The following is a 72,089-nucleotide window of genomic DNA, read 5'->3' as shown; positions in this document are numbered from 1 at the left end:
GTAGTGGAGTGGGGATCATAGGTGGTAGGGCAGGAGCCGCAGGTGGTGGTGCCAGAGTCTCAGGTGGTAGTTTGGGAGTCGATCGGGTCACTCTCCTGCGCGGCATGTCCTAAAGGAAAGAGCGAAGGCGCATATCAACTTAAAGGCTCGAGAAGGCACGCACGTTAAGGGTCTGTAAAAAAAGATTAATAGGCTATCCAAACTTAGGACTTAAATCATTTATGGTAGACATGTAATATTGTTCTTGGTTATTCTCGAATTATGCTCTGATACCAACTTCTGTCACGTCCCAAACTCGAAAACCAGGCTCACAAAATTTTCAATCACCGAATCCGGCATCGACAGCCCCCGTAGAACCCCATTCTCAGCTCTCAGTGCCCATTCGCCAAGTTTCGATCCTGGGATGCTACGAGGAGGATTTTCAACACCAGTTTGATTCGTAATAAGCATAACCAAAGGCATAACCCACAAACAACAACAAAAAATTTCATCACATTTTCACTACAATCAAAAACTTTAAAAGTACAATGAGCATAAAGGGAAATATAATGATAATAAACAAAAAGCTCCAAGATAATCTGCAAAGCGCTCCTGCCTCAGCACTGCTGCGCTCCAACGTCACCAGCACGCAACGGTCGTTCATAAGCGTATGGAAAGCTTAGAGGGCGGTGAAAGTGTGTGCGCAAGGTAGTAGTTATGCAGTATCAGAGTAATGCGGAATATGCTGATGAATCCATGAATGCCATGAGCCATACCAAGGCTATGCGATGCGAGGCATGGATGATGTCGGCCATACCAAGGCCATGCGGTGCGAAATACAACTCAAGCATGTGAATCCTCATCTAAGTCCACATATCAATATAGCTCAACTCTGGAATATCACCAGGGTCTAGTACACTCCAACCAAATTACAGCTCGAGTGGAAGAGACCTCACTATCCGCCTATCAATATAGGGCTCGGCTCGTCAATAGCAGACCCATTTCTCGAGTTGGTCAAACTCAGCCTAGCTTTGCCCCCTCCACTCGGGCGGGTAAGGCCGCACCCCCATCCAACCAACCACGACACAGTGGAAGCTCAACGGTCTGGTAATCGACACTCGGCGCTCATGCACCTCTCGGTCTAGACGTTCGAACAACCTCTTGGTACCATAAGGGTTTAGGGACTTTCACCCAAGGATATTTATAGTACCCCATGTAAAATAAGATTTTCGTTATCCAATCCTACCAACCACGATACTTCTGTGGAGGCTACGGCCCTGATGTCACTAGGGCATACAATAACCATATCACACAATGCGAATACATGAATCACACTATCCAATCATACAACAATCCTGTGCGTATCATGCGCTCATGTATGCAAAACCGTCTATCCGGGAGCCCCTAAACAATCTCCCCGAAGGCATATGCTATGATCAGTCACTTCTCATATCAAGCATACATATGATACGTATGATCATGAATCATGGAACTATACTAAACATGTTATATGGTGATGGACGTTGTTCATAACGAAGATGGGCCTAAATGGCCTACAAGTATGGGCCTAACAATGGGCCCTAGGGAGAATTATAATGCGGACATTTAACCAACATTATTCTTACAATGTGGACGTCAAACCAACATTGCTCCTAAGGTACGACTGCCATAAACATCATTACTCAAACCATGGTAGGGTCACACATTGTAATGGACTTGGGTACATCCAATTGGGCCTCGGTCCATGGGCCTTAGATACAACAAATGGGCCTCATAACATGGGCTTCATATATATCAAGGTGGGCCTCAACGGATGGGCCATAACTACATCAAGATGGGCTTAATCATATGGGCCGAGTCGGATGGGCCGAATCAAATGGGCCTCAGGCATATCTAGTCGGGCCCACCCTCATATATTTTTGAGATCCGACCTATTCACAAGTTAACATAGAGATAGTTGAAATGAAAACAATTATCAACTAAATTGGAAACTACTGCTGCCCTTAGAAGTTGAACAGCAGGTGTCACGGTCCACTATTAAAATGGTGTAAAATACATACATCAATGTGGGGCCTATGGGCTGGCTGCCAACAAAGGAGCAGCTAGATAGCTGCTGCACAGGCAGCTGGCTGCACAAAAAAGGCAGAGGTGGGTCCCACATAGGGCCGACCATCATGAATATTTATATATAATATAACATATAATATATATAATATAATATAATATATATGTATATTATAATATATAATATATATTATAATATATAACACATGAAACAACGTCCAGGCCTGGACAGTCGCATGCAATAGGGGAGGGGGGTATCCCCATACGTGTGATGGGTCCCACCATCCAATGACAGTGGATGGGGCGGGTAAAAGACACGCACTATGGTGGGGTCCATGCAAATGGACGGACGGTGTGGTATACATGCATCAAACGTGGGTCCCACGGACCTTACTGATGCCAACAGCAGTGGGACCCACTACCGCTACAGAAATGGGTGGACGGCATGTATAAAACACATTCAGCATGGTGGGTTCCACCGTCCAGGCAGACGATGTGAATAAAACACATACACCTATGTGGGTCCGATGTGGGGCCCACCATAATGTTTACATACCATCAATCCGTTGATAAGGTCCCATGGACCCAAATGAATAGGAAGAACAAATCTCATACTGGATCCAAAACTTTTGTGACCCAAAAAGAGGGTTTCAAGGGCAGACGTTTAATCCTACTATTTCCTCTGATGTGGGTCACCTGTGCGTTGGATGGGGCTAATATTTGGAGGGGGCCCACTTCAAGTAGGGTCCCACCTAATGAACGGTTTGGATTACATACACACATCATGGTGGGGCCCACGGCTCAGACCATGGGTCCCTGCTCGTCCGCCCGCCAGTCGCACGCAGCAGGCGCTGCCTGCGGCTCTGACAACAGCAGCGTTGGCTGCGTGATGCATATATTTTTTTATATTTCGATTTTCCTACGATTTTCCTCATGTGGGGCCCGCATTAGGTGAATCCACTCCGTCTAATGGCCCCCAATGGCTCAAGACAAGCAAAACAAGCCCAATATTGAACATATTTCGGTGTATAGAAACATTGGAGGGTGTTTCAACGATAAATACGTTGTTTGCTATGCTATGACCCGCCTGGAATCAGATTGGCCCCATTATTCGGCTCAACGCCTACAATGAGCTTGGGAAAGGAATGGATGGCGTGAATTGAATACATACATCAAGGTGGGGCCTACATAGATAGCCCTCTCAAAAGCCTTGAAAATAAGGCTAAAATTTGTGTTTTCCATTGACGTCCAGCGTCCCTGGACACTGGACGGTCTGGGCAACCCACGTACATGAGGTGAGCCCTGTTGAGGTGGGCCATCAAATGGAGGATGGTGTGAACACAACATATATAAAGTGGCCCTACCAATAGATGGCTTGAATAAAATACATGCCCTATGGTGGTGTCCATCGGGGTGGTCCACACGGCCACATCATCACATGAAAAGAGATGAAAAAGAATGGGATAGAGAGAGAGAGAGAAAGAGAGAGTGGGACACGCGTGATGGGGGGCTCCGCCACTATGAGCCCTCCCTTGCACTAAATCATACATCAAGTGGGTCCCATAACACGTGGGCCCAACAAATCAAAGATCAACGGTGGAGATCCCTTCTCCACCAAAATGGAAGGTCTAGATGACATCTAGCCATGCAAAGAAAATAAACATCATACTGGGGTCCATGGAAAATGGCCCCATCATGGAATGATCATGTGGATCAAGGTCGGCCATCGGCCACACCTAGGGTCCAAAGTGAGATCCATACCATCGATCGGTATGCCTCACTTGGCACATCATGCAAACAAGAAAAACTAGCCTATAGAAGCACCCACCGTTTGATCTTCTTGCTCCCTTGGCTTCATTTGCTCCTTAGCTTCGATTTTAACGGAGGAGATGTCGTTTGGATGGTTGAGATGGGAGATGAAAGGGTAGGAAAGGTGGGCCACACTTGTGGCTCTCTTGGAGTGGCTGAGGAGGCTTGGACGTATGGTTTTTTTTTGGTTGCTTGGAAATGAGTTTGAAAAAAGTGAGAGAGTGAGGGTTGTAAAGAGAGATAAATGGGTGATGGATGTGTTGCTGTGGTGAGTGATGGGTGTAAGAGCCCTTTTTTGACTTTTGAGGTAATTTGTGTAAGAAAAGTATGGCTTGTGTAAGAAACTTTTGACTTTGGGGGTTGCTTGGGGATGGGTGAAAGGTGATGTGTACTTGACATGTACTTGAAGTGATAGGATGGATTGATTGATTGATTAAGGTGACATCTCGTAGAGATTCTCTCGTAATTTGCACGCACGGCGTTTTCCTTCCACCGAACGCTAGCCCACATCTCCTGGCCAGAGTATCGGATCAGCGGGCGAGACGCGGTGACGGCACGATCGCTAGGGTACAAGTCTTCAGTTGAGTCGATTCAGGTTAACGGCATGTGACGCAGGGTCGTGCGTAAATACAGGTAAAGGGTCGAAGGTTGCCGGAATTCAGCCGGGAAGATCCCGAAAGTCTACGGAACAGTACGGTCTAAGATATGGGGCTTACAGTTTCTTAAAGAATTATGCACTCAAAAGCGTAAGGTGAATGTTCATAAGAAGGTCTTCCTTGCGGAGCAACTCAACTCCATGATTTAACACAACACCCCTCCTAAATTTAGGGATCGAGGAGCTCCTACCATTTCTTGTGTGATAGGAGATCATAAGGTTGAGAAAGCATTACTTGATTTAGGGGCCAGTGTTAATTTGTTACCATATTCTGTATATGAGCAGGTAGGACTTGGTGAACTGAAACCAACTAAAATAACATTACAACTAGTTGATAGATCTATCAAGGTGCCCCGTGGTGTTATTGAGAATGTGCTAATCCAGGTTGATAAGTTTTATTTTCCAGTGGATTTCATCGTTCTAGATACTCAGCCCGTCTAGAATCCTACTAGTCAAATTCCGGTTATCCTGGGATGCCCATTCTTGACCACATCCAATGCTATCACAAATTGCAGGAATGGAGTTATGAAGTTGTCTTTTTGTAACATGAAGATTAAACTCAATGTTTTCAATGCTTGACAACAACCAACACACTCGGATGATATATTTGAAGTGGACATGATTGAGAGTCTAGTGCATGAATCTTTCCTTCAATCTTCCGAAGACGCACTTGAGACTTGCTTATCATATTTTGGCATGGATTTTGACATAAAAAGTTCCATCCAAGAATTCAATGCATTGCTCGACTCTACGCCTATAATGGAGACTGCAAAAAGGAAAGCGAAAGTGGAACCTCTTCCACCCTCTGAGTATAAACCAGTCCCATCTATTGAGAAACCACATGAACTTGACCTTAAACAATTGCCTGAAAACCTCAAGTATGCATTTTTAGGTCCTTCTGAGACCCTGCCTATCATCCAAACTTCAAACCTTGAGAAAGAACAGGAGAGCAAGTTGCTTAAAGTTCTTAGAGAATATAAGGCAGCAATTGGGTGGACGATATCAGACATAAAGGGAGTATGCCCCACTATGTGTATGCATCGTAATGATCTTGAAGAAAATGCGAAAATGTCTCGTGAAATGCAAAGGAGGCTTAGCCCTAACATGGAAGAAGTTGTTCGAGCGGAAGTGCTTAAATTATTAGACGATGGTATCATTTACCCCATTTCAGATAGCACGGTTCAAGTTGTTCCCACAAAGTCTGGGATTGGTTAATCAAGGTGTTGAGGAAATTTATTCGGAGGACTTAGGTTGTCAAGATTGATTAATTCATGGTCCATGGTTGCCTTCATTGCTTGTCTGGCTAAAGACGTTAAACTTAGCGCTCCTGGGAGGCAACCCAGCTTTTCATTTTCCTAGTTCAATGTTTATGGGTAACATTGCTGCAAACCCTCACGAGACTACAACTCGTCCACTAGGGGCAACCTAGGGGTTTAAAGGTTTGTTGCATACACTAAATGCAATCGAGAGTACCTACGAAAGTATTATAGGTAGGATCTTCTTTTTGTGATTTTATTTTTGTTATTTTGCTTTTGTTGATTTCTCTCTTGTGCTGACTCGCTTCTACGTTGATATTTTTGGGAAAGCCTCTTGATTCTCCGTCTAGGTGCTATCTTTCCATCACTCTTTTATTTTCGTTGTCCCATGTGCATTGCATGTTTATTTCTTTTACATTGAGGACAATGTAGATTTTAGGTTAGAGGTGGGAGATTAGGTTACCTAATCAGTATTTTCTTGGTCTTGAGCAAAAAAAATTGTGAAATTTTTTAATTTTTCTGGATTTTCTTGTGAATTCGAAGTGATTTTAATGGCCATCTTGGATTTAGAATTAAAAGATACGTGATGTTGGTAATTTATGATTCTTGGATTTAGTTGTCTGTTAGATTTCACAATTAAGTTTGAGTTATTAATCCATGATTAGAAGTTATAAACATTGATTGAGTCATGATTTCACATATCACATCTCGCTTACACATTAAAGTTCTAGTTCGATATTGAATGATTAACTAAGTAATCACTTAGCATGAAGGGAACCAACCTGAAAAATATTTTAGCATCAGTTTATAAAGAAGAATTGAAAGGATTAGTCGAATAATCTTCACCATAGGTTTGCTCCCTATAGATGAAAATTCGATTCCCCATGGATGATATGTGAAAAAGGTTGGGTGTACAATCTTTACCATAGGTTTGCTCCCTATAGGTGAGGATTTGATTCCCCTCCTTGGCGTTACTTTCAAAAAAAAATCAACGGCAAGTGTTGGTTTCAGGTTTGCTTGTCAAGAATTCTGTCGTTAATTACCAATGATAATATGAAATTGACAATTGGATCTCTTAATGATTGTAAGCCAAGATTACACTATACACTCATGGAAATCAATGTTTAGAATTGTTCTAATTAATAAATTAATATTTTGAACTTGATTATGAAGTTTACTGTGAGCTTGATTCTAGGAGAAAATTCTACTCACCATTCATGAATCTTAGAATTCTCGCATCTCGATTATTTGTTCACAAGTCACTTAGGTTTACAGGAATTGTCCTTTATTTCTGAAATTATTTTTCACATGTTTTGCTCGGGACTAGCAAAATGTTGGTTGAGGGTTGTGATGAGGGTCGAATATTGCATATCAGACCTCAGTTATTGCATGATTTCACGTACATGATAATGTTTAATGTCATATTTTAATTGTGTTTTTATTGCAGGATGTAATCAGGAGCGTGGACTAAAAAAAAGTACTAAAAGCATGGATTTGACACTCTGAAGTCATCAGAGTAAGGGATGGATTCTAGAGGACCAACATTAATGGATTTACACGCCAGGGATCCGAGGAAATCAAGTCGTTCACATTAAAGAGGCCCAAAATGGTCCACAATGCAAGATCACAGGGTTCCCACCATCCGATTGGCTCGAAACTTCATAAATTTGCTAGGGGCCATAAATAAACCGTACATATTAAATTTCAGCCATTGGATATCTCGAGAAGTGTCCCAACGCATAGATCATCCCCTTAATTCCCTAAGTGGGGCCCACCTGCTATCTGGATATGCCTCAAATTCAGATTCAACGCCTTAAATGGGGAGACCAATTAAATGGATGGATTAGATTTCTTGAGAAACATCGTAGTGGACCCCACACTGCAGCGTGTGCACACTACACATATATACACAGCGGCCGTTTTAGAATCGAGAGACGGGTCAGTGTTACGCTGATCCGCGTCTGCTTCTCAAAATGGCAACTGCCGTTTATGGCGTTCGTAACGAACGGACGGCGTCCGTTTTGCGGATGCTAGTGGGCCCCACAAATTACACGTACGAATGATCCAAGTCGTCCATTGTGTAGAGGGCCTCGAAGAAATAAAACTCATGCTAACTATTTATACCCATGCAAGCACATGTGCGTGATACAGAGGCCATAAGTGGACTGCCCTGCAATGCTCAAATTGATTTTAGCATGATTTCTTCTCTGGTCTGATTCAATGGACATTCAAAACGTTCCATTTTTAACCGAAAGTTTGAGGGAAATCTAATGGATGGGGTGGATTTCCTCGAAAATACTTCTGTGGAGCCCACCGATCACGTCAGCGAAGGACATGCGTAGGCTTACGCACGTCTGTGAAATCCAGAGTTCCAAGCAGTTGTGGCCCACCATCTTTGATCATATGGCAGATCTGAACCGTCCATCATGTAGAGCACTCAAAAACGTCTTAAGATACGGTGTTCCGTTAGAGATTGAGCGAGGAAAGTGGCAAGTTTGAAGGCAACGAAGTTTGCTACAAAAAAGCTTTCACTGCGCGTGTGTAGCTGCTGCGACAGCTTCTCCACCACCCCTAGCACCTATAAAAATGTCCTAGGAGAGCTGGAGAAGGGGGGAGAGCAGATCCAGAGCCAAGGAGAGGAGAAAGAAAGAGAAGAAAGAGAAGAGAGAGAGGGAGGAAGAAAGAAGAGAGAATGATGTTTTTCGTTTATCAATCTTGTTTTTCTCTCTTTCTAGTTGATTTTATGAGTTGCTAATTACTTAGCTAGGGCTGAGATGAAGCCCCTAATTTGAATGACTCTTGTTTATTGTTAATTTCAACTGAATTGATTGATTTGTTTCTATCTCTAGTGTGCTTACATGAAAACTCCGTGCTACTCCATTCTACGAGCTTAACCAAAGTCTAGATGTGGATATTGCTTGGAATCTTATTCTAGGTGCTTGTGTCTGACCATGAACAAGTTTCCTATAGAGAAAGAAATAGAAATTACATCTCTTCATGCCTGACCATGGATGGAAAGATGTGATCCTTATACTTTAAGGGATTATACATTCTGTGTGCCCGACCAAGGACATAGAGTGTGCTTTATTTATTAAATTTATATCAATCTGAATTAGGGTGAATCAACAGGTAAAACAAGGGTCAGGATAATTAGGGGTGGATTCGAAAGTCCTAGTCTTCTCTTTGATTGAATTTTCCTTATTGCTCTCGGTTATTTCCCATAAATTTGTGATAGTTTACTTAATAGTTTACTAAACCATTTGTTGGATTAGTTAAGAAGAGTCGTAAATTTCGAATTGTGACAACCAGTCCTCGTGGGAACAATCTTGTAATATGTACCGTATCTACATCTGATTCATATACTTGCGAGTTTAAAATCATTTAAATCAGATTGGTTTAAATAAAACATCAACTAGCTCTAGTTGTGTTTTCACATTCTTTGTGGTTCAACCTCAGTTTCACCGAGAATATATTACTTCATAACCCTGCACTTGGGGTTGTGTAATCCATGGATTGTTTCAATGATGGGAAATACGTGATGATGGATATAATGTACACGTATGATGGTTGTGATGAATCACATGTATTTTTGAAAAGTCACATCTCAAGGAACCACCCTTCAATTATTAATGGAAGTATGTTGATTATGGTGACCCCATATAGATTGGATTGGTGTTGATTATAGAGTATCCTAGTGGTTAAATTATCATTAGTTATGGATTCATGTGTAGTATCATTACTAAGGTATGATCATCCATCCATGTTAGGTGTCATGTAAAGGTTAATGGCCATATTAGGGCATGGTGGACCATGAGGGTTTAGAATGTGGTGGATTTGTGGTAATATGGAAAGTGTGCGCATCACTAAACCAGTTGGATGTTAATTTGGATTAATTTAAAGGATTGTATTAATCTTATGCATTCACTGGGATCAATGATAACATTTAAATATTGTATATTGATCATCTCAACAGTAGTAGCTTTCTTGACATTTAAATGTTAATTCGATATAATTATATATGTTTTCTTCATGCAATGTGATTCGAAAGCCTAAGATAAGTATGTACTTAAAATATGGATTTAAAGCTTAAAAGACTCATCAATGAATAATTGGATATTTGAATGACATTATTGAAGAATTCATATACCAAAGATCTAAGAAAACAAAAGACAAGGGATGGAGAAAAGACTACAAAATCACAAAGTGCATTAACAGAAATAACAAACTATTCAGTCCCACCTGAGGTTGGTTTGGTCCACTGAATATGCATAGAACAGTCTAATAAGAAACTGTGATTTTTATAGATAATTTGGCTTGATACTTAGGTGCAATAGAAGCCATGTTTGGTGCCACTGAAGGAGAGTTCAGTGCGACTTAAGGTAGATAGAGACTTTAGATGAATATTGAAGAAATTCGACTATAACCGAGAAACTAATTCGGTATGACCGAAGTGATATTCGGTGCGATCAAAGTGTAACAAAAGTGCATAAATTTGAAGTCAATTTCAAATCAATACAGATTTTTCCTATTTAAATAGATGTTTTATGCCTTTCTAGTTATGAATTAGGGTTGGGAGAAAAACATAGGGGTGGCGGAACTTCCATGGAGTCATCCTTCTACTTCTTCCCATCAAATCTAAGGGAGGAAGCTTGTAGATCAATGATAGTATTTACTTTATTTGATTTACTAACAGTAAGTTAAATAATGATAGTAAATTGAAATAGATTTAGATTTTACTTTAAAGCTTTTGTGTTGTTTTATCTTTGATATATTGTCGACTTTGGGCACATTGGATTCTTACAAGTGCAATTACAATGCTTGTTTAGAGAAGGAATCAATCTATAATATTCATTGATCTATTATTGACTCTGGGCACAATAGATACTTTGAATTCCATACGATTGATGTTCAAGTATTTCATAAGAGAATCGTTCAATTGAATCATATTTTTATTGGTATCAATGAATTATTTAACAAAATTATCTTCCGATTGTATAGGATATGTAACGCCCCGAATTTTGAGGGTCGAGCAAAGCTCAACTCCCGAGATCCAACGCATCACTTATGCAACATAGATAATGATGTTTAAATGTTGTCCATATTAGTGCATTGAACATGAGTGGGATTATACTAAAACAGCATATCATACTCGATGTAATTTAATCAAGCAAGCGGAAGACTGAAGCATGTATAATGTAATGATGAGTGTTTCCCAATCTCCAGAGTATGATTATGTAGCCGGGCTAAATATATACAAGTGTTGTTTCAAAACATACAAAATAACAAAATGTAAATGTCCAACTAATCAAGTATCCCAGTGTAATCCCATCGAAGCAGCACGAGGTTACATAGACCTGCCAGAGAGCTGAACATAGGAGAACTCTTCCTCCTCATCTACGAAGTCCAACTCCGCTGCATATACGTCCTCATCACCTGCATCTATAACAAAGTCTGGTTGGTGTTTTAAAACACTGTCCCAGAGTGGGAGTGAGTAATCAACTCAGTGGTACTATAAGGCGAAGGTTAACATGTTATCAATTCAATCAAGCAGTAATGATAAAGCAATACAACAAACATTTCCTAACTACTCTTATTAATGAAGGAATGGAGTGCAGTAATGATGCATGCCCTCGCATAAAGATCCCTTAAGTGACTTCATCAACCATTCGCATATGGAAAACTCCCTAAACGTGCGCTTCCTCGCCAAAGCACATGTAATGCGGTGCATCGTCGTGTTAGCTGAGTACTTAATTAGGCTTATTCATACACCAGATTCGAGAAGCTAAGGTACCTCCCTTTACATCATTAACCCAAACGGGGATCCATATAGGGTCGTCAATCCTAGTTAGTCACATATGATAGGCAAGTTGTAGGGCATCACCCCTAATGAAAGTAGTGGATAGGCAAATTCAAGTGTTTATACTCGAGGTCACTATGGGAGGCTCGTCAGCTGAATGTAAGCCGACAGCTCAAATACAGTGTCTCATTCCACTATATTCAGCTCACGAATTTGGGTTGCTCACTGTTCACTATGGGCAGGCTCGTCACCCCAGCGTAAGACGACAGCTCGACCACGGTCTCTCATACTACCATGTCCGACTCATGAGTCTTAGCCGATCATGGTACCATGGTTGAAACGGGATTTTACATTAGTAAGTGGTACCTTAGATTCAAGTAGTAACGTCCATACAGGATAAACACATAATAAGCTAATCGGTTTATTAGACAAGTTCGATTGGTATGACCGCATGCTGAATTAATCGACATGGAGCGCATAAGCACTCCACATGGCCTAACCACTGTCGACAATCATCGTACGACTCGGCTTCACTGAATGTATCAAATGTGACAAGATTAATTCGGTCATTCAAATGGGAACTGTTACCGATTGCCTGGACCACGTTGTAGTCCCAAACTTACACAAATGTAGCATGTAAATACATGTGTTAATCATATGAGCATTTGACAAACAATTCTAATCAATTCCTCATTTGAGCATTTCATCGAACGCATTGAACATGTTACCAACTGTTCGCATTTCATCCATAAATTGCGTAATTGAAATTAAGATTATATGAAGGAAACTATACATATAGATAAGGTAATTGAGAATCCTATCTCAATACCCTTATTAAACACAATTCATCAACAATTTCTCATTCAAACATTTTATCAAACACTTAAACTACACATTACTAAATACATAGACTAGATAAGTTACGACAAGAACTATAGCAAACCTTTACACAAATTAGGTTATAAAGTATATGACAAATATTAACCATAGTTTAGAAATCATGATAAGCATAAATCACAATTTCACATTCAATCAAACATTTCAACAAATACATGGAATGCACCTTATATTCTACATAGTTCACACATGTATAGTATATCGAAAACGTTGTAACTAAGATCATATGGCAGTAATCAAGTCAGACATAAATCATTGCTGACAATGAAAGCCTTGAAAACTACCCTTTTCCTCGGATTGCTCGTTTCGAACTCGGTTTGAATCCTACGCTCCTTTATACAGAACAACGGTTACCTAAACTTTGAAATAGGTTAGCTATTTCGTTGATTACTCTATTTGAATTCCTAAATCGATATTAGGGTTAGGATTTCTTACCCAAATCATAGTTGAAAACGATGGTGTAGCGAAACGGGAGAGGTGATTCAACTCGTGGAGTACTGGGAGTGAATCCCGGCAATGATCTCCCAAACTCTCTCTCTTCTCCTCACTCTTTTCTCTTCTTTTCTCTCTTCTCTCTCCTAAGGTTAGAGAAATTCGTATGGAATGGAAATGGGGTGGTTTAAGGGCATTATATAAGCCCAAAACTGGTGTAAATGGCCCCAAGGCAATGATATACTTAGGTTATAGCCAAAGGGTGCTTGTTTCGGGAAACGGGACATATCTGGAGGTTCATTACTCACCTACGACATGGAACGAGTTCTCTGACTATGGATCTAAGCCAGGTTATGATTTCGGTACGATCGAGTTTGTGGATTGACCGTAGAGGACCAGTGTCAGATCAACAGTCGTTGTCGCTCGATCAGGACCACAAATATACAGATATGTGCAAAAAAAATTTCCTGATCCATGGGTGAAGTTCGGTTAAAAATTGACGGTTTGAAATCTTTAATTTCGCCCGCATTTACTTAATTTCTGGTTCCTTTTCTAAAGATATTCACGTTTCTCACACACTTTGCTCAGGGCTCAAGTTGTACGTTTTTGGATACTATCTGGGCTCGATTCCTATGATGGTTGTCAAGCCCAATAAGACAGTCATACCCTATAGTTTCGCAGTTATCGAACTTTCGACGTGCGGTCCAGGTCCGATACAGGGTTTCAATGTGCTCCCGAGAGCATCTGGCTTTTGGGATTTCTCCTAGGTTTTTAAGTAGTGTTGAGTTAGTGATTTTGACGGGTTTAGGTCTTGTCATTTGTATAGATAGTGGTTCAAGCTAATCCACCAATTAATTCAGTTTAGTACTTAATTAATTTTTATCTAATTTCCACAGAATACGGTCCTTAGGGATTTCTGCCTGAGGTGGTACTCGGGCCTTTGTATGGATTTTTCCGAGACGTTACAATCTACCCCCCTTAAAGAAAAATCTCGTCCCCAAAATTATTACCTTCTCGTACTCCTCGAGAATCTGATGGTAGTTCTTATGGACTTTGGCTTTCGTTTCCTAACTAGCCTCTTCCTTAGTGTGGTGAGTCCACAATACTTTCACAAGAGGGATAAATTTGTTGCGTAGCACTTGGTCCATCCTATCTAGAATACGTGTTGGTTGAAGTACATAGGTAGCATCTTCACTTAGTTGTACTTGCTCCCATTTGATAATATGAGAAGGGTGAGGAACGTATTTCTTCAGCATCGATACATGAAATACGTTGTGTATGCCTGTGAGTGGTGTGGGCAAGGCGAGACGGTATGCTACCACACTCACTCGATCTAGAATCTGGAATGGGCCAATGAATCTCGGCATAATTTTTACTTTCTTGCCAAAATGAAGGACTCCCTTCGTTGGAAAAACTTTCAGGAATATGTGTTCCCCAACTTCAAATTCCAACTGTCACTGTCGGGTATTGGCGTAACTCTTTTGTCTGCTCTGGGCAGTAAGAAGTCAACGGTTGATAATATCGATCTTCTCTAAGGTTGCCTGAACTAGATCTGGCTAGCCAAGCTCTTCTTACCAACTTCTGCCCAACAATGTGGTGCTCGACATGGCCGCCCATACAAAGCTCCGTTGGAAGCCATGCCAATGCTCGCTTGGAAGCTGTTGTTATAAGAAAACTTGGCATGGGGAAGTGAGTCATCCCAAATGTCCTTAAAATTAAGTACACACACCCGTAACATATCTTCTAATATCTGATTTACCCATTCCGTCTACCCATCGGTCTGTGAGTGGAACGCGGTACTGAACTTTAGTTTCACTCCCATTGCTTCCTGGATTTGAGTCCAAAAAATAGACGTGAATCGTGTGTCCTGATTCGACACAATCTCCATAGGAACTCCATACAGCCATACAATCTCCTTAATGTACAGCTTGGCTAAATCTTCTGATGAGTTTGAAACTCTAATTGGGAGGAAATGAGCCGATTTCGTCAATTGGTCCACAATCACCCAAGTGGAGTCATGCCCCTTTCTCGTCTTTGGCAACCCGAAAATAAAATCTATAGATATGAAATCTCATTTCCATTCAGCTATGGGCATGGGCTGAAGTAAACCAGGAGTTCAGCGATGCTCGGCCTTGACCTACTGGTACGTGAGACAACGGGACACGAAGTCTGCTATCTGGGTCTTCATATTGTCCCACCAGTACGAACGCTTCATATCTCTATACATCTTCGTACTACCTGGATGCATTGTTAACTTTGAATTGTGTGTAACCTCTAAAACTTCTCTCTTCAAATCATGGAGATTCGAAACTCATCGGCAGCCATGATATCGTAAACCTCCATATAAGCCAATCCTCCATTTGAATTCTTCGTTGTCACTTGCATGTTCCTTCATTTTCACTAATAGTTCATCTTCTTTCTGAGTCATAATGATTTGGTCATTAATAAGTGGTTGTATGTAGATGTGTGTGACGCTCTTGAACGGCTCCTCTATTGTAAGTTTTGATTCTAAGTCTCACACAAACTCTACCATATTCCATTCTTCTATCATCAACAGAGCTGCAAATTCTATTGTTTTCTTGCGGCTCAATGCATTAGCCACAAGGTTGCCTTACCAGGACGGTAGGAGACCTTAAACTTGAAGTCTTTCAAGGTCTCCATCCAATGATGCTACCTCATATTTAGTTCTCTCTACGTAAAGATGTATTTGAGGCTCTTGTGGTCGCAAAAGAGCTCGAACTTCTCTCCTTAGAATAATGTCTCCAGAGCTTTAATGCGAAGATGACTGCCGCTAATTCCAGGTCATGCGTGGGGTAGTTGTCTTTGTGTTTCCTCAACTGTCACGATGCATAGGCAATCACTGTCCTTTTGCATAAGAACACAACCCAAACCAACACAAGACACTTCGGTATATATAGTATATCTGACCCCTTGCTCTGGCAATATTAGCACGGGTGCGGACGTCAGCTTGTCTTTTAATTTCTGAAAGGCTGCTTCTGCTTTCTCGTTCCAGGCAAACTTAAGATCTTTTCGAGTGAGTTGAAATAGCAATCGGGCTATCTTGAAAAAGTCCTTAATAAATCGAAGATAGTAGCCAACAAGGCCGAGGAAACTCCTCACTTCAGTAACCGAACAGGGCTGTTCCCAGTCCTGTACCGTGGTCACCTTGGCAAGGTCCACGGAAATTCCTTCCTTAGACACCACGTGTCCCAGAAACTTGACTTCTTCCTTCTAGAAGTCGCATTTTCGGTATTGAGCAAACAACTGATTCTTCCTAAGAGTATCGAAAACTGCTCGCAGGTGCTCTTCGTGATCCTTTCGGCTCTTGGAGTATATCAAAATGTCATCTATAAATACGATGACAAACCGGTACAAATATAGCCGAAAAACCCGGTTTATGAGATCCATGAACACGGCTGGTGCATTTGTAAGTCCAAACGACATCACAAGGAATTCATAGTGCCTAAAACTGGTTCTGAATGCTGTTTTCTACACGTCTTCATCCCTGACGCGTAACTGATGATACCCAGACTGCAGGTCGATCTTTGAGAAATATTGTGCCCCTTTCAACTGGTTAAACAGGTCATCTATCCTGGGCAGAGGATACTTGTTCTTAACTGTGACGTGATTCAGCCTGCGATAGTCAATACACAACCATAGGGATCCGTCTTTTTTTTTCACAAATAATACAGCTGCTCTCCAAGGAGATACACTCAGTCGTATGAAACCCGAGTCTAGCAATTCATCAATCTGTTTCCTCAATTCTTCCATCTCACACAGAGGCATACAGTATGTTGGTAAGGAAATGGGTGTCATACCAGGCACAAGGTCGATAGTAAAGTCGATCTCGTGCCTAGGAGATAGTCGAGGTATCGTTCTTAACATATCCGTGAAATTTTGAACTACAGGCATGTCCCCAAGTGTCGGGTCATCAACATTCTCCAATAAGGAAGCGTAACAACTTATGCGGTAAGGCCAACTGACCTGAATTAGAAAAGTAAAGGTCGTGCCCTTAGGTCCATGGGCTGTCACCAATCTGGTATCATAGTCGATCTCTGCCTTCATTTTGGTGAGCCAATCCATGCCGAGGATGACATCGTAATGATGCAGCGGGGTGATAATCAGGTCAATGCGCACTATTCTACTTCCTAAGTCTATCGAGCAATCTTTACAAAACTTAATAGCGTCGGAGAAAGTCCCTGTCATGGTAAGGACTCTCACACCAACCATAGGGGTAGTGCTCAACCCTAATCGCTTGACTATAGAGAACGATATTACCGAAATAGTGGACCCGGTGTCCACCAATAGAAATACAGGTGTACCTTAAATGTGGGCAGTGACTTCAAAGGCTAAAGGCACTGCAGTTGCTGCCTCAGATGCTTCAACTGCAAGTGCGTGTACACGAGCTTATTGAGGATGATTCGATTGCGCTGCCATAGGTCATTGAGGTGGCCTATTTTGAGGTATGGTTGGTCTGTAAAAAGGTTGTGCTGGTGGTGTTGATCATAGAGGTGGAGCCAAAATAGCTTAGGGTAGCTAGCGGTTGATCTTCTGAGGTGGCATAAAATCGTTGTCCCTCATCTTAGTAAAATAATAAGTGTCTATATGGCCCATCTTCTTACAGTAGGTGCACCAAAGGTCTGTTCGCCTCTACTGGGTCGGTGGAGCCATAATCCTGGGAGGCGAATCTGTACATGGCCTCTTGCTAAGGAACGGTCGGTTCGGCAATTCAGGTCGAGGACTCGGGCCCATGGGCATACGTGTCCTAGACAGTCTCTCGCCATCCTGATCGACTCGTAGGGACATGTTCACTAGCTCAGCATAGTTGGGAATGCTATCGCAACACATCTTTGTGCAGATTTCAAGCCGCAGACCCTCTGAAAATCGTCGCGTTCTCATCAGCTCGTCTGTTAGGATTAGTGGAGTATATCTGGCCAGCTCCATAAAGCGGTTCTCGTATTCAGCAATGATCATCCCTCCCTGGTGGAGGCAGAGAAATTTACCCTCCTTTTTATTACGGTAAGTAAGGGGAAAATACTTTCCATGGAAGCGAGTCTCAAATGCGTCCCACGTCCACACGTGTCCTGTGGGGATGGTCCGTAGGATGTTGTCCCACCAAAGATAGCCTCCTTCTCGAACATATATATAACCAGCTCTACTTGTTCTGCCTCAATATAGTGCAATGGCTTCAGCATCTTGGATATATGATCCAACTAATACTCAGCCTCCTCGGGTCGATGAGTATCCGCAAAGGTAAGAGGGTGAAAACGCAGAAAGCTTTCAAACAAGCCACTAGTGTTCATGGTTCTAGTAGGATGCACAAGTGGTATAGGCGGGACCATGTTCATGGCAGTCCTCACTAGTAGCAGTAGGAGGTCCCCCATCAGAGTCTTGGGCCTCCTCTTCTTTGTCTTGCTCTTCCTCCTCACTACCTTCCTCATTCTCAATGCCTTCTCCCTCTCCACTTCCTTCCTCCTCAATTTCTTCCTCATCTTCCTCTTCACTTTTATCTTCTATTTCATCCCCATACTCATCAAGTCGAGCTTGACGTTGCATGGGACCAATTCCCATGTTGTTGAGTGTAGTATCATTAATGAAGTGGATCAGCGCAAGCTCATCCATATTAAGTCTGAAGTCAAAATTATGGGCAATCTTGCAGATAAGTCGGTCGAATGGGAGTGAGGCATCTCCCCTAGTAGAGCATACAGTCCTGATTATCTATGTCATGACAAAAGTAGGCAGACACAGCTTGTCACCCTGTCCAACTCTGTACAGGAAGTCCACCATCAAACGAGTGCATTCCGTACGGTTGCTCCACCTAGGATACATGTTATATGTGCATATGTGGTGGAGTAGGCAGAAGTATGCCATCATCTTGGTCTATGGGAGGCTATTGCCTCGTCTCCAATGAGCCAGTCGACCACAAAGAAACAGCATGCGGCGATCTCTCTCTCGCACACTAGTGAGACGAGATGCACTAGCATGTACCACCCCACTCTTAATTCTCATAATACGGGCCATCACATTTACATCGACTATGGCTTCCTTCCTCTCCAAGGGAATAGTAAATTGGAGTGGCTCCAGTAGTGGATTCCGTATGTGGGTATAGAAGGCTTAGACAGTGCCTTCACTTGCATGAGACTTGCCTTCAAATATGGGACCTCATTCGGACTCCAACAGGAGGTCCATCACTGAATATAACCCAAATAGCCTTTCATCAACATGTACTTCAAATAGGACTTTGCGGTTATGAAACTTACCAAGTCCGGTTCCCGCCAGTAGAGATCTTTCAAGCGGGATTTGGGGATCGAAGTCCCGTTTTGTTCTTCGCTCTCACTCGACACTTATAGTAGTCATGGTGCTTGTTTGCTTCCTTGGCTCGGCTCGGCCTCATCCGGGGCCACTCTTCTCTTTTCCATAAGAGAAAGGAGCGTTGAGATGGAAAAGATAGCGATGACAAGCTCAAAAAGAGCCATGGAGTTGAAAAACCTTGAGAATGAGGTGGATTTAGGAAGTTTGAGAGTTATGAGACACAAAGATGTAGGCTTTGTGCTTAAATAGGTAGAAATAAGGAAGGTAGGGAGTTGTAAGAGGTGGGTTTGAGGAAATGGTGGAGATGGGTGTGAAATCTAGAAGAAAAAGAAGCTTTTGTGTATATGAAACGGAGATTTGAGAGAGAAAATGGGATTTTGGAGGGGTTTAAAGGGTTTAGAATGGGGTAAAATGAACAAAGGGGAGCAAAGGGGGGTTAAACGGAGTGGTCCCACACGTGGACAGGGCCCACATGAGTGGGTGGAGGGCGGTGGGCCGCCGGAAATGCAGGCTCGCCGCGGCCCACTGTGAAGCCGGGTGGTACGCCGCCGCCTGGGTAGTGCCGCCGCGTCTCCCTGGGCTGTCAGCAGTGCCTCCATCCTGGGGCGATGGCCAACCCCTCCCGAGGTGCCGGAAACATGCGAGGGACCCCCTGGGTCCCACCGAAAATTGTGTTATGGGCCCCTACACCCGCGTGACGTTATTTTTGGGTCTAACTCACACATATTCATGCCTTCTAATTTATTTCAAATTCAGGATTTGCCGAATTTTCATTCTAACTCGTCGATTGACGGCTTAAAAAGGGGTTGAGATCATTTCACATGATCTCGGACGCGTACGGTCAATTTCGCCCATCGGTAAAACCTTGGGATCCTACGATTATTTCTACATTTTATCACCCCCTCCTAAGTCAAAGTGCATCAGTGTGCATCGTGTTACTATAACCCAGGTCCAGTTTAATTCAAATCATGCTCTGATACCAACTTGTAACGCTCTGAATTTCGAGGGTCGAGCAAAGCTCAACTCCCGAGATCCAAACCATCACTTATGCAACATAAATAATGATGTTTAAATGTTGTCCATAGTAGTGCATTAAACATGAGTGAGATTCTACTAAAATAGCATATCATACTCCAGATATAATTTAATTAAGAAAGCGGAAGACTGAAGCATGTATATTGTAACGATGAGAGTTTCCCAATCTCCAGAGTATGATTATGTATCCGGTCTGAATATATAGAAGTGTTGTTTCAAAACACACAAAATATCAAAATGTAAATGTCCAACTAATCAAGTATCCCAGTGTAATCCCATTGAAGCAGTACGAGGTCTACATAGACTTGCTAGAGAGCTGAACATAGGAGAACTCTTCCTCCTCATCTACGAAGTCCAACTCCACTGCATATACATCCTCATCACCTGCATCTATAACAGAGTCTAGTTGGTGTTTTAAAACATCGTCCCAGAGTTGGAATGAGTAATCAACTCAATGGTATTATAAGACAAAGGTTAACATGTTATCAATTCAATCAAGCAGTAATGATAAAGCAATACAACAAACATTTCCTAACTACTTTTATTAATGCAGGAATGGAGTGCAGTAATAATGCATGCCCTCGCACAAAGCTCCCTCAAGTGACTTCATCAACCATTCGCGCATAGCAAACTCCCTAAACGTGCGCTTCCTCGCCAGCACATGCAATGCGGTGCATGGTCGTGTTAGCCGAGTACTTAATTAGGCTTATTCATATAGCAAATTCGGGAAGCTAAGATACCTCCCTTTACATCATTAAATCAAACGTGGATCCATCTAGGGTCGTCAATCCTAGTTAGTCACATACGATAGGCAAGTTGTAGGGCATCACCCCTAATGAAAGCAGTGGATAGGAAAATTCAAGTGTTTATACTCGAGGTCACTACGGGAGGCTCGTCACCTGAACGTAGGCCGACAGCTCGAATACAGTGTCCCATACAATCATATTCGACTCACGAGTTTGGGTTGCTCACTGGTCACTACGGGGAGGCTCGTCACCCTAGCGTAGACCGACAGCTTGACCACGGTGTCCCATACCACCATGCCCAGCTCATGAGTCTTAGTAGATCGTGGTACCATGGTTGAAACGGGCTTTTACATTGGTAAGTGGTACCTTAGATTCAAGCAGTAGTGTCCATACATGGTAAACACATAATAAGCCAATCGGTTTATTAGACAAGTTCGGTTGGTACGAGCGCACGCTGAATTATTCGACATGGAGCACATAAGCACTCCACGTGGCCTAACCATTGTCGACAATCATCGTACGACTCGAATTCACCGAATGTATCAAATGTGGTAAGACTAATTCGGCCATTCAAACGGGAACTGTTAAGGATTGCCTGGACCACGTTGTAGTCCCAAACTTACACAAATATAGCATGTAAATACATTTGTTAATCGTATCAGCATTTGACAAACAATTCTAATCAATTCCTCATTTAAGCATTTCATTCAACGCATTGAACATGTTACCAACTGTTTGCATTTCGTCCATAAATTGCGTAATCGAAATTAAGATTACATGAAGGAAATTATACATATAGATAAGGTAATTGAGAATCCTATCTCAATACCCTTATTAAACACAATTCATCAACAATTTCTCATTCAAACATTTTATCAAACACTTGAACTGTACATTACTAAATACACAGACTAGATTAGTTACGACAAGAACTATAGCAAAACCTTACACAAATTGGGTTATAAAGCATATGAAAAACATTAACCTTAGTTTAGAAATCATGGTAAGCATAAATCACAATTTCACATTCAATCAAACATTTCAACAAACACATGGAATGCGCCTTATTTTCTATATAGTTCACACATGTATAGTATATCGAAGACGTTGAAACTAAGATCATATGACAACAATCAAGTCAGACATAAATCATTGCTGACATTGAAAGCCTTGAAAATCATAACCTAGATGTTTATAGTCCACCCCTTTTGTCGAATTGCTCGTTTCAAACTCGGTTCAAATCCTACGCTCCCGTATACAGAACAACGGTTACCTAAACATTGAAATAGGTTAGCCATTTCATCGATTACACTATTTGGATTCCTAAATTAAGATTAGGGTTAGGATTTTTTACCCAAATCATAGTTGAAAACGATGGTGTAGCGAAACGGGAGAGGTGATTTAGCTTGTGGAGTAGTGGAGTAAATCCCGGCAACGATCTCCCGAACTCTCTCTCTCTCTTCTCCTCACTCTTTTCTCTTCTTTTCTCTCTTCTCTCTCCTAGGGTTAGAGAAATTCGTATGGAATGGAAATTGGGTGGTTTAAGGGCATTATATAGGCCCAGAACTGGTGTAAATGGCCTTAGGGCCGTGGTATACTTAGGTTATAGCCAAAGGGTGCCTATTTCAGGCAAACGGGACACATCTGAAGGTCCATTACTCACCTATGGCATGGAGCAAGTTCTCTAACCATGAATCTAAGCTAGGTTATGATTTCAGTACGATCAGGTTAGCGGATCGACCGTGGAGGACCCGTGTCAGATCAACGGTCGTTGTCGCTTGATCAAGGCCACAAATATACAAATATGTGCAAGAAAATTTTTCTGTTCCATGGATGAAGTTCGGTCAAAAACTGACGGTTCTAAATCTTCAATTTCACCAGTAAGCCAATGGCCCAATTTACTTAAGTTCTGCTTCATTTTCTAAAGATATTCACGTTTCTCACACACTTTGCTCAGGGCTCAATTTGTGCATTTTTTGATACTATCTGGGCTCGATTCCTGCGATGGTTGTCAAGCCCAATAAGATGGTCATAATCCTATAGTTTCACGGTTATCGGACTTTCGACGTGCGGTCCAGGTCCGATACAGGGTTTCAATGTGCTTCCGAGAGCAACTGGCTTTTGAGATTTCTCCTAGGTTTTCAAGTAGTATTGAGTTAATGATTTTGACGGGTTTGGTCTTGCCATTTGTATAGATAGTAGTTCAAGCTAATCCACCGATTAATTCAGTTTAGTACTTAATTAATTTTCGTCTAATTTCTACAGAATACGGTCCTTAAGGATTTCTACCTGATGTGGTACTCGGGCCTTTGCACGGATTTTTCCGAGACGTTACAGGATAAGACTTCGATTTCAATTGAGTTATATAATGAATTAATAAATTGAATATGGTGATTGTTATGAGTAAATTTCCGGATCCTTAGTATATTATTTTTATTGTTTTAAAACTCTTTCCTTAAATTGTTAGATTAAAACCCAAACAAACTTTACTGTTAGACTAGTTATATGCCATGTTCCCCATTCCTTCTAGATTTGACCTCAGTATAACCGAGTTATTACTACATCGCAACCCTGTACTTAGGGTTGTCAACCCTTGGGTTCGATAAATACAGGAGTTGGATCAACCCCTTTAGGTGTTACAATAGAGAATGTGTTGGCGATTCTCGTTTCTCTAGTTGTACACTATCTAATGAGAGTGACAAGCTAATCACGTTTCATTAGTTGGGTTTTTTTAGAGCATGTGAGAGTGATGGGCTCATCGTCTCACAAATTGGGCTTGGTAAACTCTGATGACTAATGGCTAATGAGAGTGGTGGGCTTATCATCTCATTGAGTCCGGGAACCTTCATCAGAGCATGTACATCATGCATCGCATTAAACAAGATTTTTTTTCTTGGATGCTTTAGATTGTTTATGGATATGATTGATTATGTTATTATTGAGATAATCATGGAAAGATGCCCTCATTGAATTGATCGTAAGCAACTCATTCCTCTTGTTGTAAAACAAGTATAGACTATACAGATAACAATCCAATAAATGAGCCAAAGCTTTAAGGCAAGGAATACGACGGTTCGTGAAAGCATAACGTGGATGATGAAGCCAAGGCAGATTAAACAAGATTTATTTTTATTGTTTACTTTGTTTTTCTTAAGATTAGTTATTTGAATTTGAAATTGTAATAAGTCCTTAATGGGAGGATAGAACAAAGACTATGTTGATTTGTTTGACGTTTGGTGAATGGAACTTAGAATAGTGATTTAAATAGAATAAGATTTCATTTTCTGTCATTTATGCTATGGTTGTGATGAAAATGTGAAGATTATGAGAACATAAGGAATATGTGAGTTTTTACACTCTTTCATATTCAAGGTAACACCCGAGAACTCATCTTTTCATGTTATCCACAAGAGACAAAATGTCGATGCATTACACAACTATATGTTCCTTGTTTAGATCCTAACTCCATGGGCAAGGTTTTTATGGGAGACCACCTATCTGTTGTTTAACTGAGCTTTGTGGTGAAGCAACTGTAGTTGAACGATGACATGTGGCGAAGCTACTGTAGTTAAACGACGATATGCTCGTAACTTGGTCGAACTCCATAGCGAGATGGTCAAGCAAAATCACTAGGCATATGGCAAGATAGCCCCACCGGTGATTCATACGAAACTTAGGGATCTTCTAGGAATGATGACGTGATCGTAAACATAAGGTGCCCAATTAATTTATCCTAACCTACTCAATCTCAGCTAGTTTTATAGCATGGCGTTTGGCTTTGGCAATGAAGGATTTAAATTGAAGAACAATAATAATAGTAACAAGTGTCCATGGAGAACAAAAGATAAGTAAGTAGCATAGATATGAAAAGTGGTGTTGTGTTGAGTTGATGTGGCATTGGGCCTCGAGCTCTACATTCTCTACTAAATTTATTTATGTGTAGGGCAGTTTAGTGGAGACACATCTTGGAATTGACCTCTGGGATCTTTTTCTTGATTTATTGGCTAGTTCGCAGATGTGGCCGATTGCACTTCAAACTTAACATGAGTTCGTAAGATTTTCTTCCAATCGGTCAGTCGTCATAGCTGATCTTGTTTCTATTTTGGGAGATGTCATCATGATTTTTAATAATTAGCTTTCTTCTAAATGTACTTAGCCAATCATGTCATGCCATGTGTTTCTATTGATCACCACCTTAGCTAATTATATGTAAGTCATATGCGTACAGCCACTCATCTTTTCCCATGTGTCGTAAGAACCATCACCATCGCTGCCAAATAAAACAACGACCGTGACTTCTTTTTTAAGCCACTACATAGTGTATGGCCTTTTCTGCATTTACATGTGTCATGCAACAACTTTTCAAAAAGCACAATAACACGTCCTGTGACAATAATAGTCTCTATCTCCTCTGGTCAATCGCATCAGTTACGAGGATCTCAGGCTGATCTTTCATACAGTAGTGCTGCCACATGTTGGCTTACCAGCCACCTAATCTGGCACAGTTAGATTAAGTGTAAATACCAAGGCTCAAGTGGATGACACATTGGGAATTAAACACATACTATTGAAAACCTCTTGGGAGCCACAAAAGTTTTAAATTAAGCTTATATTTGTGTTTTCCCTTGATCCAGGTCCATGTGACCATATGAACAAATTGGATGGCAATTAACCATCACGGTGTACCCTAAGAAGGTTTCAACAGTAGGTGTCATTATCACCGCTGCTTCCAGTGGTGTGGTCCACTTGAGCCTGGGATCTTACTCATTTTTGCACTTGTACCCTAAAATGATATGAAAAAAAATTAGATCCATGGTGTAGATAAAACCCGTAAATTACCGTGGCCCCACATGGCCTGTCCATTCCTAGCTAGGGATGGGCGAGGATGCACCCAAATCCGCGTCCACTATAAGATGATTTTACACGGAACAATGCGACGGGGACACACTACGTAGAAACATTCCAGATGATATCCAAGGATTTTACACACCATAGGGCACCAACCCGTTCATCATACATGGTGAAAAGCATAAGGGGCTCAACTGATGGATTGATTGGATTTTACAAACACAATAACATGGACCCCACAGCGCTTTGGAGAAATAAAATAAAATAAAACTACACTACGCTGCTCTTAATTTCTATGGCCCACTATGATGTTTATGCAAGATCCACTCAACTATTAGACATTTAGTACAATATTCCGATCAGAGACAAAAAAAATAAAATAAATAAAATAAAAATAAAAATAAAAATCACGCTAACTTCTGTTTCAGGTGGGCCACACCAAAGAAAACACTTAGGAGAGATACATCCACCCTTGATTTTTAAGGGACCCACAGTGGTAATAACATGAAATCCACTCTAATAACTAGATTTTATTATAAAAAAAAAAACATTTTGGATTTATGTCCCTCAAATCCTAGTTTAGAGGGAGTGTTATCATGTACATTGTTTCCAATCATGTGATCCACTTCAATTAGTGATGGAGCTGATTTTGGGTCTCTTGATCTAACATGGCATGACTCACTTGGTGGTCAGGGTGAATTGTACATAAACATCATGGTGGGGGCCACCACAGCCACTCAACCATTTGCTATCTCATGGCCACAGAACTTAGTGGAATGATAACTACATGGATTAATGGATTAATGAGGTAGTTTTTTCAAAACCTTTCTCCAAAAAGGTACCATGATAACTACATGGATTAATGAGGTACTTTTCGAAAACTTTTTTCAAAAAAAAAAAAAAAAAGTACTGGAATGTAAATTTCATATTAATTAGATGGTAAGTTGTAAATTTCTGTAAATATTAATATATTACACAGGTGACATACAAGTAATTCAAGGCAAACAGTCCACATGATGAGTCATGAACCAAAACTTGCAATTATTCCGCTATCTGGTTGTAAGACTAATGGATATACGTTGGAAAGGTCAAAATGTAAGTTATCCAAAATTGTCCTAGTCTAAACAAAAAGTATCAACCAATCAGATGTTAGGATTGCTCAACAATCTGATTTCCGGATTATAACTCACTAACAATGAGTTCCACAGTTCAGTTGGCCTAATTTGAGTTAATATATGCCTTATGTACAATTTCTAAGTGGTTGCGTATCAAGCATGGTACACAGCCAGAGCATCAAGTAACTTCCCATTTGTGTCGGTGCACTCACCTCGAGTGGAAATGAGACACACGTACCAGGTGAGCCCATTCGGTGCATAGCATTTGGAGCGTTAGGCATGTTCAATTGTTCATGTAGTACATGTGTGTCCGTTCTAATGAGGCTCTTTTTAGGCAAATGCATATAGCCATTGGAGATCACCTGATGAGTGGCTCCTGTGTAAAACTACCCTTAATTCTCCGTGAAGTGACTAGTAAGGGTGCAAATGGATCATGTGGATGTGATGGATCACTAGACCCACCTAAAATTAAGAAAAATGAGAATGGTTATAAATTGTGGAGCCATGGAAAGGTCCAAGTCCAAAAGTTGGACTGATTAGATCCTAAGACCTCTCCGAATCAACCTGACCCAGGCTCCTTTTTAAATAGATCCAATTTCGACATCATAAAATGCACCCGACCTGACCTAGACCTGACTCAAACACAGGAAAATAATTAATACTACTACATGTCTAAGTAAAAGTGGGAATTAGGAAAGTGTTTGTATTTACCACTAAGCCACTTATACAAGTTAGCTAATGCACACGCCACAACATTTGCCAATGTAGCGGACAAGTGCAGTATGCAAGCCATCCATCACAAGGGTACCACCATGTAGATTCCCAATCCCAAGAATCAGGTCGGTCCATTCGTTAGTCAAGCTACAATTAGCTGAAAAAATCTATGACTGTGAAAAAGGCAGCCGCTCCCGTCAACTAATTGCTAATATCATGGCTTACCTAATGAAAAAACCACCTTTATCTTTGGGAAGTAACATACGCAATTGGAGGTTCACCTGATGGGAAGTAAGGAGCACAGAGAGGTAGTTGGGCAGGGTCAAATGGAAGACTCGGTGAAGTATTTAATCAACTCAACTCGATATTTTAATTATTAAATCTACAATATTTAATACATTAAAAATTGTTGATAAAAAAGGTAGATTAGTTGAAATACCCAAAATAACATACAATAGCACGCTATGGGTTTGATAGATGAAGTTGGCTCTTCAAACTCTCCTCTTCCATAACTTTTCCATGTCAAAACAAGCTATGGTAGCATTTTCCTGTGATGTGGCCCAGTTTTAAAACTATGAAAGAAAACAAGGGAAGACCCACTCAGTTTTAGAACTTGTGATAAATAGAAAGAAAGTGATCTACTGAGTTTTAAAACTATGATTTAAAAGAGAGAGAGAGAGAGAGAGAGAGAGAGAGAGAGAGAGAGAGTATTAGAACTATGATAAAAATTTTAAAAAAAAATTAAAAATTAAATAAATAAATAAATAAAGGAAAAAAGAGAGAGAGTACCAACGATGGATGACCTGTATCCATGTTTTCCCATGGCCCACCTGACTTCTAGGTCTACCATCGCAACGTATTTTCAAAGTGAATGTCACACAGTCATCACAGTATCACGATGGACCCCATTGAACCCTCTCCAAAACTAATTGTTGTGGACAAAACTCCAGGTTCTATGGATAAATGTTAAAGTTTCGATATGCGTTAATAGAAAGTGATTGTTTAACATGGTATCATGCAGAAGGTCTTGTGTTTGAATCGAGAGCAACAAATGTGGAGCTCCACCCTGCACATGCGGAGTATCAAAGTCTCGAGCTTTTATACAGGCATGAAACACTCAATCCATGTCCCCCACCTTAATGCACGTAATGTATATCTACACCATCCTTCCATTTTGCCGACTCATTTTAGGACAAAACTTCTTGTGAGCCACAAAAGTTTTGGATCAAGCTAATATTTTCTTTTCCTTTAGTCCACCTCTATGTGACCTTATCAACAAACTGGACGGCAAATAGACATTATAGTAGGTGCTAAGAAGTTTTTAATAGTGGGCGTTCATTGCCCATAGTATCAAGTGGTATATTCCACCAAAGATTTGGATCTACTTCATTTATGGGCTCATGCCCTAAATGGAGCTGACACATGGGTTCTTCAACTTGGACATGCACACCAAATTAGGGACATTCCACTTCTTTAGTAAAAATAACTAATCCTTGCCTAAAGGATTATATGCAGTGTTTTTTATACCATTATCACATTATATGCAATGTTTTTCATACCATTATTGCACAATGTATCGCGCCATTGGGATAGGGATATGTATCGGTTATCATAAGGGATATATCGGTTGTATCGTGTAATTTATTGTTGTTGTTGGAAAACATAGAAAAACATTGGGAGATTGGTTGAATTTTTCAACGCAACTTTAGGTATTATTTAAAAAAAAAAATTAAAAAAAAAAAACCACCAATATACACTTAGAAATTAAAAAACAGAACAAATACATATAATAAGTTTCATTTGTATAGGATCCTAATCTATGCGTTGTCTGACTAAACTGATGCAACTATATTTAAAGTGAATTCATAAAATTTATAAAATAAGAAACATGTATGAAAACACAAACATTACATTCAAAAGCAAAAGAAATAGAAAAAACTAAAAATATGCAATGAGGATTTCAAAAAATATATTTTTTAAATAATTTTAATTACTTTTTAGTTAAAAATAATTTTTTTGAAAAATCCCTAAATTGCCAAGAATGTGTAGATCATGTTATATACATGTTTGATTTCATATTTAGGCACTAGGATTACAAATTTACAATCAATTTGATTTTCTTTTTCTTTTTCCTTTTTTTTTATAGAAAATTTGACTTTTCCCCAATTTTCCATAACTCGGCTATCTCCCTCAGGTTTCAAAATCAAAGCTCCAAATCCATAGTTATTCATGCAATACATTAAAAATCGTGAATTGTTTACAATTTGACAATATTTACAACATATAAAAATGAAAAATAATAATAATAATAATAATAAGTATCAAAACAAAAAATAAGCTATTTTTAAAATTCAGCCCAAGAAGTATCTCATCACGATTTTGGAAAATTTTTGAAGATCTTTTAACAAGCTAAAGTGGACTAGTTGAAGTTTTTTTTTTTTCCAAAAAATATGAATTTGTTAGAATTTTTCATACAACACCACGTTGATTTTTTCATCGCACTCAGCATCAATATATCACATAGTACATTAAGAATTTATGAAGGGAGAATATGGATATATCACACAATATCGTGACATCTCGTTGATATATCCATATAATGCAATATATTGCACAATACTATGGAAATAGATATTAAAGCTGTGTTCCGCATAACCCAACTGGAATAACCAATATACCGTGGGATACATCGATGATATTACAATATACCGAAAGCACTGATTATATATACGTGGATGGTATTAAAAACCATAGGCAAGTGTTTTGTTTTTTTTCTTTCTTTCTTTCTTCCATACTTCTTGTTTATAACACAACTTTGATAGACTTTAAACAAACCCTAAGGGTGGCAATGGGTCAGGGTTGGCCCTAGCTCTGGCCCTTATTTGGGTTTAAAAGGCCCAAGCCCCCAGCCAGCTCTCTAATTTAATAAGTGAAATGATTAAAGGTTTGAAAAGGTCAAGTTTATTTATTTTTATTTTTTGAGGGCATCCTCTCCATCTGTAACCCAGCATTCATATAAATGGTTTTGATAGTTGAAACTTAGGACCTTGCATCCAAGGGAATATGACCTTCATATGCCACAAAGCCCTGTTACTGGGATTTGACACAGTTCTCATGCATATCCAGTGATAAGCCACTCAAGAACGTAGCAATGAAGATCGCGAGAGTAAAAAATGCAGTGTAAACCTCTTAAAAGATGCCCTGACCACTATGTTGCCATTTTTATTAGTTTTTTTTTTTTTTAATTTTTATTTAATTATCTTCATTTAAGTACAGACCAGAACTAGTTGAGAAGGGGGGGGGGTGTGTTGAACGAGGGAGAGAGAGAGAGAGAGAGAGAGAGAGAGAGAGAGAGATAACTTGGCATTATCAACAACATACTGATGAGTGTGCAATTTCCCTGTAGGAAGCATGCAATTGTCACCAAAACAAGCACTGCAGCAGAGAAGTCTAGATACCTACATGAAATTTTACTTGTGTGGCTAAAGGTTCTTGGATAGGATGGACTCTACAACACCTTGAGCAATGGGATGATAACCGTCGCAGGCCTCCGCAAAAATTCTTTTGGCCAGTATCTTTGCTTCTTCTTTCCCAGGGCCTTGTACCAGCGCTGTATACAATGGACGAAGATACTTCATCCTTCCAACCTCCTTTAATGTTTTCTCTACTTCACCAAAGAATTCTCTGCATCCGGATGATGTAGCCAGTTGGAGAAATGCCACTTTCACCTCCCAATCCTTGCTCTCTGATAGCCTGTAACGTGCATTCAAAGCCACAACCTGCATCACCAAAGTAAAGAAATAAACAAACACTCAGTTTTCTGCCCTCAGAAGCTACCGCAACTAATTCATGTGGGAAAAGTGGTATTGTTGCCATTACAATTAAGGCACTTGAGATCCCTAGGCTAGGCTCAGGGTCAGCTGAGCCTGATCTGAATACAAAACAAGCATGTTTTTTGGCCTGAACCAGCCACGATTAAAAGTTTGTCAAGCCCATGCCCAGCCCAGCCCAGCCCAGCAGATATATCTGAGTATGGCTAAGTAATAGGCCCAAACTTCTAGGCTGGCACAAGCAGATGGGCTGAGGAATTCAGGACCAAGCCTAATCTATGATAGGCATGGCCCCAATACACAGCAAGCTGGCCTGACCATCGTCACCTGCATCCCTAGATGTCTTATTCTTTTATAACCATGCTATCATGGAAAATAGAGACCAAGACGGCTCAAAGTTTTCTCCAACCACCTTCCCTCGTAAACGCATCTACGATATGTTTGATTGAGGAAAAAAATTTTGAGAAGATGGATCAGGGATTTCATTGACTATGAATGCAAGCTTCCAGTATCCCAATTTAACTTTCTTAGCCCCAACAAATTAGCCACTTGGAGAAATGAGTCGTGAAAATCCTAAGCCCCTTTCTCAGAGCTTTTTCCTCCTTTGTCTGGTTATGCCTGCCCTGTTGGACCAAAAATGTTTTCTGATCTTTCTATTGCCATCCCTAAAAGCTCCAACTTCCAAAAACCACATGTTTCCAATTCACAAGGCATTGGCATTGAGCTTCTACCATCCTGGTAGCAGACTTCCAAAACTTTTTACAGACAATTAAAAAACTAATATATATATATATATATATATATATATCTGAACACATTCCAAGTCCTCCACATCTGCATAATGTGTATTCCACTGAATTCTTCCATAATAGAAATCCACTAAATATAGATTTCCGAACCTTTGATTCTTTCAATTAACACCTCCATTGGTGCTTCACTGTCATTAAAGATCCACTATTCCTTTCTAGATGCCGAAGAACTTCACAAGTCTACTTCAAAAGAATTCTCTCCATAGGGCCTTACAAGGACCGCCACTACCTCAACTTCGAACAGTTTTTCAAAAGACTGTTGGAATGTCCAACTCGACCAAAATGTCTTCAAAAATAATTACAAACATGATTAGCCACACATAAACAAATGAGCCATTAATAATAATAATAATAAGAAGAAACCTCATAATTTTGTAGTCTCCACGAGGCCATAAAAAATAAAAATCTATGAATGCTAGTTGGAATATGCTTAGCTGCACATTTTTATCCTAATTTAACCAGGCATTGGAAAAACATAATTTTTTGTGGAAGTACCATGCATTTGAATCACACATATGGTGTGTATCTATATGCAATTTGCAGACCACTCTCCAACTTCAATATAATCACCAAGTGGACCTTACTTTTCAATCAATGACCTAAGGGCCCATTTGTGCTGCTTGTTGGAAGCTTAGAATTAATTCATAACAAAATCTACGGAATTTTTATTTATTTTTTTTTTTTTTGAAAGGTAGTAATACCAGGGATTGAACCCTGGATCACTGGCACACACCACACCACACTGTCTCTACCAGCACATCTGTAGAATTTTTATAGCTAATGCCAAAAAAATAAGTGATTAACATACCCAAAAATAAATTCATCCAGGAAATTGCTTTTGCAGTCAGCACTTGTACTTGAACAGATTATTAATAATTAACTAAATGTTAATCTAATGAAATGTATGCAATGCTTAATAGTGATTTTAGAGAATTACGAGTGCTAAAAACTACTCATTTTTGCAATGCCAAACAGGCCCCAACTTAACCTTGGTAGTAAGTTTCTGAAATAAAATGGAAACTAATTGCTGTTTTGAATAAACAAGAAACTACCTATGTTAAACATGCTAACCAACGGTCACAATACAGCCAAGCCAATATGCATTGGATATTCCTAGCCATGGCTTGGAATAAAAAAGAATGAGAAAATGCACCAGGATTCTTGCAGAAAATCCTCCCAAAAAAATCGAATGCACAAGCAAAAAGAGGATGGTCAAAAACATTTCAAACAATTTTGTAGGGCATCGCACCACTAAAAAGACTAGAAGAACCACTCTTCTAAACATTGAATCACTGGAAGCACCCAAAAAAAATCTCTCTTTTTCTTAATTTTCTTGTTTTCTACTCTCTTTTTTCTGTTTTCTTTTTCCTTTTTAATGAAATATAATGTCCTTTGAATCAAGCATGCAGCCTGTAAGATATAGGCTATTTGCATACTACTTTCCACCTTTAATTCCACCACTAACTAAAATTGATGAATGAAGGAAACCGTTTTCTAAGGTAAGGATTACATGCATCATCATCATCATCTAAGCCTAATCCCGACTAATTTGGGTCACCTATATGAATCCTATTCCACCATTCTACTCTATCAAGGACCATACCCTCAGTTAAACCATAGGTCATCAAGTCTTTTTCTTAGTACCGCAACCCACGTCCTTTTGGGGCCTTCAACTTGAATCAAGTTACTCCTACGTAACCAGTGCAGTTCTTGGCCTCCATTGCACATGGCCAAACCATTGTGTACTTTCTATGGTAACAACAATTTATATTAAATAGAAAGAAGAAAAGGAAGCGCAACAAAGGAACGACACAGCAACCACGTGATGAAAAATCCTCTCCTCAATGGACCTGAAACCCCAAAGGTGCAATAAACTCCTCAGAACAACATCCCTCAAAAACACTAAGACCTAACACACCCACTCAATCACCCTGCTCTTTGCTCTTTTAAAGACCTCTGTGTCCTAGCGCATTCCTTCCAAATCAAATAAAAACCCAAGAGTCATGCCAAACTCCACAATTGCATCATCAAAGCACCAGATAAACAAGTGATACATGGTTTCTGCATTTCTAAATGCGTGATGCACGCATTGGCAATGATCATTGTTCTTTTTAAGCAGTGGACAAAAAGGACTTGGTCATTACCAAAAAGGCACCCAAATGCCACTATTCTTGGCAGACCCTGGTACAACCAAATCCTTGCTGCAGGGTCCTCCAATCTACCCCCTACCAGTGTTCCAAGACAAATTGCAAAGTGATTTCAACAGCAATCTCCCTGATTTATTGAAGTCTCACTGCCATCTGTCCCTCCTGCAGGGAGGGGAAGAGAAGAGGAAGTTCCATCTTTTATCGTGGGCAAAAGTATGCAGGCCTTTTGGTAAGGGTGGTGCGGGCATAAAGGATTTGTGATGCAGGACATGAAATTTAAATATGGTATACAAGATTTCAGGCTTAGATCATATTAATTTAGAATAATCACATAATAATTCCACATCCCACAAAAAAACTCAAACATTCAGGTAAAGGGGAATCTACACGGGTCCAAGCCTACACAGGCTAGGACTGAATCAATAAAATTATGGACCAAACGATGCTCAAAGGGAAATAGAAATCAGCCACACATGCATAGTAATCAATCCCTAATCCAAGAGATTCCCCAATTTCAATTCAAGGAACCCTAGGGTGAGAAAAGGGGCAAATAAATTAGGTATAATGCAATCTAGGGTGTTAGGGTTTATGAAAACTGGTATAAAAGAGAGAAAATAAGAAGGAAAACCTGAATCAGCAAACGTCCACACGTGCGGACAGCGGCAGAGCCTGGCGCACGTGCACACGAGCCTGGTCGCACGTGCGAGCGGGGCCCGTTTTCCAAAACAGACTCTTAGGCCTTGGTCGGCCAAGGGAGGTCTCCAAACCCTCCAAGTTTTGTGGCGATCCAACGTACGGTCGAGGTGTAGTGGTCCGTCGAAGTTTTGGCCCTCCTGTAGGGCCAGATTATGAAAACTGGTTGTAGAGAGACGAACAGCTGGAAAACAAGCGGATTTGAGGCGAGGATGGTCATGGAATGGATAAAATAAGATGGAGGGACGGATTGGGATAAACGTGACTTTGCACCATGGTAGTTAGCCCTTTGAAAAGGGAGGGCTTCGCACCCACTTGAATTTAGCCCTTCGAAAAGGGAGGGCTTCGCACCCACTTGAATTTTTTCATAACTCAGAAACTCAGAGAGTAGAAAAAACACGCAGGAATTTTTATTCAACTTCAGTGAATTAAAAAGAACTACAAGGGGTGCCTATTTATAGGAAAACCCTATACCCCACAACTCGCGCCATGTGCACAACCTATTACTTGACGATGAAGTAAACTAAAATAAAAAATCAATCAAAGAAATCTAAAGCATTCATGATGTTCTAAATAATATAAATAAGCAAAACCTAAAATATGAACTTAATCCGACTAGTGGGCCACGATCATAAGATCCCATGATGGATTTTTCTTTACTATTGGGCCCACTCTTTTGAATCAAACTTTGACTTCTAACTAGGAGGCCCTCCCTGAATGTCGTTATCGAGCCAAATCGACGGTGGGGCCCTCCTTCGTACGTACGTGCATAGGGGGGGTGGCGTGCGTGCGCGTGTGCACATGATGTCCCCATCAATTTGGGGATTGTGAACCAGGCTCTTTTGGGGAAATGGTGGAGGAGGTTCAAAATGGAGGATGCTCTTTGGAAAAGATCTATTGCAAGTAAACATGGGTGTAATGAGGGCAGGTGGTGCACTTTAGACTCATCGTTATATAGAACCTCGACTGTTTGGAAAGTGGTGGTGACGGTGAAAGGAAAGTTCTATGAGGGGATTGGTTTTCCTCTTGGAAATGGTGAAATGATTCATTTTTTGGAAGATGCGTGGATTGTTGATCTCCGGTTGAAGGATCTGTTTCCAAGGATGACCCGGTTGTCTCTGGCTATCAATACATTAATATCTAGTTGATGTTCTTCTGGTGGTGATTCAGTTATTTGATCACCTCCATGTCATTGAGCCCTATTAGATGAGGAGACTGATGAGTACATAAGGTTACTAATTCGTCTTCAACTATATTTCCCAGTAGTTGATGACCGCAATGAGCTGATGAGAAAGGGGATAAATCTGGAGGATCCTCAGTCCGATCATTTTATGATTATAGATCAGGATGGGGAAAGTGGTGAGGTGACATGTGTGGAAATATGGAGCTCCCTCCAAGGTTACGATGTTCAGGTGGCTAATTGGAAAGGAGAAGGGGGCTGACCATCGACAATCTCCAAAAGCATGCTATGATTATCCTGAATATCTATCTTATTTGCATGAAGAGGCAGAGTCAGTGAATCATCTCATTATCCGTTGTAAGTTCGTAAATCAGATCTGATCAAACTTCCTTTTGAAGTTCAATGTTTGGTGGACCATGCCATATTTTGTTGGCGATCTCCTTCTGGCTAGGAATAGGGTTGGTCTTTCAAAGCGCATCAACACTTTGTAGAGGTTTAGCTTACTAGCAATCTTTTGGGCCGTATGGGCTGAAAGGAATGGAAGATGTTTCCAAAATGCTAATAATAGCATGGATGTGGTTTTGAGGGTGAGGGGTTTTGTTATAGAGTGGGCTTCTTTTATAAATGGTTGAGGGATTGTATTTTTCCATTTTTGTTTTATTTTTTATTTGTTTGATCTTTGGCGGGTTGTGTGCAGCTCGTTAATATAATTGTTGTTACCTTAAAAATAAATAAATAAATAAAACTGCAAGCAAATAAATTCATCAATTTCTATCACACCCCAGACTCGGTAACCAGACTCACAAGGAACCCGATCGCCGGTTCCGGCCGCAACAGCCTCCGTAATACCCCATTCTCGGCTCTTGAGGCAGGTTCCGATCCTGGGATCCTACAAGGAAGATTTCCATAATAGTATAATCATTTTCCAATATGAGCATACCCAAGATCACAACAAGTACATCTGAGAATAACAAAGGCACACATCGCAAAATCCATTATGAATTTGAACTTTTACAAGTTTACATCAGGTTCAAAGGAACATACGTAAGGTAATAAGAAAAGAGAGAGAAATCAGCAACACTGGAGTCCTCACTGCTCAACTCTACTCCACGCTCTACTGCTACGATGCCTACCTAGAGTCTACTGCACGGATCAATCGTGCATAAGCTTATAGAAGCTTAAAGGGTGGTGAAAGTATGTGACAATGGTGCACAGAAGAATAATAGGAGATACGAGGAAAGAACATGCTAAATGAGAATATCACTATCCTTACCAAGGCTTATCATGAATACCATGCAATGAGTACTGGGAGCCATACCAAGGCAATGCATGAAGAGGCTTGCACAGCCAATGCTAATGCGATGCAAGTAATGCCAGTGCTCTAACCAAACCATATGTCAAGTATATTTCCAATCATAAGGAAATCACCGGGGTCCATTACACTACTGAATGACTGTCGCTCTACAAACCCTGCACAGTCAAACGAGCGTAAGGGACCTCACTACCTGCCTGTGGACAGCCAATCACCAGCAAGGCCTGACGGTAGCGGACCCATTTACGAGCTGATCAGACTCAGCCTAGCAATGCCTTCTCACACCAGGCAGGTAAGGCCACACCCCTATCCAACCGACTACACGACAGTGGGAGTCGTGGCCTAACGGTATAAAGCCATCGTGCGCTCATATATTCCACCCGGTCACGGCATTGGAGCAGATCCTTGGTACCATGGAAGTTTTGGGAATTTCACCCATGGGCATCCTATGCACCCGGTATGCTTAAGTAATATTTTCGATGTCCACGCATGCGGCCATCCACAAATGTCCCTGTGGAGGCAAGGTCCTGATGAAACAAGGACGGTATCATCATGAAATGCGATGCTAATGCATAAGTCGCACACACAGATCATGCATAAGTTTCTGGCACTCAATGTGCACAAGGGGAGAAACTTCATCCCTCAATGACCACCATACAATGCAATCAATTCATACAGATGATGCATATGGGTCACAACGATGTAAGTGCGCTACCTGTAGAATGTATTCCTCTATCCTAAGGAGGGTTAAGGTTTAGGAACATAGACAGGTGATCTAAAGAGAAGAAAAATCCTCTAGTGGGAGCCCAGTACTTTGGGATGGCCCACAAACTAAGAGAGTCAACATCCTAAGGAGGAACGGTCCTAGCCAGGCCCAAGGTGGGCCTTCAACCACCTATAAGGGCCTCTATGGGCCTACCTTAGGGCCACCAAGGAGGACATCCAACCTCAACTGAGTCCCAAAAGGTAGCCTGCTACGTATGTGAAGAAAGGTCCAAGGCACAATCAATCCATGGCCTAGTGGGCCATACACTAAGCCCAAAACATAAGTAACCTGGTGGGCCTTTAAGTAAGGTTAAGGCCCAACCATAAGGGTCATGGGTTTACTCATGGTGGGCCTAATGGGCAGCCCATTATCCCAACATATGGAAAATCCTTATATTTTTAACACAAGTAAGTTGGGCCTCACATCTCGGCCCAAGTATGGATTTATTATAGTGGGCAAACAAGGGCCCAACTACTTGAGTATTTGTCCCATAAGACCCATCACAATAACATGGTAAATATAAGACCCAAGGGTTCAATGGGCCTATCAAAAGTTCCAGCCCAACCAAGGCTATAAGGCCCATACTTAACTAAGAGACTAGCCCAAGAAGAATCCCATTTGGGATGGGCCTTTAATCATGCACTAATTAAGCCCAAAAAAATATATAAAATTAAGATGGTAAGATACTGACTTAAATCCTCCTCAAATCTAGCGGGCCATATTGCCCCAAAAGAACATCTATAGGCAACAATTATTGGGCTCAATGCCAAATTCCAGCCTACCCAAATTTCTGGGTTGGTTGGAGTCCAAGAATAGAAGTATTTCTTAGTATAATTAATCCTTGATGGCCCACACACATCACTGTGGGCCCCACCAGATGAGAGAGGATATGCAACACATATATCAAATGGGCCAGGCCGTTGGAATGCAAGCCCAGCAGTAGCCTAAGGCAGGGATGTCCCATGTGTAGGCAGCCCTATGGGCCAGGGGTTTCTGGCCCAAAAATGGCCCAAATTTGCAGGCTACACTACGGTCAGCTCGAATGTCCATTAAGCTTGAAATTTTGTAGGGTGACACTTCCATGGGTGGGTCACACTCCCACAAAATTTCAGAATTTTTGGATATTTCTAATTATTTTAATTAATTTAAACAAAACAGTCTGTCCAGATAATCGGACTAACCTGGACGTCCCAACGTGGTGGGCCGGTCCGGCCCTTGCCACGGTGTGCACAAGGGTCCATTGGCCCTGAAATTCGGTAGGTGGGTCCCACTATGGGTGGACCACCTCCCTGTAAATTTTTATGATTTTAGGATACCCATAAGTATTTTAATTAATTTGAAGAATACAATCTGTACCGGGTGGAATATTGCTGGAATATAACTGTGCCGAATTTGGGCCATCCAATGAGTGGGTTCTGGGCCTCCAAAATTTCTGAAATTTGGACCTAAGGTCCCTCATCAAGTCTACAACAAGGTAGGACCCAGAAATATGGCCCACATTCTTAGAAAGTATTTTTAAAATTTTATTTTTATGGGACTGCTCCTGGACTGCACAGCAGAAATTTCTGGCAGTCCAGTATGTTGGTCCGCCCTTTTGGATGCCCAAATGGGGTCCATTGGTTCTAAACTTTTGTAGGTAGGTCCTACCATGGGTGGGACACTCCCCTGCAAAATTTTAGAATTTTTGGGACAGTAAAAATATTTTGTTTAACACCTGCAATTTATGGACAATAAGGTATCCCTAAAAAAATCTGCTGCTAAAAGAAAAGTTGTTGATCCCATCTTGTACACCCAATGGGGTGGGCCTTGGATGTCCAAAAATTGGGAAAATTGAATTTAAACCTCCCCACATATATGTAGTACAAGGTAGGGTCCACCAAAGTGGCCCACCTGATCAGAAACTATTTTATAATCTTACATTTCCAAATTGCAACCTTGCTGGAATTACAGCAGAAATTTCAGCAAGTACCCATATTGGCCCACCCTTTTGGAGACCCAAATGAGGTCAATTGGGGCTGGAATTTGGCATGCTTATAGGTAGGATATACATCTTCAAAAATCATATTTTACTTGGTATAAAATTTCCCACCAAAAGCCCCAAATCCTGGCCTCAGGTTGGCCCCAAATCTGTCCAGACAGATTTGGACAGCAACATGTTGCTGTCCAAACCACCCCAAAAGATAATTAAAAGGGAAATAAATCACCATTTCCTAAGGGTGGGGTCCACCTAGATGGGTCACACAACTCTCAGACCCAAGCCCCTTCCAAGATCATCCATAAAATCAAGCCCAAAGGCTGTCCAAAACATGCCAACAATATGGGGCAACAAGATGGGCCTGGATGTCTAACCACGTCGGCCTAGTTGCATGGCACATCAAGTAGGCCACACATACATCAGATTTACTATAAAGACAGGAAAGAAAAGATGGAGAAGAAACACAATCCGGCCATGGGGTAGGGCCCCGCCACTAATGGGCCCTCTCAGGAATGAATCATACCAATACAACTACATTGATTGTACATGCAACATAAAATCACTACATGCATGATCTATAATTGTTATGGATGGTTGGGATACTATCCCAACATGATCCTTAGGGTCTAGATGACCTTGAGATGGAGTGGATCATTAAATACATCATGATGGGGTCTATGGAGAATGGCCCTATCATGGATCATGACATGCATGTAGGATGGGCCAAAGGGCCACATCCATGGGATCAAATGGGATCCCCACCATGGATTGGTGGGTCCCATGTGATCCATCCATGAAGAAATAATGAGATTAAAGAAAAGAAAAGAATTCAGCAAAAGAATAGTCACCCACCTCAAAGATGATCACCAAACTTCCACAATAAGATCCTCCAACACCAAGGAAAATGGATCAATGGTGGAGATGGGGTTTCAAAGGTTAGATGGTGGAGGATTAAGGAAAAAGGGGGCTGGAAAATGGAGGGAAGATGAGGAGAAGGTTGCTGGAATTTTGCAAATGGAAGAGAAAATGAGAAGAAAGAGAGAGGATTTGTAGGGGAGTAATGATTATGTTGTAAGAAAGCAAATGATGGCCTATGGTGACAATAACAAAGTTGCTATACTTAGGCTAGGTTTGGGTGGTGTCTAGAATGGGTGGTGAAAATTCCATGCAATTGTGTAGTGTGTGGGTGGCGTGCATGGGAAGTTGTGTCATGGAAGTGGTCCACATTTTTTTGTACAGAAGTGGGCCACATGATGAAATGCTCATAACTTTTGATATATAAGTCGGATGAACGCACAAGACGCGTCGATGGAACCACGGTGACGATGCGGTCGCTATGGCATTAAATTTGGGTTGATCCGAGTTGGGTCTATGTGACCGGACTCAAAAATGACTGCAAACACTACCCGAAGGTTGCGAGTCGGCGGGATTTGATCGATAGGACCGCAGGACCAAAATGAACGAAATGCATACTCACACACACATATGCACACATGCGAACTCGGGTCGGGTCTCACAACCCTCCCCACCAACAAAGAAATTTCAGTCTCGAAATTGACCAATCCAGGACAATAAAAGACAAAACACCACCATCATATAGCAATCATCATATAAGGAAGGCAATACAAAAAATTATATATCAATCAATCATCAAACAAATGGGGATAACGTTCTCTAATCTCGGCCTCGCGTTCCCAAGACGTCTCGGCCTCTGAATGACCCCATTGCACTTTCACCAAGGGAATGACCTTGGTCCTGAGGACCTGCTCCTTCCGATCAAGAATACGAATCGGCTGCTCAATATGGGAAGCATCCTCACGGACATCAAGTAGCTGCCAATCAATCACAGAAATAGTGTCCGACCCACATCTCCACAACATAGAAACAAGGAACACGTCGTGGATAGCGGACAACTCAGGAGGTAAGGCCAGCCTATAGGCCACAGCACCTACGCGCTCGGTAATCTCAAAAGGTCCAATGAATCTCGGGGCGAGCTTGCCCTTCACACCAAAGCGAACCACGTCCTTCATAGGCGAGACCTTGAGATACACCATGTCCCCGACTGCGAACTCGAGGGATCGACGCCAACAATCAGCAAAACTCTTCTGCCAGCTCTGAGCTGTGCGCATCCTCTGCCTGATAACATCAATAGCCTCTAACGTCTGCTGCACAAGCTCGGGACCTAAGAGATGACGCTCTCCTACCTCGGCTCAACAACTAGAAAATCTGCACGGTCTACCATAAAATGCCTCAAAATGAGCCATGCCGATAGTCGCCTAATAGCTATTGTTGTACACGAACTCAGCAAGGTGCATATGCTCATCCCAACTACCCGCAAAGTCGATCACACAAGCCCTGAGCATATCCTCAAGGATCTGCTTGACCCTTTCGGTCTGCCCATCCATCTGCGGATGATAAGCGGTACTAAGACGCAAAGTGACCCCCAGCATCTGCTGAAAAACTCCTCCAAAACTGAGACGTAAATCTGGAGTCTCGGTCTGAAACGATCGAAACTGGAACGCCGTGCAGTCTCACAATCTCCTCAATGAACACCTTTGCAACCCGGTTCATCGACCAGGAAGCACGCACTAGAATGAAATGAGCCGACTTCGTCAAACGGTCAACGATAACCCAAATGGTATCGTGACCGCGCTGAGTCCTCGGCAAACCTGCGATGAAGTCCATCGATACGTGCTCCCACTTCCACTCTGGAACGCTCAATGGCTGCAAGGGACCAGGGGGTCTTTGATGATCGGCCTTGACACGCTGGCATGTGTCACACTCGGCCACAAAACTCGCAATCTGGTGCTTCATCCCCTGCCAGAAGTACTGCCTCCTCATATCACGATACATCTTCGTAGAGCCCGGGTGGATAGTAAGTCTCGATCAGTGTGCCTCGGTCATCAGATCACGATGCAACTCTGGCACGTCCGGGACACACAACCGGCCTCTAAAGCGTAATCCACCATCGGAACCAATCTGCCAGTCTAACTGCTCCACGAATGCGGCCTCTACTCAGTACTCCTGAAGTGACTCGTCCGTCTGCTGAGCCTCGATCACCCTAGCCACCAAAGAGGGTTAAATCGACAAGCTCGAAAGCTGAACAATGGAAGACTGCAGACCGAACTCAAAGTCAAACTCCGATACATCCTCGAGCATCTGCCACTCACGCACCATCATCTGTGTCACCAGGCCTCGTGGTTGGCGGCTGAGCGCGTCCGCCACCACGTTCGCCTTGCCCGGGTGGTACTGAAGGTCAAAATCATAGTCTTTCAGTAACTCCATCCATCGCCTCTGTCGCAGGTTCAACTCGGATTGCGAAAATAGATACTTCAAGCTCTTATGATCCAAGAAGAGCTCGAACCTGACCCCATATGGATAATGCCTCCACACCTTCAGTGCAAAGACGACTGCTACGAGCTCCAAATCATGAGTGGGGTAGTTCAGCTCATGGACCTTGAGCTAGCGTAGGGCATACGCCACTGGCTTCCCGTGCTACATCAGTACAGCACCCAAGCCAACTCTGGAGGCATCAATGAAAACAACGAAACCCTCACTCCCATCAGGAAGAGTGAGAACAGGAGCGGATGTAAGGCGGTCCTTCAACTCCGCAAATGCCTTCTCGCAGGCGTCACTCCAAACCCTTCCGCGTCAACCGGGTCAGCGGTGCTGCAATATGGGAGAAACCCTCGATAAACCGTCGATAACATCCCGCTAGACCAAGGAAGCTGCGAATCTCAGACGCGTTCATGGGCTGGCCCCACTGACACACTGCATCAACCTTCGAGGGGTCCACAGCGACACCCTCCCTCGTCACTACGTGACCGAGGAACTTCATCTCCTCCTGCCTAAACTCACACTTCTCCAGCTTCGCATACAGGTGGTGGGCACAGAGGGTCTCATGCACAATCTACAGGTGCTCAGAATGGGCCTCACGGGTCCTCGAATATACAAGAATATCATCAATGAACACCACCACAAACTGATTGAGGAATGGCCGAAAAACCTCGTTCATCAGCTGCATGAATACGGCGGGTGCGTTGGTCAATCCAAACGACATGACCAGGAACTCAAAGTGACCATAACGTGTCCAGAAAGCCGTCTTCAGAATGTCCTACTCTCGGACCCGAATTTGATAGTAACCGGAACACAAGTCTATCTTGAAAAAATACTGTGCACCCTGCAACTGATCGAACAAGTCATCAATACGGGGAAGCGGGTACGGGTTCTTGATGGTGACTCTGTTGAGCTCACGATAATCTACACAGAGTCGCAACGAACCATCCTTCTTCTTCACAAACAATACCGGGGCTCCCCAAGGCTAACTACTGGGACGAATGAAACCTAACTCCCGGAGCTCATCCAACTGCTCCAGCAGTTCCCTCAAATCCAATGGTGCCATCCGGTAGAGGGCCTTCGAGATGGGCGCAGTATCAGGCACCAAATCAATTTCAAGACCGAAATTTCTTTGTTAGTGGGGAGAGTTGTGAGACCCGACCCGAGTTCGTATGTGTGCATGTGTGTGTGTGAGTATGCATTTCGTTCATTTTGATCCTGCGATCCTATCGGTCAAATCCCAGCGACCCGCGACCTTCGGGTAGTGTTTGCGGTCATCCTTGAGTCCGGTCACGTAGACTCGACCCGGATCAACCCAAATTTAGTGCCATAGCGACCGTATCATCGCCGCGGTTCCATCAACGCGTCTTGTGCGTTCATCCGACTTATAGATCAAAAGTTATGAGCATTTCATCATGTGGACCACTTCCATGACACTTCCCATGCACACTACCCACACACTACACAATTGCACGGAATTTTCACCACCCAAACCTAGCCTAAGTATAGCAACTTTGTTATTGTCACCATAGGCCATCATTTGCTTTCTTACAACATAATCATTACTTCCCTACAAATCCTCTCTTTCTTCTCATTCTCTCTTCCATTTGCAAAATTCCAGCAACCTTCTCATCATCTTCCCTCCATTTTCCAGCCCCATTCTTCCTTAATCCCCCACCATCTAACCTTTGAAACCCCATCTCTACCATTGATCCATTTTCCTTGGTGTTGGAGAATCTTATTGTGGAAGTTTGGTGATCATCTTTGAGGTGAGTGACTATTCTTTTGCTGAATTCCTTTCTTTTCTTTAATCTCATTATTTCTTCATGGATGGATCACATGGGACCCACCAATCCATGGTAGGGATCCCATTTGATCCCATGGATGTGGCCCTTTGGCCCATCCTACATGCATGTCATGATCCATGATAGAGTCATTCTCCATGGACCCCATCCTGATGTATTTAATGATCCACTCCATCTCAAGGTCATCTAGACCCTAAGGATCATGTTGGGATGGCATCCCAACCATCCATAGCAATTATAGATCATGCATGTAGTGATTTTATGTTGCATGTACAATCAATGTAGTTGTATGGGTATGATTCATTCCTGAGAGGGCCCATTAGTGGCAGGGCCCTACCCCATGGCCGGATTGTGTTTCTTCTCCATCTTTTCTTTCCTGTCTTTATAGTAAATCTGATGTATGTGTGGCCCACTTGATGTGCCATGCAACTAGGCCCAAGTGGTTAGACGTCCAGGCCCACCTTGTTGCCCCATATTGTTGGCATGTTTTGGACAGCCTTCGGGCTTGATTTTATGGATGATTTTGGAAGGAGCTTGGGTCTGAGAATTGTGTGACTCATCTAGGTGGACCCCACCCTGAGGAAATGGTAATTTATTTCCCTTTTAATTATCTTTTGGGGTGGTTTGGACAGCAACATGTTGCTGTCCAAATCTGTCTGAACAGATTTTGGGCCAACTTGAGGCCGGGATTTGGGGCTTTTGGTGGGAAATTTTATACCAAGTAAAATATGATTTTTGAAGATGTATACCCTACCTATAAGCATGCCAAATTCCAGCCCCAATTGACCTCATTTGGGTCCCCAAAAGGGTGGGCCAATATGGGTACTTGCTGAAATTTCTGCTGTAATTCCAACAAGGTTGCAATTTGGAAATGTAAGATTATAAAATAGTTTCTGATCAGGTGGGCCACTTTGGTGGACCCTACCTTGTACTACATATATGTGGGGAGGTTTAAATTCAATTTTCCCAATTTTTGGACATCCAGGGCCCACCCCATTGGGTGTACAAGATGGGATCAGCAACTTTTCTTTTAGCAGCAAATTTTTTTAGGGATACTTTGCTGTCCATAAATTGCAGGTGTTAAACAAAATATTTTTACTGTCCCAAAAATTCTAAAATTTTGCAGGGGAGTGTCCCACCCATGGTAGGACCTACCTGCAAAAGTTTAGAACCAATGGACCCCATTTGGGCATCCAAAAGGGTGGACCAACATACTGGACTGCCAGAAATTTCAGCTGTGCAGTCCAGGAGCATAGTTACGTAAAAATAAAATTTTAAAAATACTTTCTAAGAAGGTGGGCCAAATTTCTGGGTCCTACCTTGTTGTAGACTTGATAAGGGACCTTAGGTCCAAATTTCAGAAATTTTGGAGGACCAGAACCCACCCATTGGATGGCCCAAATTCAGCACAGTTATATTCCAGCAATATTCCACCCGGTACAGATTGTATTCTTCAAATTAATTAAAATACTTATGGGTATCCTAAAATCATAAAAATTTACAGGGAGGTGGTCCACCCATTGTCGGACCCACCTACCAAATTTCAGGGCCAATGGACCCCTGTGCACACCGTGGCAAGGGCCGGACTGGCCCACCACGTTGGGACGTCCAGGTCAGTCCGATTATCTGGACAGACTGTTTTGTTTAAATTAATTAAAATAATTAGAAATATTCAAAAATTCTGAAATTTTGTGGGAGTGTGACCCACCCATGGAAGTGTCACCCTACAAAATTTCAGGCTTAATGGACATTCGAGCTGACCGTGGTACACCCTGCAAATTTGGGCCATTTTTGGGCCAGAAACCCCGGGCCCATAGGGCTACCTACACATGGGACATCCCTGCCTTAGGCTACTGCTGGGCCTGCATTCCAACAGCCTGACCCATTTGATATATGTGTTGCATATCCTCTCTCATCTGGTGGGGCCCACAGTGATGTGTGTGGGCCATCAGGGATTAATTATACTAAGAAATACTTCTATTGTTGGACTCCAACCAACCCAGAAATTTGGGTGGGCTGGAATTTGGCATTGAGCCCAATAATTGTTGCCTATAGATGTTCTTTTGGGGCAATATGGCCCGCTAGATTTGAGGAGGATTTAAGTCAGTGTCTTACCATCTTAATTTTATATATTTTTTTGGGCTTAATTAGTGCATGATTAAAGGCCCATCCCAAATGGGATTCTTCTTGGGCTAGTCTCTTAGTTAAGTATGGGCCTTATAGCCTTGGTTGGGCTGGAACTTTTCATAGGCCCATTGAACCCTTGGGTCCTATATTTACCATGTCATTGTGATGGGTCTTATGGGCCAAATACTCTAGTTAGGCCATTGTTTGCCCACTACAATAAATCCATACTTGGGCCGAGATGTAAGGCCCAACTTACTTGTGTTAAAAATATAAGGATTTTCCATATGTTGGGATAATGGGCTGCCCATTAGGCCCACCACAATGAGTGAACCCATGACCCTTATGGTTGGGCCCTAACCTTAAGGGCTCACCAGGTTACTTATGTTTTAGGCTTAATGTATGGCCCACTAGGCCATGGATTGATTATGCCTTAGACCTTTCTTCGCATACGTAGCAGGCTACCTTTTGGGACCCAGTTGAGGTTAGATGTCCTCCTTGGTGGCCCTAAGGTAGGCCCATAGAGACCCTTATAGATGGTTGAAGGCCCACCTTGGGCCTGGCTAGGACCGTTCCTCCTTAGAATGTTGACTCTCTTAGTTTGTGGGTCATCCCAAAGTACTGGGCTCCCACTAGAGGATTTTTCTTCTCCTTAGATCACCTTTCTATGTTCCTAAACCTTAACCCTCCTTAGGGCAGAGGAATACATTCTACAGGTAGCACACTTACATCCTTGTGATCCATATGTATCATCTGTATGAATTGATTGCATTGTATGGTGGTCATTGAGGGATGGAGTTTCTCCCCTTGTGTACATTGAGTGCCGGAAACTTGTGCATGATCTGTGTATGCGATTCATGCATTGGCATCGCATTTCATGATGATATCGCCCTTGTTTCATCAGGGCCTTGCCTCCACAGGGACATTTGTGGATGGCCGCATGTGTGGACACCGGAAATATTACTTGAGCATACCGGGTGCATAGGATGCCCATGGGTGAAATTCCTAAAACTTCTATGGTACCAAGGATCTGCTCCAACGCCGTGACCGGGTAGAATATATGAGCACACGAGGGCCTTATACCATTAGGCCGCGACTCCCACTGTCGTGTAGTCGGTTAGATAGGGGTGTGGCCTTACCTGCCTAGTGTGAGGAGGCATTGCTAGGCTGAATCTAACCAGCTCGTAAATAGGTCCGCTACCGTCAGGCCTTGCTGGTGATTGGCTGTCCACATGCAGGTAGTGAGGTCCCTTACGCTCGTTTGACTGTGCGGGGTCTGTAAAACGGCAATCATTCAGTAGTGTAATAGACCCCGATGATTTCCTTATGATTGGAAATATACTTGACATATGGTTTGGTTATGAGCACTGGCATTACTTGCATCGCATTAGCATTGGCTGTGCAAGCCTCTTCATGCATTGCCTTAGTATGGCTCCCAGTACTCATTGCATGGTATTCATGATAAGCCTTAATAAGGATGGTAATATTCTCATTGAGCATGTTCTTTCCTCGTATCTCCTACTATTCTTCCATGCACCATTGTCACACACTTTCACCACCCTTTAAGCTTCTATAAGCTTATGCGCGATTGATGCGTGCAGGAGCCTCTAGGCAGGCGTCGTAGCAGCAGAGCATGGACTAGAGTTGAGCAGTGAGGACTCCAATGTTGTTGATTTCTCTCCCTTTTCTTATTACCTTATGTATGTTCTTTTGAACCTAATGTAAACTTGTAAAAGTTCAAATTCATAGTGGATTTTGCGATGTGTGCCTTTGTTATTCTTAGATGTACTCGCTGTGATCTTAGGTATGCTCATATTGGAAAATGATTATACTATTATGGAAATCCTCCTTGTAGGATCCCAGGATCGAAACCTGCCTTAGGAGCCGAGAATGGGGTACTACGGAGGCTGTTGCGCCCAGAACCGGCCATCGGGTTCCTTGTGAGTCCGGTTACCGAGTCTGGGGCGTGACAATTTCTTAGTCTCTCAAAACATAATTTGAAAGCATGGCTCTTAAACCACCACTTCCCCTATCACCCTATAAACTGCATGATCCTTTCTTCCTTAAATTCGGCTAACCTATATAATATGGAAAACTCTTAGTGCAATGATTTGTCACTAAACCAAAGATCTTTGGAATCCGATACATGAGTCATCCCCAACATCATAAAACACCCTTTTGAGAAGCAACTTTCCTATTAAAGGTCACTCTCAAGATACCAGAAGCTCTATATTGGCCATTGGGTAGGATTCCCTAGCAAGATCTTCCGTATATGTTACGATACGGCTGTAAAATGCCAATACGTATAGGTAACGGCCGTGACCATTACGCAATACGGGTGGAGACCGTATCGGCCGTTACTGGGCATGATGATCGTTACCCCCGTAATGGTCGAAAAACAACTTTTTTTCTACGTAAAATCATTTTTTTCTCATTCCAAAAATTTTCCTATATCATTCTACAACAGATTTCGACCACTCGTACTATAGTTTTTAGTAATAAATTAATAAATTGAAGCAATTTGAGTGAATAGAAGCTCCGAGGGCCATTTTAAATAATAAAAATAAAAAATAAAAAATCAAAGGTATATGCATTTTTTTTCTAATTCTAATGCTTGATTGTAATTTGTATACATTAGAGACACGTAACCATGCTCATAAATTCACCAAACAACCCAATACAACACTATCACTAAAGAGTGGACCGTTACGCTACCATAAACATGTTAAAAAAGATGAATACAGATTTAGGATATTTATGTTATTCTAGATTTTTTTCAAAATTTTTCGAGCATTTTTTTTAACCATATCGAGGGTCGTAAAGGTCATTACGCCCCTGTATCGACTGATATTATTAATACCTATATTGGTAACGGTGGTGACCATTAGAGGTGTACACGAGTCGAACCGAGTCGAGCTTGGCACAACTCGGCCACTAGCTGACCTTAACTCGAACTCAGCTCAGCTCGGTCCTTGAGCCTGACTGGCTAGCTCGGCTCAGTTCGGTCGGTGGCTTGGGCCAGTTCGAGTCGAGTTCGAGCCAAGATCGAGCTGAGTTTGCATGTGCAGCATTTTCACAAACACATGGATTGCACCTTCAAATTCTCATTGTTATGTAAAATAGTGGCACCAGTTTTACAAGTATTTCATCAAACACCTTATAGGCAACATCAAAACCAAGAAAAAAGGGTATTTGTTTCATATGCATACCTTCCTTGCCACCAGCCGACACTTCGTTGAGTCATTTCATCAAACACTTGGTGAGCAACATCAATATCAAAGTAACCGAGTCACCGAACTGGTTCGATTCGAGCTCAATTCGAGTTGGGGTTCGATTCGAGTCGAGTCGAGCTCGGGCAAGCTTGAACTTGGTTCGAAATTTTTTTGAGCTAAAAAAATCAACTCGACTCGGCTCAAACTTAATTTCGAACCAAGTCAAATCGAGCTTTTTCGAGTCGAGTCAAGCGAGCTAACCGAGCTAACTCGGTTCATATACAGCCCTAGTGACCGTTACGGCCACCATTATTGATACAGAATACCTTGTTCCCTAATAAACTATCCTCCCTTTCTAACTGTGTATTTTATAGGCAAGGATTTGCTTCCAAAAACCTTCGTCATCCCCACACCTCCACAACCACTTATCCAATAAGGCTCATATAAAAAAGAAATTAACTATTATACCATGGTCTCGGATTATATTGGGTATATTGATGCGAACATCGGTGGTGCACCCTTTAGAGTGTACCAGAGGAGGATGCGTCGCCGACAGAGTACCGGAGCGGAGGAGTTGATGTGGATGGACAATGGGTCCATCAGACTCATTTTCTAACGCACTATAAGTGCAAGAGCGGCATGACCACACCCTAATCATAGATCCATGGGTCGGATTTCACACCCTACCATACGGGTGTTTTAGTTTTAGACTTTTTTATTATTATTCTTTTTCCTTTGTTTCAGGGGCTTTATTACACTTTCTTTATTTTTTCTTTTTGCTATTTTTCTTGTTTTCAAGGGCTTTAGTGCACTTTTATTTTTTGCATGCCTTATATATACATTGTGAGAAATACTATTTTTATTATTATTGAATGAATAGAAATTTGTATCTTTTCTTCCTCTTTTATCAAGAGATTAAGGTTTCAGGATTAGCCCTTGGGTGTTGAGGATTCCACCTCGATTTCAGGTTTCCTTCTTTCTAAATCTTTGAGATGCAAGAAAATGTAAGAATCATCCTCATTCTTTTTTTTTATATATAACAAAAGACCTGTACTTTCTTCATCTCGAACCCTTTATTCTTCACCCCTTTCATTCATCCCTAGATATCCCCTTTCTAGATTGAATGGAAAAGAGAGATGGTTAGTCAATAGAATCAGATCCAAACTTAACCCTGGACTGACTTATGCTAAATATGAGATATCCTCATATCCCTTTATCCTCCATTTTTACTGTTTACGTGATTTTATGCTAAAGGACATGATCCTAACGAAATGACCTCATCTTTGTGTTGAGATTTACCAAATCCATTTGATTGGAAACGGGTAGTTGATTAATGTATTTATTTGAATATTCTTTAACCTGATTATACATGCATCAGATATGTGAGTGCTTTTTTTAATGAATAAACTTTATTAAAAAAACTATTAAGACAGGTCAAGACAGCAAATAAATACAACCAAGGAGAATAACCCAAAATACATCCTAAGACTTACAACCCAAACATCAGAAAATTTTCATCAATGACAACATCATTAACCTCAAATACCCATTCTAAGACATCAATCTTAGACTGCCACAAAACTTCCTCCCACGATCTATGTTTGTTGAGGAAGCATCAGCGATTTCGTTCCTGCCAAGTGTTCCATAAGAAAGCTAGCAAAATGAGATGCCATGCCACTTGCCGTCCTTTAGAAATGGGGTTGCTATGCCAGGCTCAAAACAAATCCACAACCAATTCAAGGCATGACCCACTCAACACCAAAAGACGCTAGCAATGCGATCCACACTTCTCACTCAAAGGGGCAATGGACGAAGAAGTGATCAACTGACTTTGCATCACTCTTGCACATTAGAGGCATGCCAAGGAGGATCATAGACCTTTTCTGAAGATTGTCTATGGTCAAAATTCCCTTTCACCCCACTAGCCAAGCAAAGGATGCCACCTTAGGTGGAGCCCCATAGAACCAAAAGGCATGAAAATACTCCCCCTTCTCAACTCCATAGAATCCCAAAGCATATCTTGTAGGACTCGACTGAAAATAGGCTAGAAACACTTCCAAACTATAGAATCTGCATGAGCGGGGGAAGGATGAGCTACTGATATATTCTTCAAAGGAGCTAGACTTGAAAGGGATGGGAATTACAACTCCAAAGATCCATCTCCACACCAAGGATCCTCCCAAAATCAAATGCAATGTCCATTACCAAGAGAAAAAACCACTCCAGGCTTGAACAAGGGACATGCAGACTTGATGGCCTTCCAAATCCCCGAAGCTTAGTAGTAAGAAGATTTTTTAGCCTCCCACCAAGGTGTGCCAAAACGGTTACATATCGGCCGTAACGGCCGATATGTAACGGTAACGATTGGAACCGTTACGCGTTTCGGGGTCATATCAGCCGTTACCCGATTTTGTACCCGTATCGGCCGATACGGGCCCGTTACGGGGTGTAACGGCCGTAACGGGCCCGTAACGGTAACTTTTTTTTTTCATTTTAAGCTCTGTTTTTGCTGTTTTTTTTAAACCTCTTGCTTCCAAACTGTTTCTCACTCCTACTACTAATTTCGACCAACTTGGCTAGGTATTTGAGATAAAAACACATTATATTACAGATTTTTTTGAATCAAAGCTCGGTGGGCCATTTTTCAGAAATTCGTCAAAAATCGATATTTATACTTTTTTAATATGTTTTGCTGTTTTAATCATGTCATATGATGTGTTAATCATAGTAGAACATGTTTATGTGCATTTTACAGATTTGGGGTGCCATTTAATAATTTTTTTAATATTTTTTTCTATTTACGCATGAATTTTGGCCCCCTTTTTTAAAATTCGAAAAACCAATTTTTAATGGTTGTTTTGCTATTTTAATCATGCCATTTGATATGTTAATCATAGTAGAACATGTTAATGTGCATTTTACAGATTTGGGGTGCCATTTTATATTTTTTTAATATTTTTTTCTATTTACGCATTTATTTTGGCCCTTTTTTTGAAAATTCAAAAAATCATTTTTTAATGATTCTTTTGCTGTTTCAATGATGCCATATGATGCGTTAATCATAGTAGAACATGTTAATGTGCATTTTACAAATTTGGGGTGCCATTTTATATATTTTTTTTATATTTTTATCTATTTACGCATTTATTTCGGCCCTTTTTTTGAAAATTCAAAAAATTATTTTTTAATGATTCTTTTGCTGTTTTAATGATGCCATATGATGTGTTAATCATAGTAGAACATGTTAATGTGCATTTTACATATTTAGGGTGCCATTTTATATTTTTTTAATATTTTTTTCTATTTACGCATTTATTTCGGCCCTTTTTTTGAAAATTCGAAAAATCATTTTTTAATGATTCTTTTGCTTTTTTAATGATGTCATATGATGTGTTAATCATAGTAAAACATGTTAATGTGCATTTTACATATTTAGGGTGTCATTTTATATTTTTTATATATTTTTTTTTTCTATTTACGCATGAATTTTGGCCCTCAAAAATAATTGCAAACACCTAAATGTAAGATATTTTCATATTACATTCATTCTAATATAGCTATCATTGATAGTAAATAGTTAGAAAATTAAATATATGAATTTTGTAGTCAAATTCAGGTTATCTGGTTCATAAATTCATCAGACAGTCCGATACAACTTCTCACCAAAGAGTGGACCGTTACACCACCATAAACATGTTCCAATTTATAAATGAATGCATATTTGGAATGCTTAGAATATTCCGGATTTAATCCATATTTTTCCATATTTTTTTGGCAAAAAAAAAATTTGCGCCGTTACGGGCCGTTACACCCCCGTATCACCGTTACGCCCCCATATCCGTATCGGTTTTGGAGGTCACCGTTACGCCAACCAATACCGATACAGGACACCTTGCCTCCCACCCTCCCTCCTGAAGATTACATTTAGATGCAATAACTTCTCTCCACAACTTGCCCCCTTCAGAATCCAATCTCCAATGCCATTTTCCAAGAAGAACTACATTTATAGATTCCAACACTCTAATGCTTACACCCCCTTCAGATGGAGGTTTGCACACCTTTTACCTTTTAAGCAAAGTGGAATTTCTACCTTTCTTTAGCTCGTCTCCAAAGGAAATCTCATATTAACTTCTCCAACTTATCCAACACTAATTTTAGACATTTAAACAAAGGGCATGAAATAAAGAGAGAGGTTAGATAAAGCCGCTTTGATAAGGGTGATTCGACCTACTAATGATAAATGACGGCCTTTCCACCATGATAACTTCCTTTCGAACCTTTCAATCACTTTATTCCCTAGATGTTTCGCTAGTTTTCTTATGCAAAGCAGGAGAACTAGGTAAGATTAAGGAATGGATCCTAAACCACATCCGAACGGGCCAGCAAAGGATGATACTTCTTCCTTGGATAGCTCAACGCCCAACATTTCACTTTTCGTAACATTGATCTTGAGACCTAACATCTCAAAGCACCCCAAAATTTTGCTTAGACGTCCACCATAGCCATTTCTACATCACAAGATAAGATTGTATCATCAGTGAATTGTAAGTAAGAGATCCAAACCCCATCTTTTACTCCTTTGAATCCAGAAATAAGCCCCAATTCTTGCCCTTTTGCTAACATCCTACTCAAAGCTTCAGATACTACTACGAATGAGAACGGAGAGTGAGTCCCCCTGCCTTAGACCTCTCGACGCTTTAAAGAAGCCTTTTGGAAAACCATTGACGAGAACTGAGAAGTTGGCCAAGGAGAAATGGACTACGCACTTCAAATTTATTTTTAAAATGTTCCGTGGTGCACGCTACACAGTGCACTGGCACTATTTTGTTACGTGGGCCCCACCTTGATTTGTGTAGTATATCCATGCCGTCCACTATAATGTTTATTTTCCATCGAACCTATTGATAAGGTGACATAGACTTTGACCTTGATGAAGGAAGAACACAAATAGTAGCTTGATTCAAATATATATATCTTAAGAAATTTTTAATGGTGGGAATTAAATCCTTATTTTGTGGTTCACCTAAGATTTGGATCAACCTCATTTTTTGGACCATGCCCTAAAATAAGTTGGCAAAAAGGATGGACCACATGGATATACAACAAATGCATTGAGGTGGGCCCCACTTTTAAAGGGATACTCACTAGTGGTCCACCAAAGATTTAGATCTACCTGAATTTTTGGACCATGCCTTAAAATGAGTTGGCAAAACAGATTGATGGCATTGATATACAAATACATCGAGGTGGCCCACCTAGCCCACTAGTGGTCCACCTGAAATCTGGATTTACCTTTTTTTTTCCAATGCCCTTAAATGAGTTGCCAAAACGGATGTATGATATGGATATAGAATACATAATCAAGTGGACCCTAGAACATTGCCCTAAAAATTTATACATGACATATATATTAACTCAAAATTAACCAATTAAATTTTGGGATCATTGTTGCTAAGTCACAATCCCAAAATTAAATAACTCCTACAATTTTCATCATTAGTTTGCAGACAATTGTTTTTTGAAATAGGACCATTTGATATATTTCATTTTTCACTATCCAATAAATGTCCACCAATCCATTAGTGGGATCAAGTGCCAATAGATTGCATTAATTTGAGGCTAGTTTGGGGTATCAAATGGTCCCCAAACCAGCCCCGAATCGACAACAACGTTTACCTCAATTTAATTTTAATTTTTTTAAAGATTTATGGGGGAAAATGATATCAAATTGTTAGATATACGAATTACATAATAGGATACAAAAGTCCCTAAACTCTATATATTGAAATAAAATGCATGTGAGTTACAAAGTATGCAATGCACTAGCACTATAAATAAAAGGAAAACTTGAAAATATAAGATGTTTTGGTATTACATTCATTATAGTAAATTTATATAGATATTATATGTTAGAAAACTAAATATAAAAGGTTTGCAATTAATTTCAAGTTATCAGGTTCATAAATCCATCAGACAACCAGATATAGCATTCTCGCCAGAGAGTGGACTGTTACACCACCATAAACATGTTCCAAATTATAAATGAATGCATATTTGGAATATTTAGAATATTTCGGATTTAATGGATATTTTTCCATAATTTTTTTACCAAAAAAAAAAAAGTACCGTTACACACCTCGTATCCACCTCGTATCGGCCGTTATGGCCCGTTATCAGCCGATACGGAGTGTATCTGTATCGGTAACGGTGGGCACCGTTACGCCCACCAATACCGTTACGAAATACCTTGGCAGGGAGATACCGAGAGGCTAAGAATCTTCATCACAGGAACTATCCATCGAACCGTCTACCAAGCTCTCATCTGAGGAGCAATCGGCATCGTCTTCATCTGCAGAGAGGGGAGAGGGGACAGCTTCAATGGTTTGATCTTGCAAAGGGCTCTCCCGCAAAGGGCAGGAGGAAGAACATTATCCATAACAAGATCGTAAGAAGGCGTATGGACGGATACAATATTTTCCTTCAAGGCAGAATTCTCAGCAACTGAGATGGTGTCAAGAGAGGCAAGCTGGAGAGGAGGGCATGTCAGCTCCTTCAGACCCTTCTTATGACCAGGAAGATTTAGTCAGACTGGGGCAATACACCGCTGACGTCATCCCAGAGACCAACACCGACTCTCTTAAAAGCCGAGGAAATATCCTCATGACACATAGCCGGAACACAGCTAGAGGGGAGTCTGTTGATGACATCTCTAGGCCCAACACCGCCTCTCTTAGGCACCGAAATAATCTCCGTAGGACGTGGTTGGGTCATTGCTCAAGGGAAGCCTCCAGAGCAACACTTCATTAATCAAAGGGAGAGAAAGGGACAATATATTAGCAAAAGGTGAGATACTGTCGCGCGAAAAAGGCTGCTTCTAAGATTCTCCCCCCAAGGGTGAGATATTCAACAAAATATCGACCGAGTGTCAAGAGACAAGGGCATGAGTATCGGGAATTGCCTTGATTGTTGTGGCTAGGTGTCCATTAGAGAGGCACCAAGAGGGTTTTCTTTCCTCGCACGTGGGAACAAAAGGGGGAGGAGCACACAAGTCACACAGGGGCACAGTTAGAACAATGATATGAATGCATAACTTGAGGATAAGAATTGTCATGCGTAAGATCACATTCTGCATCATTCAAGTTGCTTTTTATTGTTCCTGTTGCATTCATCAGTAGATCTTGAAGATTCTTAGAATCATATCTAGAAAAAAATACTTTCTAGATTCCTACTACACCAATTGTCTCCTTGGTTCAAACAGTTCCCACGAAAATCAAGCAATAAGGAAAGAACTTGCTCTGCTACCCAAAAAAGGTGTGGAGAAAGGAGATGAATCCAGTTTATGGACTCCATAATCCCCATAAACAATCTCAAAAAAACAAAAGGGAGACAATGAAATAATTTTGAGACTAAAATTCCTGCAACCAAAAAGCTACAAAGGAGTTGTTCAAAGAAACTAATTGGGAAAGGAACAAGGCACCTCCCAAGACTCCAACTTAGACTTCTTGATTTGTGTTTTCACTCTCACTTCACTTCAACCCATGGAAATCCTAATGTGAGAATTTTCTTTAAGATGAATCCTAAATTCCTAATGCGAGACTTGCACAGAAACAAATTGCAATTCCTATTCAACTTAAGTTTAGATCTCTTAGATTTTCCTAGCTTGGCAAGGAAGTAATCTGAGAGAAAATTTAAAAGTTAAAACAAACTCCAAGAGCTACATCGGGATATAATTTCCCTTAACCAACTTCTACTAAATTTTCTAGACCGAACTACTAATTTAAACCATTAACTAAAACTCATTGGATTTCTAACTCAAGAACTGAACTAGAGCAAGTGAGCCCTAGACAACCACAGTAGGTCTCATAGTGGAAACCCCATTTCCTTTGGCAGGACCCCTGGAACTGTAAATTGGATATTGAACGGAATACAATTATCCAAAATGAGGGCTGCAACTTGCCAGCCACATTTGGGCTGAATTCAAGACGGATGAAGAAGAAAGCTTTATGCATATTGATCTAAATCTAGTTAGGCATGGGAAACTCAAGAACATATACCATTGATCACAAGAATGGCAGAAAGCATAATGAGAGATGATAACACTAAGGAACCACAAAAAAGAATCTTATTGCTGCTAAATCATTTCAAACAAAAAGACAGAAAGTAAATATCCAAAGAGAGCAGAAGCAGACAAAATCAGATGGACAGAAACAGGCAATACCTGTGAAGCTTCCATGGTTTTGGGCAGATTTTCCAAGTAAAGTTCCCACTCCTGCCCTTGCCATTCTGCTACCTCATCCTCTCTCGGCATCCTCCCAAGCTTGAACTCCTTCGCTAGAGATACGATCTTAGTATAAATGGTAGAGACTGGTTCAAAGGCATCTGGAGGGATTCCAGTGCCATGGATCCAGACATCTAGATCAATTTCTTTCTCTATTCCAACGACATTCGCTTTTAGGAAACTGAGAAAAGTTTCCGTATCTATCGATTGGAACTTAAAGGCAGCAATATATTTCTTAAGGAACTCGTCAAATGCAGGCCGGCCAATCTAAGCACGAAAAGGAAAAAAGAAAAAGACAAGAAACAAAAATCATCTCGGATTATTTTTCACTGTAGAAAGTTAATAATAATAATAATGTGTTTTTGAGGAGAATTAATGCATCTTTACCTGCCGTTCAATGCGCCATAGAAACTGAAATCCTTTCTCATACGGCACCTGAGAGTAGACATCATCAGGATCAACCCCTTCCTGCTTGGTTTTAAGCTTAGTAAACTCCATGTTATCTTTGAATCTCTCCATTTCTTCATTCAGGCCTCTCCAACCAATTCCAATATTTAGAGCTGCTCGCTCCTCACCCTGCACTATTTCGACGATTCTCCGTTCTGCATATGTCGTGAAGCCCTAGAAAAACAATATAAGAAAACAATACAAACAACTTTTAAGGTATCATATGAAGTCCACCTGAAGGTTTTCGTTTAGGCTTGAATTCTATTAAGGTGGGATCTTCCAGTGATCAATATCATTCTTTGGTAGGCCATGCTATACATGGGTAAAACACAATTCTCCATAGAACATTCCATTCAGCCATCTGAGTATAGGAGTATTTACCCTGAAGATATAAACCATTAGCTATATCTTTTTTTCAATCTTCCATTTGCTGCAAAACAATTAGACATGGCTAAGTCTGTCCAACGGCGCCAGTTTTTGCACCATCCCATCTACAAATCACGAAAATGTAAGCCCCGGATGTAACATATGCTGGTCCACATGAAAACCCTGCAAGTTCATGCCAAGCACTCTATAGTTCCTCTTCTAAAGCATATATAGATTGAATGAAAACCCCCCCTCCACCTCCATATTAGAATCTCATATTTCATGGTGCATACACAACAAGGAAAAAGGTATCCAATACAGAGTTGGGATTGTTCAGCGGAGGAGAAATTTTTGGTCCATGGCTCACCCATTGAAGGCCCACCAGATGAACGTTTCGTGATCACCAAAACGTGGGTCCAAGTGTACCAAATGCAACCTCAAACTAAAAGGCCGCTCGTTCAGGAGGCCGAACAATGCATTAGTCCTCCTAAAATATGTACACTTTCAACAGAAACTACTTGCACTGAAAACAGATCTCAAGTCCCTCCACCCACACAGTATTTCTGAATATTAAATTTGGGTAAGAAAATGAAAGAATCCCCAAAAACCAAACAATGTGTCAGCAGATACAGAGAAGGTGAGATGGATACCTCGTTGAGCCAGAAATCCTCATTGGTCTTGTTGGTAATGAGATTCCCAGTCCAGCTGTGCGCAAGCTCGTGCGCCACAACCTGTGCACCGCTTGCATCCCCCTTAATCACCGTCGGCGTCAAGAACACCATCCTAGGATTCTCCATGCCCCCATAGGGGAAGCTTGGCGGCAGCACCAGCAAATCGAACCGCCCCCACTCGTACGGCCCAAACAATCTCTCACCCTGCCGAATCATCTCCTCGGTCCCAGCAAACTCCCGCGCAGCAGCCTCCAGCACCGCCGGCGCCAACTCCGCGTAAACCCTAGTCCTGGGGCCTACCTCCCTCGACCCAATCTCCCCAACGGCGAAGGCGAACAGGTACGGGGGGATGGGCTGCTCCATTGAGAACTCCTCGACGGCGCGGTCCTCAGCGCACCAGAGGGCATCGTCACAGGCACCAGCGGACTCGTTGGGGAGAGGTGGGCGCCGGCCGAGGTGAGCGGCAGCCATGACTGCGGAGAGCTGGCGGGGAACGTTGAGACGGGCGGAGTAGCGGAGACGGGCGGCAGGGGTGTCCTGGCAAGGAAAGACAGAACGAGCGTGGATGGACTGGCATTGGGTGTAAACGAACGGAAGATGTTTGTTGAAAGTCTGAGGCGGGGAAAGCCATTGCAGAGCCGAGGAAGAAGGCGAGGTTGAGTAGGTGATGAGAATTGAGAAAGAGGAGGCGCTGTTGACGGGAAGAGTGATGGTGAGCTTGCGGCCTTTTATGGGATCGTCGTAGTCGTCGCGGGAGAATGGGAGAGGGGTGAGGGTGGTGGGGTCCAGGACGGAGTGGACGGATAGGGAGCGGGTGTCGAGGGAGATGAAGGGACACGTGTAGGGTGGAGGAGGGAAGGAGAGAAGGGCCGAGGCGTGGATGGTGGAGGATGAGAAGTCGAAATAGAAGGAGAAGGAGCTGTGGGTGGCCAATGGATGGGTGGAATCGCTGAAGGAATGAGGATCGATGGGTGCCATTGCTACAGTTGCAAAAACAGGATCTTGTTGTTCTGGACTTTTGCAGAAGAACGAAGTGGGTTTTTAACAAGGTATTGACCTGAATCCTCTACATCACCTGTTTTTACGTAGCCAGTACAACGCACAATCACTTTAGGGCTCGCCATGTTTTGTTTGTGAAATCCACTCCGTCCATCAGGTGTGCTCCTCCATTCTAATCTATGGTACAATAAAATATCCAAAATACAAAACTCGGATCAATCACACAAAAGAGAACTATTGGAATGGGATGCGAACCATAGGTTTGTGTGTGTGGTTACTTTCTATAATCAAACCCGTTCATCCATCTGTGACTCACCAGGACGAAGGGAAGATACAAAACCATCCTCATCCAAAAGTCAGGCGGGAAATGATACGTGAACTTAAGAGGTTTCAGCCGCAGTTTTACATTGTTCTCTTAGTTTTTGCCTATTTGAGTTTTCTACGGAGCTGATCATTTCCATGTGCCGTGATCATAAGGTTTATCATCTGACGAAGGGAGTGGATTTCAAATATACAATACGGTGGAATATCCTTGTGGTTTTACGCATAGCGCCAAAACTGGCGTTGCGTACGATTCTAGTCAGGGTTTTCGATGGGTTGCGTTGCTTCTAGGCTTTCTAGTTCTAATTCCGGCGTAACGCAGTACGATTGTGTCGGGAAGCTGGGCATTCAATCTCGATCATCTCCAATTAATCGATGTTTCTCATTGTGTATACTGCATAGAAAACGAACGAATCCTCTGGATGTTGGACTTAAAAGAGTTTCAACATGAAGTTATGGGTTCGAGTAATCCTGACTGTGATGTGTTGTTAAAATGCAGTTCTTTTACAATGGCCCATATATAGAACTTGCACAGTACGTAAGGTTCAAACCAGCGAGCCGCGACGGACGATGGTTCTCAGTTGCGACGGAGGCAAAAGGAGCGAAGGTTATTGGCGTATGTGGAAAATGGATTCGTTTTCCCCGTCTTGTCTCCACCGACTGGAGCCCACAATCTATGATGGTCCGATGATTTGGACTGTTGGTATTTCTGCTTACTACATAACTAAGCTGTTTTCTCATGATTATGCTGCTACTGTGATCATTACCTTTGATTTTTAATGTTGAATTTGAGTGTTGAAAATAATAATTTACCACTATAAATTGACTGGCGAGTGATGGATGGTATTGGTTAAAATTTTCTGTTCCAGTAGGCTCTCAACTGTCGTTCATGTATCATAAAATACACTATGCACAGTTCCAATCATTGAACGAATAAGCATGTAGGCTTCTGTGGGGCAATCCTGACTTGCAGATAGGACAAACAGATTCTACGCTGAAAGGGTAGCTATTCGATACTCTTTTGATGTGATGGTTGATTCGCCGGCCTACAGAAAATGTATACTAAGACAAATTAAGCAATTCAAATTGTGCGGGGATTCTCCATAGTTGAGCAATCCTGACTTATGATTCCTTTTTACACATCTTTCCAAAGTTCAGCCAGTCCCCTGTTTTTTTAATTCTATCAGTTCATTAGATGTGCACCAATGGCCTATAAAGATTATTCAATGTGAGTTTTGATTTATGATCCATCTGGATTACAATTTGGACACTTAATTTAAGTTGCTTGAGCGCTACATGTATATTTTCTTAGTGACTATATACAAGCCGTTAGAATCAGCGGACTCCTGTAATTTAAAAAGGGAAGAAAGGTTCATTCTTAAGTTTGCCAGTTACATCTAAGCAGACCATCCAATGGTCTCCACAATCAGTGCGCCCAGAGTTTCCACTCCTTGTCAAGTAAGCTATTGTGGGGTCATGAAACTCTCTGTGGCTTCCTTGACGACATACATATAGGCTTGTAATTTATTGTTACCTATCTATTATTGCCAGCAATTTCTTATGTTCCTTCTGTTGGATATGGACCTCTAGGCCCACTTATGAGTAATTGTTGGTGTAATGCCAAAAATTCAACACCTGAATATAGAGACTCTGATCCTGAATTTCAATGTGTTACTAAATGATAGATAAGTGCATTGACAACGACTCTGACAATGCCCGGGTTTCAATACTTGATTGCAATATTCTTACAGCATAAACTAGAGTGTCACATAGGGATGATGCACATGAAGGTATTTCCCATGTGTCTATATAATCAAGTTAACATTCATCCCTTAAAACAAAAGTCAAGTCAGAGTAACACATATCAAATCAGCTGATATCAAAGAATAAGCAAATATAACTAAACCATAAAGTAGCCTAGCAAAACATCTAAATAAAAAGTGTACGAATCCGAAGAGCCCCATTGGGACTGCCATAAACCATAAACATCCCAATGTATGATATATGGACAAAAGTAAAAAAAGAAAGACTAAAAGTATATTGTCTCAAGTTCCCAAAGCTCAACCAAGCTAGCACTGCTCTACTCCTTATTGTCTAACTCTTCTCTAAGCTCTACCCCAGACATCCTAAGCTTCGCGACTCTACCTACCTACATCATTATTGTTTTTCGAATCCGAGACGTGAGCAACCAATTCCTTGAGAAATCCCTCCAAGATTACACAATGACATATTAATTAAGGATTGTTTCAAATAGGAAGGTATTCAACATAGTACCAATTATAATGCGATCTTGTTTAAATGTGTGAATGCTCATCACACTAGAGATGCTCATTCAATTAGCTTTTGGGGGTAGCCACGAGGAAAATACCTCTAAATACATGTGTAACGTCTTGTAAAATTTTCATACTAGACCCTAACACGTACGCGAGTATTACCGTCAGAGAATTGTACAAGCTTGGTTAATTACCCTGCTTAGCCTAGAAATGGAGAATTTAGGTTGAGTATGACCGAATGACTATTTCCACCGATTGCGAATAGGTCACACTATGAACTTGGTGATCCAAAATCTAATCATCGTGCACAAGAAATCTCACTGCTTAATTTATTCTATAAATGTTCGGATTAACTGGATAAGCTCTATACTGCTCGTTAGTGGACCGTTGAACAAGCAGATATAAAAAGATGTCTGTCTCTAAAGGCTTTTTGTCCCTCGCGTAACATTGAGTCGAGATCGTGCTTCAAATCGTTCAACTTGGGTTCACAGGGTCAGTGCGTGAGATGTGTGAGTTATCTTGAAGATAAACATGAACTTAAATTAATTGTCCCCATTCGATCTTTGTTGAAGTTGTGGTTGTCAAACCGTTTGATCACGATCAAATTTAGGACACTAATCTAAGTAAATATTTCACACATATTTGTATAGCCGTGACCCCGATCGATGATTCATAACCATCGAACTGACTTTGAATCATATCCTTTGATCGACGCATCTGAATGGCAAGGTATTCATAACCTTAAGTATATCACCACTAGTGACAAGTATCTTATAACATAGATCAACATGTACATCTCCTAGTAGGCCCCAACAGCAAGAAACAACATTTCATATGGTTATAAATCAAGTACATGGTCTTTAGGGCCATTTAGCACCCCTCTGGCACTATAAATACCCTTTTATTGGGCATTCCTCCCATTCATAAAATTTTTATCCTAAGTTGTGAGAAAGAGAGAAAAAGAATAAGAGAGAAACATAAAGAGAAAGAGAAGGAGAGTGAGAATGAAAGGGAAAATTGGTGATTCCCTTCAACCGATCCCTAGCCATTGTCGAACCCTCCATCTAATCTGTCTTCACTCGTAATTGGAGGTAAGAAATGCTTCCTACCTTCTGATTAAACTACCTCATGTTAAATTCTGTAAATCTTACATGTTCTTCTACTAACTGATTTAGAAATCGGTGTCTTCCCCAAGAACCCTAACCCTAAAGTGTGAATAGGTCAAGTGAAACCCTACTAATCGGTGTCTTCCCCAAGAACCCTATCCAACAACTTAACAGAAAAATTTCTGATTTTCTCGATGGCATCGAAGGTCCTTCAATGGTGTCAAAGACTAATCGATAACATTGAATCTGACAAATTTCTACCCATTTTTTTACCGTTGCAAATGTTCTCTACTTATACGAAAAAGGTGTTTCTTTGCAAGGTGCGAGAAAAAGAGAGACTTGTGTGCGTGTGTGTGTGACCCTAACTTAAAGTCATTTTCCCAAGCTCTCTTTTATCATGAAGATCATCGTTCAATCATTGTCTTAAAGACATTTATTGAGCATTCAAAGCTTGGATTGAAGAATGAACTCCAGCATTCATTGATGCTCTAGCAACCATATTTATTAGCAAATCCTTTATACTAGATATCACTGAATGATTAACCTTGGGATCCTAATCCTAACCATAAAGACCCATCATTCTTGAGTTAGTATTCACCAAACCCTTGACCCGAATATCGACATCTCCAAAGGCACATCGTCATTATGGTTGTGGTATAAGGGAGTTAAGATGCTTTATGATTTAGGAAGATCTTCAACCTCATTTTGAGTACATTGTGCCTGTAAACCATTCCTTATGTGGGATTGAGTTTTAGAGTTTGAAATACCAAACTCGACAAGTCTTTGTGTAGGCCTCCGACGGGAGAGTACGTTCGTCATCCTTATGTAGGACTTCGTGTTGGAGTTTGACATCCAAACTCCCTAAGATCTTGTATAGGCCATCGACGGATAAAAATCGTATAAACCTTTTGTAGTTTGTGAAGGTTTATGGTGAACCTGATTTAAAATCATATGAATAGTGAATTCTGACAAACTCTAGGAGAGAGTGTGTCAGCTGGGAGTGGAATATGTACGTAGTTGAACCACTATACATCGTGTGCAATGGACTGAATATTTTATCTCTTATGTATTATATTTTGCTAAATAATATACATGATTTACTTTACTGTAGCAAACATGTTTGACAGAATGCCTAAATGATATTTTCACCTGAGTAGACTTAATAGTTGCACTTCTTGTTTGTACTACATTACATAAGTGTTTAGAAGTAAGTGCATGCAACTTATCCAGTTAAAAGTTAAAAAGTCCTATTTACCCCCCTCTAGGACATTACACATATATTCAAACTTCTCTTATAGTGGTAAAACCACAATTTCAATTGGTATCAGAGAGGGTTCCTCTTGAAGGGCTTAACCACCTAGAGGAAAATCCTTGTTAAAGCTGAAAATATGTCTAAAACTGAAGGGACATCGGTCTCTAGACTATCATTGTTTGACGGATCTAATTATGCTTTTTAGTTAGAAATCTAGGATGCACATTTTCCTTAGATCCTTAGACCATGTGGTTTGGGATATGGTTAAAAATGGGTGGTAAGCACCAATGGATCAAATCGTATCGGATGATGGTGCTACCACCTCAAGACCCAAACCTCAAGCATTTTGGACTGACCATAGCAAAACTAGGTCCAGCTGTGATGCTAAAGCATTTAACATTATCTATTGTATTGTTTCTCAAGAAGAATTCAAAGAATATGCATGTGCGAAACAACCAAACAAGCATGAGATCTACTGGAAACCACCCATAAAGGGACAAACACAGTAAAGCGTTCTAAACTTCAGCTCCTAACAATACAATTTAAAAATATAAAAATGGAGTGACAAATGCAACTCCATATAAGGGTTAGGAGAAAGATTTCCAGTTCCACGAATTTATACGAAAATCTTAAGATCTCTACCGGAACGATTCTCTTCTAAGGTCACTACAATAGAAGAATGTAGGAATATAGATGACATGAAAGTAGAAGAACTGTTGGTTCCCTAAAAACTTATGAACTACATTTCAAAACTCCTACAAAATCTAAAAACATAGTTCTAAAAGCCTCACAGAAAAGATATGAATCTGAGGATGACAGTGATAATAATGAACATGATGAAGAAATGGCCTTGTTGGCCAAAAAGTTCAAGAAGTTCTTTAATAAGAATCGAGGAAAGACCTTCTATAGAAAGGGGAAGAAGTATGACCTAAAATGCCAAATAGGTAAATCACCCAAATGGTCAAAAGATCCCCAATATTACAATTGTAGAGGGTATGGTCATCTTTCTTCTAAATGTCCCACCAAAAAACAAATCAGAAGGGATTGCAATGGCTGCCACATGGGGTGACTCTAAGGATTCAAACCATGAGTTAGATGAATCTCAAAGTGATGGAGACCAAGGCTTCTTGAGAATACTCATGGCCTCCACCACCACGGACATCCCTGAAGCAAGGGACATTGGGAACAAAGATGAACATTTGAAAGAAAAGTCTTCCTTTGAAGAAGAAGAGGAAGTTGAAAATGCCAGTCTGCAAGAAGCTTATAACCAACTTTACACCCAAAGCTTAAAAGTTCTTAAAAAGCTTGGTCAGGATAAGGCTGAAAATAAGTAGTTAAGTAGGAATTTTGAAGAAACCAAGGCTGAAAATTAACAGTTGGCTGATGAAATTCAAGAACACATCAGAGATAATGCCAACTATGCCATGGAAAACGCCTCATATGAGAGCGACTTGGTTGACTTAACAAAGAAGAATAAAGACCTAGAAACAGAACTTAGTAAGATGAAAAGAATCAACTAAGGTATGAAATTAGAGTTAGAAAAATCCAAATCTCATGCCAACATAAGTCACAGGTTTACACAAAGTGAGGACAAACTAAAAAGACTTCTAGGAATGGGTAAAAGTTGAAGGGATAGGAGAGGATTAGGATATAAAAGCAACAAAACAAGTTCTACTCGTGTTCCTCCTGTGATTAGAAAAGAATCAAGGGCGTCAGATAGCAAACCACAATCATCTCCAGTCTGTCATGCATATGGTGAGATAAGACATCTGAAAATTGAATGTCTAGCATTTAGACACTCCCAAACTACCCCAAGTATGAGCATCATAGGTAAATATAAACCAATTAGGAAAATGTTGCAGACTATAAAATGTCCACCTAGAAAGTCACCACAAAAGGAAAATGAAAGGAGAAAGTATCCCACGCCTCCTAGCCTGGATAGAAAAATGAAAGAACTGTTCATACAAGTTGCTTGACTAAATAAAAAATAAAGGAAATGATGATTCAAGTAAATCAGGGCAATGAACAATCGGCTACGAAAATCCATTCCTTAGGAAAAACTCACCTTTGAGAGATGAGTCCAAGAAAGACACACTCTTTAAAACCCAATACAGTCGATTCGCGATCCAGTGGACTGAATTCTTTGAAAACCAGCATCGATCGCAATCGTTGATTCGCAATCCGGTAGACTGGATTATATCCAATAAAAACCAGCATCAATCGTGACCGTTGATTCGTAATCCAATGACCAGATCTTTCCTAAAACCTAAATACCAGCATCGATCGCAACAGTCGATTCGCGATCCGATGGATTGTATTCTTTCAAAACCAACATTGATTGCGACAGTCTATTTATGATCTAGTGGACTGAATTCTTTCCAATAAAAACCAGCATCAATCGCGATTGTCTATTCGCGATCTAACGGATTGGATCTTTTCAAAAACCTAAATACCAGAATCAATCGTGATAATCGATTCATGATCTGATGGACTGGATCCTTTTAAAACCAATGTCACGCCCCAAATCTGGAACCCAGGCCCTACTACTTCCCAAGTCCCAAACTCGGGTCGAGACAACTTTCTCACCATTAGCCAGACTTAGTGAACGGTTAGAGAACTTCCCGAATACCAAACCCAGCTCATGGCGAGGGAGGTTTTTTTTTAGAATGGTTAATTTGATTAGGCGGTTACACATTTTATACATGGTATCAATGCATATATAAGAAATGAACCTATTCGACATGTCACACATATGATGGTGCACCAACTCAACAATGAGGGGGAAGAGATAACAAATCCTCTATAACTCTTGCACACACTGTGCTACTAAGCATATCTTGATAAAGTTAAGTCATCTGTATGAGTAAACCATAGCTCATGAGTCTATTGCGTGTCGGGAGTAAAACACGATTTATCAGGACACTCTCATAAAGACATTCAAAACAACCACAGGCATATTATCAACCAAGCATGTTATCAACCAAGCATATTATTAAAGTTTGTCAGATTATCATAAATCATGTGATCAATTTTAGGCATACTACTCGGACGAACGATCATGAATCATGAGAATAGCCAATCATCATGAACAAGATAATCGAATTTCATATTTCATTATAGAGCATACGATGGAAAATGAATAACAAAACTAGTGTGTATAGTCGGGATGATAGCACGTGGTATCGCAAGTGTAGGGTTCATCACAAGGGACTTCTATCTAAACTAGTTCCATACCTGATTTGGATAGCTAGACTCAATGTGGTAAAATCTTAATCTCAGGTTAGTCGCGTACCTAACCGAAATTATGGCCATTGCGAAAGTGCACATAATGATTTAGTTACGCACCACTAGCCTAAGTGGATGGTGGATGAATGAATGCATGAGTTAAATGTTGAACATGCAAGTCTTACTAAATAAGTCCACATTTTAGTACAGTTCATATCTAGAAACATCACCAGGGTTTAGTACACTTCTGACACTGGTTCCCGCCCATCGTGCGCAAGACCAAGCAAGTGCAAAAGACCTCATTATTTGCCTTGTCAGTGATACACAAAAACCACCCGGTCCATCATTAGCGAACCTATTTCACGAGTTGGTCAAACTCAACCTAGATATAATCCTCTGCACTCGAACGGGTAAGGTCAAACCCCCTTCCAACCGACCCCAACATAGTTGGAGATGCGGCCTACTGGTATCTAGCCATCGTGCGCTCATACATCCACTCGATCTAGATATTGGAGCATCCTATTGGTACCACAGGGTTTAGGAATTTTCATCCAAGACGCCTATAATGCCCTATAACCTTAGTAGTTTCTAGTGTCCATCATTTGGTAGCTACAACAAGGCTACGAGACACTTCCCTAGTGACTCTAGGGAGTAGATGTATGTGTCACACATAGTGCAGAATGCATGAATCACACTATCATGCGGGGTGACCCTGTCTCAAATAGAGTCCCTTAAGTGTCTCAAGCCGAACAATATATACTATGGACAATGTCATCCATAATAGGCATACAAATTATGCGTATGAGATATGATAACGTACAATCATAAGCACTACGCATGAGATGTGTAATACCGCATTAAGTATAAAGTATGGTTAAATCAACATAAAGCAATGCTAACTTAAGTGTAAGAGCAATGCTACCTCTAATTAAAATAAGTGTTGCATCAATATAAATAAAGTACCATGTCAATATAAAGAGAGTGCCATGTCAACATAAATAAAATGCTATTAGCAAACATTCAATCTAACCCTCGCACCAATCACTAATGTAACGCCATAAAAATCATCAGGTGTCATACAACATTTTATGCCGAATTATCCAAGTCATGTAAGCTTATGCATGAAGTACATAACATACAAGGATTCGCATGCATCATCAATATCATGGTCATCATCCAACACTAACATCATACATGCCCTAGACATTAGGCTTCTATCATGCATGAGGTTATCCTTACGTTCACCAACATCATTTATTTATAATCATTCAGGCATAAAGTACAACATGGTTATCTTATGCATGAGATCATAGTGACCATCAACATGTGCATTATTGTCAATTCGATATCAATATCATCCCCAATGTAACCAATATGAAGTAAAGCATAGTGATTATACACATATCATCGTCATGAGTATTGACACGTGCATGATTATCAACAAGAATATCAACCTCATCATCCAACGTAATGATTATTAAGTAAAGCATAGTGATCAACTAACATATTTTGTCATCATCTACATGTACATACTATCATCATCACTAGCATGAAGATCACTTCCACTTCATGTTAACATAAGCAATGTCACAACTACCGTAAACAACTAATTCATCATCAATTCATATGTCATCTATTTACCATCCATTAAATCATCACCATATTTGATATTAACCCTACCATAATCACCATCAATTAGATCATATCTATCATTTCAACCAACAACTCACCATTATCATTATCATATTATCACATATTTATCATCATCCCGACCATTACTAGGTGTGTCCCACCTAGTGTGACTTCCATATTGACCTTGGACTACACGCAAGGCATGGGGGTCATATAGGTCAAGTGTGACTCTCACTTGGTGGATCACTAAGCCAATTCCAAGGGATAAACTTCTAACCACAAGTCCTTCAATGATGTGGATCCAACTCCATAACTAAGTGGAACCCACACATTCCACCATCAACTAGAAATAATGCATAATCTCAAACATAAGGACAATATGCTAACATCTTTCATGTCATACATCATATTGGGCTCACTAGCCACATATACAAGCAAACCAAGAAAAGCCCAATTATCTAGCTTATGAAATCTAAAATAGGATCGCTAAGTGTGGTCCACTTGACTAGAGGTAGTGTGTAAGGCACACTAACCATTAGGCAATAGGCTTGCCCAATGGGCTTAAGGAAGGTTACCATGAGGGGCTTCTCACTCCCCAATGGTTTCTCTTAGTGTTGGGCCGACTTGGGCCTCATGGTTTTATTTCATTTGGATTGGCCCAAGGTTACAGA

The 72,089-nt window shown here is 41.0% G+C and overlaps 1 protein-coding gene across 1 annotated transcript; it reads right to left on the bottom strand.

Moving 5' to 3' along the window:
• Positions 1-30,999: 30,999 nt before the first annotated feature.
• On the bottom strand, positions 31,000-61,658 carry LOC131243201 (leucine aminopeptidase). Its single transcript, XM_058242369.1, has 4 exons — positions 60,590-61,658; positions 59,514-59,747; positions 59,067-59,393; positions 31,000-31,438 (listed from the first exon to the last, which is right to left on the bottom strand). Exons 1-4 carry the CDS (start codon positions 61,586-61,588, stop codon positions 31,142-31,144), a joined length of 1,857 nt encoding a protein of 618 aa, XP_058098352.1. The 5' UTR covers positions 61,589-61,658; the 3' UTR covers positions 31,000-31,141.
• Positions 61,659-72,089: the final 10,431 nt, after the last annotated feature.

Source organism: Magnolia sinica, chromosome 4, assembly GCF_029962835.1.
Source record: "Magnolia sinica isolate HGM2019 chromosome 4, MsV1, whole genome shotgun sequence".
NCBI lineage: Eukaryota > Viridiplantae > Streptophyta > Magnoliopsida > Magnoliales > Magnoliaceae > Magnolia > Magnolia sinica.
This window is presented reverse-complemented; position numbering and strand designations above follow the sequence as displayed.

Excerpts from the sequence above, each read along its gene's own strand:
- LOC131243201 (XM_058242369.1), bottom strand. The coding sequence starts at position 61,588 with ATGGCACCCATCGATCCTCATTCCTTCAGCGATTCCACCCATCCATTG. Across the intron at positions 59,748-60,589 it reads AGGATTTCTGGCTCAACGAG|GGCTTCACGACATATGCAGA; the intron begins GTATCCATCTCA and ends TTGTTTTTCTAG. Across the intron at positions 59,394-59,513 it reads TATGGCGCATTGAACGGCAG|ATTGGCCGGCCTGCATTTGA; the intron begins GTAAAGATGCAT and ends TTTCGTGCTTAG.